The 72,089-nt window shown below is 38.9% G+C and overlaps 1 protein-coding gene across 1 annotated transcript; it reads right to left on the reverse strand.

Moving 5' to 3' along the window:
* Positions 1 to 4,330: 4,330 nt before the first annotated feature.
* LOC105444068 (gamma-aminobutyric acid type B receptor subunit 2-like) lies at positions 4,331 to 33,769 on the reverse strand. The gene is made up of 14 exons (XM_030980910.1): positions 33,672 to 33,769; positions 32,473 to 32,643; positions 26,851 to 27,021; positions 20,807 to 20,998; positions 19,884 to 20,162; positions 19,242 to 19,302; positions 19,035 to 19,124; positions 13,013 to 13,163; positions 11,964 to 12,096; positions 10,951 to 11,067; positions 9,393 to 9,515; positions 8,612 to 8,950; positions 6,066 to 6,233; positions 4,331 to 5,576 (listed from the first exon to the last, which is right to left on the reverse strand). The coding sequence occupies exons 1-14, from the start codon at positions 33,750 to 33,752 to the stop codon at positions 4,764 to 4,766; spliced, it is 2,889 nt and encodes a 962-aa protein (XP_030836770.1). The 5' UTR covers positions 33,753 to 33,769; the 3' UTR covers positions 4,331 to 4,763.
* Between the last annotated feature and the right edge of the window lie 38,320 nt (positions 33,770 to 72,089).

A 72,089-nucleotide genomic window follows, 5' to 3' on the forward strand; every position in this document is an offset into this window, starting at 1 on the left:
CTGCTAAACCAACAATCTTTGAAATGATGTAATAAAATGAAATACGATATGCTTGAAAAGTCATATTAAGGCATGTATAATGTGTGGTCATTAATAGTGTTGGTTGTAATCTCTCTCTGTGTTGATATACTATGCGTCCAGAAAAAAACGAAACCGAGAATTATTGATGTTTTATCATAACTTAATCACTATTATAACTAATAATAAATGACACATATTTGTGTAGCTTAGATCCTCCTCTTTCATTTTTCTGGGACGCACTGTATATATAGGCAAACAAACAAACACAATATGAAAGCAAAAACCAAAACATAATATATCTTTAGTGGAAGTATTTTATTATTGCAGTTCTCTGAAAAGGAGGAAAATACAAGGATGGATATCAAATACTGACATGAATCAGGTGCTGACAAATTACGTATTCATCAAACTTGTTTAGTAGTCATTTTCTGTCTAAAATAGTTTATAGGCGTTGGAGACACGTCACTCGATTTAACTCAGAAATATGCGAAATTATTCATTTCTAAAAGCAGTATGCGTCTTACAAAATACATGTGTATTCTTCTTTCATAACGTTTGACATCTACCTAAAAATTATGAATTTCATATAAACTTTAAAAGTCTGTTAAAGATATTAGTGAGCCTAATAAAGCAGTGAGTCGCAATGAATGATTTTTGTTTGAATATGGCAATACAGTCCTTATTGTAAACGACTGCAAGAACTGTTTTCTTTTCTAAGATAGGGAAAATAAATGAAAGAAAACTATCTATAAAACCTGATCATGTTATACAGTTTAAATGAGCTAGCTTTGGTTTTCATTTAATAACAATACAGAATGCAAGCTCCCGTTCTAAACTTACGAAACAGATTGCAAGAAGATGGCTTCTTTAAAGCCGCATATTCGATGCGTATCAGGAAGATGAAAAAGATCACACTTTTTCTTCCTCTTTTTTATGACACTTGTCATTGATGTTTACGCTAGTTGGCATTATAATTCCCGTATGAATATGCGGGACACACATCGTAACAAACATCTTGGACATTCGACGTAATGACGACTATTCAATGCATGAATGTCCCTCTAAAAATCGTACGTTCTTACCATCCCTAAATTAATAATAATTATGAAGGGCCATCGGTTTTCGTCATGAATTCACTATGATTAACATTTGTCAAGCCTATACAAATTTAGGTTATGTGAAAGGTTTGGTGTAACAGTCATTCTTGCGTCAAGTACATCTTCCTGTTTGCCATTTTGTCTGTTCATTAATTCGATTTACCAGTTAATGGGTTGGTTCGATTTGTAGGTAGATGGTTGGTAATCTTGTTGGATGCCAAATTGATTGGTTGTAGGGTCGGTTGTCTGGTTGTCAGGATGGTCAGTTGGCCAGGGCCTCTTTGGTCGTTCTGTCGGTTGGTCAAATATTGGTGGGCTGGGTTGTCTACCTGTTCGTTGTTTATTCGTTGGTTGGGTGATAAGTTGACTTGGTTTGTTAGTTGGTTGAACGGTCAGTCGGGTGGTTGGTACGTCGGCAGGTCGGCTGATTGGTCGGTCGGACAGACGGATAGTCGGTTGGTTGGTCTAATGTTGATAGGTTGGTCGGTCGTTGGGTAGCCAATCGGGTTGGTCGTTGCGCGTTCAATCGGTCTCGAGTTCGGTTGGTCAGTCGGTCGATCGGGTCGTTGGTTGCGTGGTCGGTTGGGCGTTCAGTCGGCCGGTAGAATGGTTGGTAGGTCGGTTCGTCAATCAGCTGGTTGGTCATTTGGCCGATCTGTTCCGTAGTTGGTTTGTCGACTAGTCGGTCGGTCAGTTAGGCTGGTTGGTCGACAGCTGTCGGTTGGTTGGTTGACTGGTTGGTTCATTGGTCAATTCGGTCGCCAGGCAGGTTTTTCGCATCTCCATACATATCAGTCTGTATGTTTTGTCAGTCATGACTTAAAATATACTGCATAATGTGTCCTAGCTTGTGCATGTTCATGTCGGTCATCTACGTCGCAATTAACTTTTATCAGCTCGTTGTCAAATTTCAACTCATTATAGCGTCTTCCACTAGTTACTTTCCGTCTCTCAATGTCACGTTCGTGAATACTGTGCGTAAGGTGTATTAAAGTGTCGTGAATGCACATTTCGGAAGCGCGTTTACTTTCCTTTCTACTCGGATCCTGAACTTCCTGTCAATTTATGTGTCCGTTAATCTCTCCATGTCTTCAAGGCCATTTTACTGTCAGTCCCGCCGGCGATTTCCCTGTGCATATTTACAAATATCTCCCAAAACATGTCACAATGAATATTGCATTAGAATGTGCATAAGAGTCGTCAGAAGTCCTATACAACCGTACGTTTAATCGTCAGCTTCCTAAGATCAAAACACATTCTCACAAACCAGAAGATAGTGTCACGTGCATACCATCAAGATGAGTCTCCAAAAATGTACGAAATGGTCGCGGCGAGTTATCAAAGCACAGTGCCATTTATTTTGTCTGGGTTTTTGGGGGTCAGGTGGTGTCCAGGAATGATTGTCTCATCATGTCAGTAAAGCATTATGTGTCCCCTTGGTTACCCGTCAATCGCAAGTTCAACCAGTAAGCAGTCATTGATATTCAAAATTAGGCAATCATGATCAACGTCACAGGTTCAACATAGGTTAATTCTGGCTATGAACAAACATGAATGATTAGAACTTCCCATTTTTCAGAGGGTCGCTCATGAAACATGCAGTCAGTACTGTCAACCAGTTATTCGTAGTGATGTCGAATTTTCGAAAAAGTTTCAAACTTGTACCAACGTGTCATTTAGCTCTTGTCAAACACAAGTCACTACACAAGTCATCCTGGATCCTACATTGAATTGAACACCCACAAAGTCACTGTCATGAAGCTGAATTGGTGAGTTCGTCTGGTGTAGGTCAAGTCGTGTCGTCATCTTCAAGTCGTATTGAAGTCTTACTTACCTGACTAATACATATCGACTGACGAAAAGGCCTGCCGATGGAACATTTCATCAGAAATACAACCGTAGACTCGGATTATGTGACGGGGGTTTCTAAATAGTCAATCATTTGATTCCTTCGTCCAGTACGTGTGTCATTCACCCACTATCAAGGCTGGGGTATATATTCAAGGAGGTTTCGCTAGTCATGTCATCTGAGGTGGGTTGGCTCAGTCAGTAAAGCTTCTGCTTGTCGAATAAAAGATTGTGGGTTCGAATCTAACCCAGGCGGATGAATAAATGCTTCATTGTATGTTGACGTGTCCCTCCAATGTTTCATAGATGCTCGCTATGTTAAGGGGAAAACACCCTGTCCCTCGGATAGGAGAAAACCCTGGTGTATAGTGGTCCACCAGCACACAACAATTAGTTATACCGGGAGGAGAGACCCGAGAGTTACAGTGATTCAGTTCGCTTTTCGCCTTCCAGGCACAGGTGACGCCAAATACTTAATAATTATAATGACAGTAATGAGAAACAAACAGTATCGTTCGAAGAGATGTCGGTGCAAACATTTTGTCAGAAATATGAGCAAATGGTTTTGGAGTCCGTGGTCTTGGTTCTAAAATGCTCATCCGTGTACACATTCATTTGTATAAAAATCAGGTTTTCTAGCCATCTAATTGTCACAGTGGTCCGGTAAGTTTTTCTTTCGTGGGTGACACAAGATTGATTTTATGGCGTTTTGTCGGAACAGTCATAGCAGTGTTCTATTATCTTGTCATACATGATGAGTTTGAAGGCTTATAGACAATCATGATAGACTGTGGTCGTTTGTGAGTCAAAGTCCCACTATTTTCAGTCGTAGGATAAGAAGTCATGATGGTTGTCCAGTTTAGTGAAAAAGTGTAGAGATGAGATTCCTCACCACCTGTCATTCGTTTCATTAAGGCATCATCCCACACTATCACAAGGTCTAGATTGTCCATAACACGCATAAGATCAACAATACCGGTCTAGTGGGCCTTCTGACAACTTATTTGAGGGTACACGAGACTGGAGACCCGCGAGAACGACAAGTCCGCCTCGTGAATTTTTTTTTTTAAACAACTTCTCGTGGGCTTTTGGTTCGATGGGCCATTGGTCGATCGGAATAGCTCCCTTAAAAAGTTAAACCGCTAGCGTTAGGGAAAGTACAGTAATGGTTATGTCGGGTCCGGTTCGGGTCATGTTAGGTTCATGTTAGGTTCAAATCGTCGTTAATTTGCTTGTGTCCTAAACTTCCGAGGCATTGCAAAGACAGTTCATATCCTACTATGCAACAAACAGGTTAGTTCAGGATTTTAAAAAATGATCAAGAAATGAATATTTAAGAATGTAGAATATCCCCTCGTTGTAAATTACTCTGTCATTAATTTTATCAATTTGAAACTCAAAAGAAGGTTATATTCCGTCATTATTAGAGAGAGAGCTTGACCTACGCAATGCAATTTCAAGAAACAAAGTCTGTCAATAAAACAAAGAACACTGGGTATTAGTACTTCAATACAATATAAAATAATGTAAACATGTCGGTTATAGATCACAGTATAAAAAGATATCCTCCTCGATTTCAGATTAAAGATGGCATCAAATACCATCTCATAATGATATGAAACATTTTGTTTCTATAAAAAGATTCTATATATTATATGACAAGTATTATACTTTTTTTTGCAAAAAATTTATGTCAATATATTGAAACACCACAGTACAAAAAACGAAGAGATATAATCATCAGTCACCAAGAGGCGAAGTACTTTGAAGAAAGTCATTGCTTAGAATCGCGTTATATTATACGTAGTAGATCATATTGGCTTTGCCATTTAATTGCAATAGCCGAAGCTGAAGGTCTTGCATTTCTGTTATAAGTGTCCTTTCATCAGGGTCTTCCTTGTCAGCTGTTTCTGAAGTACCGGGGATATCCTTGTTGCTACCGCGGTTAGCCGCGCTGCTGCTTCGGCGGTACGCGAGAACCGACGTCTCGTCGGCGTCCTCCTGGTCGTTATTCTCGATCTCCGTCTCGTCTTCCTCGTCCACGTCGTTTGTCCTCTTTCCTTTATTATCCCCAATCATCCCAACACCGCCGTCACTAATCGCCCTGAGTTTCGAAGACAAACTTTCACTGCTTCCCGCGCTGCTTGTCCCGCGCAACGTTCCATACGACCGCTCCACAACCGTGCTCCTCTCCGTATCCAAATCCGGACAGATATCCGAATTGGTCTCGTCGGTATCCGTACTAAACCTCGCCATGAGCGGCGTATGCGTGAAACTGTTCTCCTTCCCCAGTCCTCTGAAAGGCAACACTGATGTCCGTCGCCGGGTTTCGGTTTTACCCGGTCGTTCCTCGGTCCGTCCACCACCACCACCACCACTAACCGAATTCAGGTTTTGAGTCACTATCCGCTTGTATTCCTGTTCGAATCGATTAACCGCACACGATTCTTGATTGTCTATGGGAGTTTCTGGTAAGTGTAGCAGCATTTGTAATTCATGTTCTTTCCCTGATGTGTCCAGGTCAAATTCACTTAGATGACCTAGTCGATATTGCTCCTCTCGTTCGAGCATGCGTAGTACGCCTTCCAGCTCGGCTATTTTGGAATCAAGCTGCAAAAATAAGAGAGATAACCCCGATGATACAGTTTTAATTGCCGGAAAGAAATATAGTTTATGTTATGTGTATAGTATAAGATTGGTTGACATCTTAGATTAAGCAAATATGAGGTCTACACCTGTCTGGGACTTTGGGAGGGGGCGGGGTTGAAACCCATATATGAACAGTTTCTATGGGCAATTTATTTTACAACCTATGTCGAATTTGCAAAAGTATTTGAAGACTTTTGGAAGTTGAAAGTTTTTAAAACTCTTGCAAACAACTTTAAAAAGAAAAAAAAAACTACATCCCGAAGTGGCATTTGTGTGAACTGTGTTTTATACAGATGTGCATCCGTCAAGAACATCACCTTCGGACACAACTCAGGTTCGAACCTGTGTCTGTTTTTTGCAAGGCCAGAGGACTTACCACTATACCAACCCACTTTTAAAGGAATGCTTCTAAGAAATAAGTTACCATAATATTATCTCGTCACCACCTACTTTTCTATTTTCTCTTCTGAATGCTCGTATATGAATTTCAGCTCTATAGATGCTCTCCTTCAGCTCCGTCGATTCGTCCATCACGAAGCGACGGGTTCGACCCTTGACCTCTAACCCTACCGACCTGGTGACCGGGTCATTGCTCACACTTATTCTTATTGCATGGAGCTGCAAAGAAAAGGATCATGAACATACACAAATAATAAATACAAGTATCAACTAGAAATGCAATCGTGTCACAACGATGTGCGTGCAATGACGCCATGTTTCTACGTGTCAAACGAAGGAGCTACTCTCGGACTATCCAGAGCAATATGTTAGAAGTCTGTAGCTTCTGTGATAGTGGAGATAGTTAGGGCGAAAGAAAGGTCACCAAAACGGCCCGAAACGGAAAAAATAGTGCCTGGACGGTCACGCATGAGGGTTTCCGGAGAACGAAGAATTTAGTGACCTTTAAGGAATGCGCCTACGAATTTTGAAGGGAATTGGAGTAGAGGAAGGGATCTAGAAAGGGCTCGCAAGCACTGCGTGCAAAACCAATAGGACTTGGTGCATGATGAACATGTTGCGACGCGTGCTTTGGCACGAACGGCCGCCCATACTAACACAACCGAATAACAGTCTTCGGAAACTCGTCGGAATTCGTCTAGTGACCCTTGTTCAAATGCGATTTACTCACAATTTTCTGCGTGAACATATACCATACTTGGTATCATTCGAAAGGGCACTTCAGTGCGGTCAGTTTGAAACCATTGTCATCTGCGCAAAACGTACTGCACGCATCAAACGCGCTATTACGTAAAGCATAGTAAATTCATCATTTTTGGCGATAACTTGGCGAAGAGAGTATTACAATTTACTAAACTTAGCAGACAGTTGTCACGTATATGGATACATGTGTTTGGCAAGTTTCATTGATGTAGGTATAAAGATCGCCGGTTTAGAGCAAGTTGAAGTTATTTTGGAATTTTCTTGAAAATGGCGAATTTGGAGGGCAATTTTCTCAAATTTGGTCAGTGATAGGGTATATAATTTTGTATATGGCTGGAAAGGGCATATCCTCAAGTATCTAAATCCAAAAAAAAGGGTACGGGTTTGCCAAGCCATTATGGAGATACGGCCACAGAGAGAAAGCCAATTCCCAGAACTTTAGAGGGCGCTATTTATGTTGTGCAAAGCCATTGGAGCGTGAAATTTGGCATGGCTATGTGCAATTATGGGATAAAGATACTGTGAGATTTAAATACAAAACGGAATTTATTTGAGAAAGTTTAGATTATTTATGGGTCAATTTTTCAAGAATTTGAGAGATTTTTTTTTTGAGAGACGGAGTCGGTTTTAGATTTGAATTTTGAGTATAAAGATGGCATTTTGAAGGGCAGGTTATACGTCGCAGATTAAAGAACATCTCTTAGACTATCTAAAGGAATTTGTTAGAAATTTGTAGGATCTAGGATAGTGGAGATAGGAAGGAAGATAGAAAGGCCTTAAAATGGACAAGAAACGGACAAAATGGCGCCTGGACGTTTACGCATGAGTGATTTCAGAAAACGAAAAAGTAGGTGACCTAGATTGGATATCAGAGATTACGCCTACGAAGCTTGAAAGGAATCGAGCAAGAGAAAAGGACCTGGATAGGAATAACAAGCACTACGTGCAAAGCGAATGGGATTCCGGACGACAAGAAGAAGAAGAAGAACCAAGAATATTAATAAGAAGAATGTGAACGAAAACAAGGCAATGACGAAGGTCGTCATTGCAACTAGCAAGGTAAACTGAAACTGCGGCGTGTGACGCAAAACGCCTATTCATTACGACTTCTTCTTCTACTTCATCAACCGATGGTGTATTATCGTACTGCTACTTGAGTGCTTTGCAAGTGCTGAAGTAGCAACAGTGGGGCTCCCTTATATTTTGATATTCTATGATAGGACAGTCTCATCTGCTGGTTCAAAGCTCACAGTTTAATCATTCCCATATAATATTCATAGATTTGGAATCAAATCAAGCAGTAAATGTCCACTCTTTCTTTGACGGCATTACTTTACTAAGGGCATAATAGGCTGAGAGTTATTTCTGACCATACGATGTAGAGTATCTCAGCCAGAGACATGGTGGATGATCTAGATGGTCTAGACTTTAGAAGGTCTTGTTGACCAAGAAGAAGAAAAAACGATTAACAAAATGTGACCAAGAACTTTGCTTTATGATGGAATGGATTACTGTCTTACAGTAGTCACCCGAAGAATCAAAAGTGTTTTGAATTGATGCAAAATTCATATCATTGCGAATGGGAAGCCTTACTGATAAAATATAACAGCTTCCCTCTTCAAAATATGTTTGGGGCCCGCAGAAATCATCTTTACGCCTTTCCATGACATCTATATGACGGATTTTCCAGCAAGTTATTCGTGTTTTTCAAGAGAAAATCTTTCCATCTATATACAATTTGTCCACAATTGTCAGTTGTCGTGAATTTTCTTTGGGTGAATACTTTAAAGATAAATCAACGTTCTATATTCAAGACCGAAACATGACATTTTTACCTTTGGCACAAAAAGTAGACACAGCGTGGCAGTGGTAGTTATACAGATACAGAGAGAAACGAGCATGAAGGACATCGTCCGGTGGTTCCCCTGGATGACCCAGTTGTTGACCACGACGGCGAGCACGCTCATGATGACCACGTTGTACACGCAGACGGCGATGTAGTGGGAGTCGTTGAGGGCGGGGATCTTGACGTTGCGCGTCTCCCAGGCGAGGAAGACTCCGAAGAGAAGTAGAAGGCCCTTGTAGGAGTAGAGCGCGACCAGCCATTTGCTCTGATGCGATGACGTGCATTCTTCGATGACGGGCACGTACGCGCGCGTGCCGTCGTCTGAAATCTTGAATAGAAGAAGACAGGAGTAATTTTTCTATTTTGTTCTGCAAGTTATCCAACTACATGTATACTCTTAAAAAGTTACATCAGAATTTATGTCAGATCCGAGAGTTTTCCTTGTCAGATCTTTTCGTATTGTTTTTTGTTTCCTCATAGTAATTATCAGTTAAATTTTTCTTCTTCACCTCTGTAACCCTTTGCAAACTAACCTTGATCAAACCATTTGCTAGGGTGATGTAAATCGTTATTCAATACAAATGAAGAAAAAAAGAAACAAGAATATACGCAGATCCAAACTGGTATTGAGTCAGAAAAATTGACGGTACCCTTTGTGTAGGTGATTAATAAAGGGAAGTATAAAGAATGCTACTTTTTTGGTATTATTTACGATGCAAATCGACAATAATACAACTATGTAGCCATGCCCCACGTAAGTATGAACTAACCTCGACATTCAGGCGTTTTTCTTGTCGATACATGGGGTCCAGTATTACCCACAATGCAATAAGAATGACGTCCAGTAATAGTAAAACTCCGATCATGAGGAATAACGTTGATTCGTGCAGCATCTAAAAAAGGACAATAATAAAAATAATATATTACATTTATATAGCGCTTAATACAAAGTTTCTAAGCGCTTATCATCAATCATATATAAAACAGAGTTAACTTTGTTTTTCAAGATTAGCACAACTAGTTTTGGATGTGTGATCACTTAAAAGATGTAAATGCTTGGGGTATTGAACAATGAATGTAATGTACTCAGAAAGAGCAGTATGCGGCTATTGCATCTGGTAAATAAGACTAAAATAATAGTAACCATTTTTTTAGGGGCTCTGTTATGCAGTGAACTAGTTTAGTGTCCAAATTTGAACATTCATTTCCGAATTCGCAGTTACGGAAAATAGACGATATTGTAAATCAGAATTTTTGACTTTTATTCTTAACACATCTACGACGATGCTGCTTGCAATAGAGTGTTGTTTTGAATTTTACATGTTAACAAATCTCTAGACTCGATCATTCCATTTAGCTTATAATTGACTCTGTCCCATTTCCTATCTAGGTAGGTCATCATACAAAGCAAATCAAAGCTGATATATTGGAATTACCGCTCAGACAAACACAAATCTAGGACATTATTAATCTGTCTGAATATGAATGTGGGGATGTCGTTTAGGGGCGGATTCGGGGTTCTTTAATAAGAGGGGTGGGGGATGGGGTGTGCAATTCCGAAAATATGGGTTTAAGTTTGTGAAGGAGAGTATACTAAGGCAGTAAGGAGGAACATACATGTAGTGTTATTAATGTGTGACACATTTGCTTTGAAAGAGATGCGGGGGGGGGGTGACTAGTCAAGCTGCCACCCTTACTCTCCCTTGGATGTTATCATAGTTTTTGTCTGTGTTAATATTGTTTGCAAGTATTCCCCAAGGAGTAGGATAAATTCAATAATATGGTTTTAAAATCGAGCAAGCTTCTTAAATATTACTTTATATTTTGTCAAAATCTCATTTTCTATCTGGTTTAAGTGATTGAGCAATTGCAGTATAATCTTCCTCCCATGTGCTCAGATTAGGCACTAATACAAAGCGATCTACGTCAGAGCTTTAGTCAACGATCATTTTTGGCAATCACAATCTTTGATCAGCTAAGCTGAAACAATGAATCGCATCAAGGCATATAGAATGTGAAGAGATAATGTATAGAAGTTACGTTTTCTAGTGGATAAGTCACTGGACTGTCAATCACACGGTTCACGATTCGAGTCCCTCTGCGGCACTCATGTCCTTTGGCAAGATAGGGCACGAGCTCCGGCAACACTCGCTCCGTGGTAAATATCCTACACTAGCCGAATTCTTAACTTCAACCCGGACCAAACACTAGACCTAACCCTAAGCCTATCCCTAAACCGAACCTGAAACCCAATAATAACCATAACCTTATCATCTTTCATTAAATGAAGACAGTTATGACAGTGAAATAATAAATTCAGTCACTTACTTTTCTTTTGATGACTCTGCTCATAGCATGTGTAATGATATGATATACCCGATAGGTCTTGACAAACATAGATCCGAAAGCCATGGAGAATCCGACCGCTAGGAACGATGTGCGGATCTGAAAGAAAAAGCAAGACAAGTATATCGTTAACAAGTACATCAACAATAACATTTGCCATAGCATCATGTGATGTTGAAAGTTATTGGTAATTGTGTTAGATTGGAAAATTTAGTCATCATTATCTTTAAATTTGGTCCAACACCAGTACTCAGCTGGAAGAAGAAGAAGAAAAATTAAGTTACAACATAATTTTGAATATCAAATTACTATTTCTTCATAAATTTCTCAGGAATTTTCTTCTTATCCTACACCATAGATCAACCAATGTAACCACAATTTAATATGAGGGACCATGGTGTAATGGGTCATAGAATTTGATTTTAAATCAAGGTTTGCAGATTTTGCCAGCATGCCTATGTCCCTATCTTAGAAAAGGTATTTCATCTCCAGTTGCCTCTCTCGTCACAGGTGTAGAACATGGGTAAATGACAGTAAAGAGTTCCTTGAGTGCGGGAGAGCAGTCGCACAGTCATGCAATTATAAACAGTTGACCATCTTGGCAAAGGCAAGTTTGCAGCACTGAAGCGTCTGAAACAGACAGATCGACACTGCATGCGTGGCGCCAAGATCCTACGACTTCAGTATCATAATTGTTCTGATCAGGCATGGGCTTTGGTAGAAGCACATTTTTCTTTTCAATGTTGTAATGATTTTGACTACTGTCGGAAAATTTGAAATTATAAAAACAAAATAGATGGGAGATTTTCGTCATCATTGTCTGTAAAATTTATTTGGTCCAACATCGTCTATTCGAAACATGCTTTAGTCCGTTGCCTACGGGAACCGAGTGGTCTCGGTATTAAGGCTATGCGACTTTGGCAATCAGAAGTCAACAGGTTAAATAGTGTAGGGACACACACACCTGAGATATGGTACACATGATATATACATACCGTGCAGAGAGGAGCGAAAACAACATCCGAGACTTTATCCCCGTCGAGGCCCATCATGAGAATGGCTGAGTAGACCGCGATACAACCTACCACCAGAATGTTGTTTAGGTTGGGGCTCGATAGTTTGATGTACCTGAAGTGGAGTCAACAAAACAGAATAAAATTGTTTGAAAATGGAAAAACTTGAAAAAGAGGATGATCTGATTATGGGGATGGCTACAGACATTATTCTTGCACATATTTTGCATGCATGAAAACTGATAAGTGTATCCCTATACTCTCCTCTGTTTTTTTGATGAAAAAATAATGACAGCGTCATCGACATGATGGCTGACGCAAGTTATTTATAGATTATTTGAATATTTTGTTCCCCATTCATTGAAAAAGGTAAAAAGTAGTATGAAATATTATTAAAGCAAATAAATAAAAGGTACAGAAAACTATTTACAGACATGACAAGATGAACATGTTTCGTGAAATTGTCTAAAACTACATCAATGCAACCACCCTAAATGCTTTATCTTTTTTGGTTCAAAAAGATTGTCAGCAGCTCTGCAAAGAGGTCACAAGACCTAAGTATTGTCAAGAGTAGTTAGTGGCCTTCTTGTGCACATCACACGGGATGCAATTTATGGGGAGTGTTTCACAAAGACTAAGATCAACTTTAAGTTGGATTTAACTATGACAGGTCATTCATGTCACTGTTTGCTCTCATCGTTTACTGGCATTGGTCTCTCAATGGACGTACAAATCATGGTCACAAATCTATATAGTTTACATTTTTAAAATAATAAATTCATTATTGATGGAAAAAATATTATCTGAAGATCATAATGGTGAGAGCAAATAGTGGCGTGAACGGCCTGTCATAGTTAAGTCCAACTTAAAGTCGATCTTAGTCTTTGTGAAACACTCCACAGGATATCTAATCGTGTACATTGATCATCACTTGGGATCATGTGCATATCATAAATGCGGTCACCACTGTCTCAAGACGTGTTTTTGTGTTATCTGTCTGAGTCTGACGATGAATGCGATAAGGAACCTACTTTGTTTTCCTGTACTTGATGTTGAATGCTAGGAAGAGGAAAGCGAGGAGGATCCCGAAGACGGTCAGGACGGAGATCGACAGGAAAGCAGCTGAGTTGATCCGAATAGGCTTGTCGAGAACGATCAGGTGGTCGACTGGTATAAAACCACCTATTAAAGACAACAAGAGTAAGAAAGATGGTAGTCAATTGCATAGGTACAATGATCATGATGCTCATTGTAAGTTAAGCAGTGTGTATAACTCTTTAGAAATTACCCATGACAACTTAATCGCAAATATTATTCAGTGAACATTAAAATGAGATAATCTGAACATGATTTATAAAGGCAATACACATGACTTATGCAATTTTCCTACAGTTGATGCGAACGTGTTTGCATGAGATTTAGCTTTATGATACGGAGAATCATTGTGATCACCTCTCCATTAGAAACATGTTTATGTACCCCGATTAGCACTGATGAACTCTAAGAAAAAGAAAGACATAACGAAAGAAAGATAGAAAGAAAGGAGGAATAAAGTACAGAAAATAAAAGAAACACGTTATCTGCCCCTGCTTAAATAAAACAATAGTTCTGGATTTATCTTATACTATCTTCATAAGATGTGAAATTACCCCCAACCCCTTATATCAATTGACCTTACCCTCGCAATATGCAACCATCCTACACCTATCACTACTTGATAATTATTATCGAACACTTATCTCCGTATCTCAAACTGACCCACGTCCTAAAAATGCATTCAATAAAGAACGATGCACCTTTTCTATTTCTATCACAATAGAATTTTGTCCTGAAACACTATTCAACAAAGCCAATACCTGTACAACAATCCAACTGCTTTGACAATTGACCTCTTGCTCTCTGTATCAAAATACATTCAATCAAATCTATATATTAACTAGCTCCAATTCATTTCTGGTCTCCTATATGTAACCCGAAACACACTTCATCAGAGCCTATCCAATAATCCCACTTCTATCGACATTGACCTCTTGACTCTCAAATAGATTTGATCAAGAAATATGCAGTCAACAATAAATTGAGCCATTCCGAAATAGACTTCTCTAGGAGCTGTACAATCGCGGACCCAGGATTTTTACGGGGGAGGGGGGGGGGGGGGGCTGGAGGGAGTGGGAGGGCAAAACTGTTCCGACATTGCTCAGCGATATTTCCTTCTAAATATAGGGTTAGAGATTGGAATGTAAATTGGTTTGAGTTTATGAATCGGTTTCAGGTTTTACACTTACAGTCAGGAGTAGTGCTGGGTTAGGGGGTTGAAATAATTAATTCTTTTAGTGAGAGCTTGGCCGCGGAGGAACTGTCACTTGCGTATGTATTGAACAATTGCAATGTGATTTACTCATTGACAAAGGAGGGGGTACGCGCCCCTTACACCCCTCCACCACTTCTACACAATCAACCCACTTTAACCTCATAAAAAGAAATGTTTCATCCGTTCCTGAGACATGATGGATGCATATTTTTGCTTCCTCTTCGGTCTCTAATCAATTTCCGAAATCGCCGTGGTACCTAGCGCGGCGTCGTCAGATGTACGCCGGGGTGACTTCGGCCTGGATTTGGGCGCTATTTGATACACCCCGCTTCATGAATGAGCACAAATTGCTCGATTCTTCACCCGGTTTTGTCACACAGATAAAACGGTTTCTCGGTGATTTGAGCAAGGACGTGTAAGCACTGGGGTATCCCCTTACGTTTTGTGATCGGGTTGGATTCTCGTCACCCACGGATACATCCATGCTCTATTTCTCTCTATTTCATGATCTATAAAGTAACATTTTCGCAGACAGTTATAGGGGGACAGGGCAAAGTGCCCCTTCAAGGATATTTTTAGCTTGAAAATAGGGCTTGTAAGATTCAAGTTTCAATTATCATGGTTATTTGACCTAATAACCATCAGAAGACTCGATCGATACGCAACTTGACACTTTTCCTCTTAAGTCTTATTGAACCCGTTGAATTTGAAATAACATCGAAAGCGAAAATGACACGGACAACTCGATACTAACAAAAGACAAAAATAAATTGTAAGGACTTGATATAAGAGAGCAAAATTAGAAAACTAAGGATAAGTAAAATGACATATAAAATCAACGTGACAGAAAGAAAACGAAAGGTAGTTGAGATAAAAGAAAAACATGTGACGATTATAATAATTCAGGTTTAAAATTCTTGGAACGTTTGTTGGATGTTTATTCTTCATCGATCTCTGAAGCAATGCTATTTTCTAACTCCTAAATTGCACTCGGATATAACGAATATAAAGCTCAAATTTGTTTTGCAACCCGAACGTAAATTGAACATAATATGTAACTCGATGAAGATTAATGGTGTATCGGTTTGCCTTTGGTTGAGAAAAATGGGACACTATTACAGTAATATATATTGGAAACCCGGAGAGTTCGCTTTTTCTTACAAATAATTTCAGCCGCCGCAGGGGAAGACGGATGTGTCTCTTCAATCGTTTATGATTCTATATATTTGGGGAAATATTGAGTGACGATTTTTGATGTGATTTGTAACAACGGTTATCGACATACAGTGTTTATTGTTTCTAATACAACATCATATTCTCGGTTCCGTACCGTACGCAGCGAGCGTTTGTGAATAGCATCACATTTTTTCACTATTAAACAAATTAAGTTTATTTTGGGTCAAGACACAAATCAAAATTAGGGCAATTTAAGTAAAAATCTAAATAGCTCTGTAATCGAATTTCTTTAATTGATTTCAGCTGACACTGATTAAATTTGATCAATACTAAATTACAGCAAAGTCTTTTTCTTCGATATATCGTGTGGACACATTCTACCTGATACTAAAATTAAAAACTTGCCTTGTCTTATTCTCGGCAATGCAATTATGACCTCAAACTTAATCATGTTCAGTGTTCTTCTAAGAATTACTTAAATATAAAAAGGATCACACTATTTATCAATCTCTTTTTGATGTATTTTTAATGTAGGCCTAAACCACGGAATGTAAATTCGTGTAGGCCTATTTAGAGGCGGAGCTTGGGTGGGGCACTGGAATTACATTTTTTACAAGGGCGACAGAACAGAGGAAAGATTCGGGGCGGTGTAGCTCCTATCAGACCCCCAAATCGGAACGGAAAATTAATGTCTCCTCTTTTCTCTCTCTCTCTCGCTCTCCTTCTCACCTCATGTATGTCTGTCTTTCTCGACCTCCCCCTGCATGTCTGCCTATCTGCATGTTTCTTTCTCTCACTCTACTCTCTCCAACAATTTGTCCTAATCACTAAGCCTCCGAAATTAATACAATAAGTTCCTGACAATTTCCCATTTGCGACATCACACTGAAGTAATAACGTAATGAAGCGATTTAGGACCTGATTGCCCACTTTAAGACCCCCTTCCTGTCTCCCTCTCCCTAAATGCCTTCACTACGATTTGGCTACGCCTTGATCAAAAGTGCAAGTCATCCCCTGGAGAATCCACGTTCAGAAAGGACAAAGAAAAGTGGAAGTAAAATCATACTCAAACATATTCTCTCGCGGCGTGTTTCATTACGGTAATAGAATGCCACGTGTACTTTTATTCTCATCCGGCATACGAGCTGAAAATACGCCACTGCAAGTGGATACGATCAGGAAAGAAATAAGAGCGATTGGAATTACGTCCATCAGCAAAATGTCAGACGACGGTAAGACAGGCGATCTAATGAGCCACATTACATGGTATTGTTTCCGAGAAATGATACTTGTTCATAATATGAGACCGGTAGGCCATCTCCAGGCTTGTTCGCGTGGGTCGCAATCATATCCTGGATACGTTAGCAATTACGAGCTGTCCGAAAGCTTAGTCATATCCATTGGTTAGAGTAATGAGAAAAGGGCTGTGTATACTTTACTTGAAAATGGTATGTTAAACGTGTGGCTGTGAGAATGATGCCTTTGAAAAGCGACCCTCGTTTTTATAACAACTATAATTACGAGCAACGTTCGCTTCGTGTAATAAGTACCCTGCGTATCATTTGTTCTACCATAATCGATGTTGCCATTCCATTATCAAGCTATAGACTCTCCAATTTGTCTCTATTTTCAAAATGTCTTCTTTGATTTGTTTCGAGAAGGCAATTTCTATTTGAAATAATACGAGGTAATCCAAACACTGCCAATCCTGGTTGATCAAAGTATTATGCATCTAATGACTGTATCAAGCAGATCGATTATAATCATATGGAGTGATATTACAATGCCTCTATTAGGGTTATTGTCTCAGTCTACCTATCTGTATTACAACGGACGTATAAGGCTTGGGTTTAATAACGCAAGAGATATACTGTTTGCATGTAATTACATCTCTGTAATACTCCGTTTTCGTTTCGTTAGTTCTCCTGTGGGTATTTAGTGACTTTATTTTCAATCCGGAAATGGTTGGTTGGTTGGTTAACGGTATGACATTGAGCTAGTTAAGGAAGATGAATGGCGATCTTGTGTATATGACTGACAGTTTCTAGTAGAGCAGATATAGAGAGAGATGGAGAGGGACAATGCCGAAAATCGAGAGAGGGAGGGGTGAGCGAGAGACAGAGAAACAGAAAGAGTGAGCGGAGGGACATCGAGCGAGCAACAGAGAGAGAGAGAGAGAGAGAGAGAGAGAGAGGGATGGGGGAGGAGGGAAAGAGTTCATAGAAAGTGGGAAATTGCTCAGAAAGAGAATGAAAGAAAGAGATAGATAGAAAGAGAGAGAGAGAAAGAGAGATAGAGAGTTGGGGAGTAAAAGAGTAAAAGGGAGAAAAAAGAGAGAAAGTGAGAAAAAGTAGAAAAGAGTCTGAATGAGAAAGAAAAAGAAAGAAAACGAGGGGAGTGTAATTTTGATTTGCGAAAATGAAATAACCGCCAACTGAGGAGAGAATCAATATTTAATGTAAACATGGTTACCATTTTACATTGAGATCATTTTTTTCTTCACGAAGGAAATACACGAATGCAATTTGTTTTTATTGCACTCAGACAACATTTTATATCACTGTATATATGTTTTCTATTTGTAGTAAACGTTCTTCTATTGGAAATGCTCGAAACAATACAATCAAACTGGTCTGGATGGCTATGGTAATAATGAAACGACACTGGCACGAAGGAGACATTTTATTAGAGTGCGTGGGGTGAACGACTTTCTCTCTCTTGCTTAAAAAGAACATCTATTTCAACATGTTTGGAGTTGCATCGCAGTATGCTTTACTCCACAAGAAAAATGGGGCCACCTGTCGGAGCCTCTTTCAATAAAATGAACATGATGAAGATGAAAGACTCATGTTGGGAGAAAGAATAAACAAGCTTACATTTGAGATATTAGGTGTTACTACCGCACTGGAATTTTCCTTTTCATCGCTCTATTTGTATTCAGGCCGTTGACCATCTACAGTTTCTATGGTTTCAGAGTTCGACGTGATAAACATAACTTAATTTTTTTCATGCAGAACTATTTTTGGCACTGATGCGAAGCTTGCTCTTTTTCTGTCGGTATATGTATAATCAAATATTGTGCATTTCTGTGAATGAAATGTCATATTTCCTTAAATGCTGCTTTGCGCATGGCTGATTTACAAGTTAATCCACCTGATATGATTTTATCGTATTTATCACATTTCTATATAATCAAACTACCTGATCATCTTCTTTATCTACTTTATATAATTTCCATGATTAACATAAGTGGATGACAGAATAATGGAAAATGGTATGATATTGCTTAAACATGATGTTATGAATATGCAAATTATTGGATTTGAATACGTTAATTTTAAGACATGGCGTGGTGTTAGATAACTAAACTAATAAACCACGAATCAAAGGGAACGAATCGTCCGATTTCGTCTTGATTTTTGAATTTAATTTTATTCTAAGCTGTTGTAGGGGAGTATGTAATCTAATTGCCCCCAATCCAACAATGGCCCCCACACCTTTGTAGCTATCCCACTTTTCGTGACTTTTCTTTTTGCTTAACATGATTCTAGAATGGTTTAACTTACCGGCCCAGTTGATTGGCACAGTCCCCTCCGTCTCAAAGTCTAGCAGCTCACTCTCTGGGAAATACAAAGCGACCCGTTTTAATTCTCCACCTGAATAAGAGCAAGATAAACGCTTTATAGTCGATGATAATAAAACAACACTGTGGAACGCACAATGTATGTATAATTATGTGGAAAATCACAAGTGTTTGTAAAAAAAGTAATTACCTTGATTTTGCCGGAATGTGGTAATACCAAATCGATCTGGACCAGCGAACGAAACAGGACCCTGTAAGGAGGTGAACAAAAATAAGTAAGAACCTCTATCATTAAGGTTATATTTGGTACTTATCTATTTCATGAAACATTATCGTGTTTAATTGAAAATAATTAACAATTGCCAGTGGTCCTAATAACAATTTGTAGCATACAACTTCTGACTATTACATGGATTTGCCCTTTGACCCAGTGATCTCTAGATTTAAGAGAAATTGCCCTCAACCTGGATCACTGTTGCATCCCGCATGTTGATAAGGACAAAAAAGAAGAAGTTTAATGATAATTGCTTTTATTCAAAACGATTTATAAAGCAAAGTGAGTTTGACTCACATGTCTTAATACTGTATACTGGATGAATACACTTTATAGCAAAACATCCTACCGGGCATGTGCACCATGGGGGCACGGGGGAGGGAGTGGGGGGGGGGGGGGGGTAGGGGCATCTAATCTCTCCTGTACGATCCTATGCCAAGGATAGTTGCATCCTCACATTTTTCTTGACTTCATCTTGCCCTACCCAAACAAAATTTGGTTAAAAAGCAAGGAGCCAGCAAGTAAAATCAGGTTGTACTACAGCCATTTGACACTCACCGAAACACCGGTGAATTTTACTTCGGACATGATGTCGATCAGCGCATCCTTCATGCCTTCATCCGTGTACGAGAACTCCGCGGCCCCGACGTCGCTCATCACCGTCGTCGTGGTCGTCGTCAGGATCGATGCGTTGCTCGGCGTCGGTTCCGTGACTATCTGCATGGCCTCCTTGAGGGCGAGTGTGATGGTCCAGACGGCATCGTAGGTCTGAGCGGCGTGGGTGGAGAGGTGCTCGATTCCACGCTGCTTCATCTCCTCTCGGAACTCCGATGAGGTCTAGAGTGCACAGAAGTATGAAGTATTAAAAATCAGACCAGGGGGCTGTTTCACAAAGATCCTAAGTTGAACTTAACTCTAAGTTGGACTTAAAATTTATGGAGTCATTTGTAGTCTTAAAATAATAAATATTCTCAAAAGCAAAAATTCATGTTCTTTTCATAAATTCCACAAATATAAAATCTCCTTGATAAAAGAAAATATGAATGATTAGAATCAACATTTCTTCCCTTTTGAAATAACTTTTACAAAATATTTTCAAAGATGCTAACGGCTTTCAATAATGTTTAAGTCCTACTTAAAGATAGGTCCAACTTAAGATCTTTGTGAAACACATGAGCCCGACACCAGACCGATCACACAATCATATTACATCCTATGGCCAATAATTGGTTGGTCTGACGTAAAAGTCTGAATCGAAAATTTCTTTTGAAAAAAAATCGAGGTTTCCACTAAAAAAAGAAATTTAATCTCTCATGATAATCTTGTATTCTGAAAGCCTAATTGCTAAGTGATATTCTAAAACTAAAAAATCCTCTTTTTATTGAGACGAATGGACAGACAATTCCAATCCAACGACACAAACACTAAGAATAGGCAAGATGGAGGGGGAGAAACATTAAAAAAAAGTCGCGACAACTCACCAGGCCCGAGACCGACATCCGGTCATCGACGTTGGTATCCATGCTGTCGACAGCGAAGTAGCCTTCGACGGCCTCGGTGAGCTCCTCGGGTGTGCAGTCGATGCGATCGTCCTCGACCAGCCACCAGTCTCGCATGTACCAACCTACGAGAAGCCATACGTACTTTGCCCCATACAGGCCCCGCTTGTAGGCCTAAAGTGAAGAAATCAAAACAATGTCAGAGAGAAAGATTAGAAAGATGGAAGGAAAATCTATTCAGTGGTGTCGTGGTCTAGTGGTTACGTCACCGGACTGTGGATCACATGGTTTGCGGTTCGAGTCCCGCCGCGGCTCTAATGTCCATTTGTCTACATTTTGTCACCCTTCACCCACGCGAAGTAAATGGGTAGCAGCCGCCCAATATAAATGGACCTATTATTATATATTCCAAGCATGAATCTATACAATCCTTTCACCAAAGAATACGTCTCTTATTTCTCTACCATTATCTATACATTTACTTAGTAGTCGTCCATAGGACGCAACCGAAAGAACTCTCTCTCTCTCACTTTCTTTCTACAGGCTCTTAATCATACAGAACGGGATTTGGTGTTTCTACATTTTTGTTACGGGAGGCACCGATAATCCCCGTATTACGAGGAAGAAACATTCTAATGCCATGTTCTTGACTCGAGCACAGTGCACTGTTCGAGGGCAGTGTAACCTTACACAGCCACGCAATCACACAGATTGACCACAAATGAATCTACTTCGTCGTGGACTAGTTTGTTGATTCGGCCGTAATATGAACACATTAATCAGGCCTGTTTTCATCAGCTCGAGATTGCCAAATATCCCGCTATTTTAACTATCCCGATCGCAAATTATCCAGTTAATCTGCGTCTTCATCAGGCCGAAGTTGCAATTAGCGGGATATTTGGTCGAGATAATCATCCCAAGATATCTTGGGCTAGTTTGCAAAATATCCCGCTATTTGTCCGGTGCGTCTTCACCAGCCCGAAGTCTCGCACTATGCGCGAACGCTGAGCAAAATATCTTGAGCTAATTTCTCTAGCTCGAGTTTCAAGTTTCGAGGTCAAGTCCCGAGGTGATAAAGACGCGATTTGTTTAATTTCGGGATTATTTCCCAAATCAGAAATAACGGGCTATTTGGCAATCTCGAGCTCATGAAGACAGGCCTGAGCTCAGAAGAAGAGTGCAAAGTGAAAGGGTGCCCCAAAGAGCAACTGACAGCTTATACCACCCAAACTGGCTCAGGGTATTTTCTTTCAAATTCGAAATGACAGTCCCCAGGGTAAAGCCGTTGCCCTCACAGACATTTGGAACGTAAACCGTAGCAGGTTGCAGATTTCGAGACATGCATCATTTTATTCTAGCGAACCTTGTTAAGACACTTAACACCGATAAGGGCGCTTGCACTGCTACTACTTCAAGATATAAAATACTGATAAATAATTATAAAGATATAGATATGATAATACTAATAATATTCTGGATTTATATAGTGCTATACTGAATACCGTCTCTAAGCGCTTTTCAGATAGTCATCGGATTCATTCACGCACAATGTGCACCATCTCCACTCTCGGAGGAGTATTCCTATTATATGGGCATAGGCAATTACTAACACATAGTAATGCTTCCGTCATCCTACCAGGTCCCCGTTTCTCTCTTGAGTATTGAGTGGCAAATGTAGATTAATGCCTTGTCAAATGAAATTAGTGCCGTGTCGGGGATCGAATTACCACAACCTTTGAATTTCAAGTGCTTAAACCACTCGACTATACGACACTTCAATCTAGACACTACAATATAGATCTAGAAAGGACGTGGGAGAGATGTAGAGGTGGGGGGGGGGGCGCAGTTTCAGAACAAAGATGAGATTGAACGAAGAAAAGACATTGGTAGAAGCGAAAACAACGTGAAAATGGATGAACCAAGTCAAAAAATGGGTAAACAGATTTCGAGAGAGGCAGACAGAAATAGCGAAAATATGACTGTGTCTCTTCTGCACAATTAAGTAATGAGAAGAAGCTTTCTCAAAATACCTGTATTCGACTTTTTCCTTGAAACCGATGTTTCCACGAGATTTTTGATTTTAACGCCGCGTGTATTTGGTCTTGTATGGCAACAGGTCCTTTTTTCTCTCGAAAAGAAGTAGATGCACTCGTGTCCCACACTCCCTTGGTATTAAAGACATTCATCGATCATGAATTACCCTATATCACATTTAGACAATTTGTCGGTTGTTAGTTGCTTATCTACAAACGCACGGGTCCACTTCCTTTTTAAATTGTCGAGTAAACTAATCATACACGTGATAGCATACGCTGTGCGAACGCACTCCGTGGCGCCACAAGTATACAAGTCACGTGATGAAACATACCCAGGTAAAAGGCGCCACGCGCTCCCGTTCCCTACGTGTACACAACGTATACCATTCACAGCACGTGCACGCTACGTACGGTTTGCTCGCGTCTAAAGTGTCCGGATGGTGATCACAGTGTCATACTACCCGGGTTACTTTAATGAAAACTATGAGGCGTATTGGGACGGGATGAGAGGATTTTCACAGTAAACGGGAGAGTCGCGTTACTCATCCTGACCAGATTGTGGTAATGAGGTGATTCTTCGGCGGATATAAGAACGATAGATTTCCAAACCTGAGACAGTTTTGTCTGTAAGCTGCCATCTTAAAGAGGTGTAGGCGGTTATAACTTGTCTACGACAGTAATTAAAGTGATATAGCGGTTTGAGCAAGATGGTATCACATTATGAGAAAGATAATTGGTGATCTTAAAATAGGAATGTCTGATGACCTCTCTTTTCTTTGACCTCGTTAAATCAACATCCTCGTTTTCACCTACTCCTACAGCACTTACAATAACTACTGCTACTACCACTACTATACTATCATTACTACTACTACTAATACTACTGCTACTACTAATAATACCAGGCGCGGATCCAGGATTTCTTGGGGGAGGGGGCCCAACTTTTGAAAATTTGAAAAATCGCGCCGGCCGAAAAGTCGCTCAGTGATGGGGGGGGGGGGGGGCAACTCCTAAAAAAGGTACAAATCACGTGTTTTTACATGATATTTTTCTCAAGGCCGGCCCCCCTGGATCCGTCACTGACTAGTACTACTACTGCTACTACTACTACTACTACTACTACTACTACTACTACTACTACTACTACTTTTGTTATACTACTACTACTATCTAATCGACTCGTATAAACTTTACTTCTGGTACTTGCACTATTAAAACTTCCGCTTTGGACCAGTCTGCTATTTTCAAAGCTTAGCATTTCAATTAAATCAATATGCTCTTAATGTAAACCAAGGTACGAATTAACGAAGATTGCACTTAAATATATATCAAAATGAATGCTCAAAGTCATTTTAAGCGCTAATGAAAGGAACAAAATTAATGAAAATCCTTCTAAAATATAGCTCTAGGTCATTCGAGTTCATTCTGAGCCATTACGCACTTATATTTATCCTTAAAAAATCAATCTGTATTCGATCCAATGACAAATAAAATGAATGAAAAACGAGGCAACTGATACGTGGATATCCTATCCTTGAGGAAAAACGCAAGCGCCAAATAATCATGACAATACCGTGGTATGATTTCTCTTCGATATGATAGTTTTGAAACGTCCTTGATCTTCCAATTACTTCACTAATGAGATTCTTCCGTACCCAGTCATTCAGAAAACACAGATTCAATCACGTATAGCGTAATCCAAATCATCACTTCCACCGATCTATATCTATTCTAGCCTTTTTCCGACACAGGACGTGATCATTCCGTGCTTTCTTTCAGCCTATCAATCAATTCCAAGTTACCATTGTACAATAATCATTGTTGGTTCGCAAATTCGTTCCCTATGTCCTCGCCGAGGTCATGCTTGTTGTTTTGCCGCACTCTGTCATTATTTTGCTGTGGTCGTCGTCCGTATGAACTCCGCCATGAAGAATTAATGATAATCCGTTCAGCCATGTACATGATGACTACGCAAGCACAAAATCCCAGGAGTTTTCTATTTGTTTGTTTGGTGTGTCTGGAATAGATCCTCTAAAGTTGAGATGACCTTTTGTAGACCCTGGTTCATCGTCATTTATCGTTATAAACTCACATTAATCCGGTGATGTTTATTTAGGTTTTCTTGAACGGTTCACATGATTATCATCTTTGTGATCCCTATTGTGTGCATTTAATGTTTTCATCAAGTTTGTTGTCATGTCTTTTTCTGTCTTTCCTATTCTGGGCTTAGATGTTCATATGCTTTATCTAGAATCTAGTTTAACAAACATGATGGTTAAGGTATTAAAGTGTCTGCTCATAGAAAATGTAATGTATTCTTTTTTATTAAATCGGTTCCATGTACATTATGATGATAATGACTTAGGAAGAAACAGAGTCATAATGTTCACTTGTTTACTAATCCCATTTAAAGACATTACAAAAGAGTCCGTTAAAACGATTGAAAAACTTCATCAAACCGCTTTAGTCGGGCCTTTGAAACCAAGTATATTATATTCGGAATTACCCTAAACCCCTGCTGTGCGACTTTGCCTGATTGGCGTAATACAAGACGATTGTCTCGTGAAGAAATCAAAGCTATTGCACAAGCATCATTACCAGCAAAATAACAAACAGGAACAAATAAATAAAAAACAAATAGTTTGTCAATTTATTCCCGCAAGCCTTCCCTAAAAAGGTTAATAAGGACACTAAATTGATCGTAAAACAATGACCTGAAAAGCAAGGGGAAGGACGCCGCTCTCTGGCATACAGAAAAAGCGGCGCGCATCAATCCTTGGAAGTGACAACTCCTATCCAAAGAAGCCGAAAAGCCATTTGCGCCAGGTAATTGAGGATAAATGAATTCTCCAGCCGGCAGTGTGTCTTCACGCATCCTTTGGGGGCATCATCTCTTGATTGTAGAGCGAGAATTAGAGCTAATTTGTGTGACGCATCTAGGGAATTATCTCCCAATGCTTTGATTATTAAGAGGGGTTTCTGATTGTTTGTTTATTCCATGATACCACCTGACGGACCATCTTTGGAGGTCGTCGCGGACGCATTTTGTCAACATTTTCAAGGTAATGACCTCGAATCGATGTGATAGCTAATCATAGCTTATTGCTTCCGTTATGTTTATGAAATATGACACACCGAAGTCTTTAAACAATCGATATCATATCCGCCAGGTGAATTGAGCGAAGATGTAACCTTCAGATAAAACCAAGGGCTTTTTGGTACTTTATGAACGGGTCAAACTTTTTTCGCAGAATGATGTGTTCTTTTTATTTTGTACTACAATGGCCAACATCAATCAGAAGGGCTTCTTTCCACAATTTAAAACGGCTTACTTCAATTTTTCGGGTCATTGCGTCGGGTCGGGTGTTCGCGTTACCAGACCTTTTTTGAAAACATGCTCCTTTATTTACTAAAAAATTAATGTCGGGGGTAATGTTTGTGAAATAAACCCATCTCATCTACAAATAGTTTGGTCCAATTTACCCGACACTTTGTGAAACCCTATGGCCCGAATTTACAAATCGAGGTTCTGATTTTAACCCATGGTTTAACGCATTTGTGTGTATATTTTTCTTTTTCTTCAGTCATATGGCAAATGGTTGACTGAAGAAAAAAAAATCACACAAGCTTTTAGTATGTAATTTGAGGACTTTTAAAGGGATCACGCGCTTCTTTGTGTAGATTATTTTTACGGAAGTTTGAAAAAAATTGTCCCACTGAAAATGAAAATGACCCAAGGATAATGCTTAAAATCTCAAGTCACAAATCGGATCGTATTCTATACTAACAATTTGAAACAAACTTTGACGATAGTCAATATATACAATCAGATGCCCAAATATGCCACATCTAAACAAGGGAGCATAATTTCTCGTGTGCATGGACTTCGCTAACGACTATTTGTTTCTTGTTGTTTTATCCTTTGTTTGGCTTATAATCCAGGCGGTTATATTTGGGGTTTTGGGGACGTCACTTGGGTAGCCTACTCACCTCACAGAAGACAGCCCTGGCAGCGTCCTCTTGAAAACTTCCGATAATGATACGGGCATCTTTCTCTTCTAATTGCTGTATCTGCGGCCCGGGGTCATCCACGAAACTTAATACAGCCGAGAAAGTGATGTTCGTATCGCTCTCAAAGTACTTGCTCATCTTGGTCTGGGCCTAAAGGAAAAGAGGAAGTGAAGACAGAAGGGGAAGAAATAAATACTTCATGATATATATGAATGTGATTTGAGGATGGGTGTCCGACGCACGATTGCACTTTTGTCAACAAAACACGATACGATTTGATTGCGACTCTTTCCTTTTATTTTTGTTGGGGGGGGGGGGTGTAAACATGGAGGTAACCATCTGGTCACAGTTTGCCGAAAACTCGAACAAGAATTTTGTTATCCCCAAACAATTCTTTACATCTCCTCCCAAAAGAGGTATTTTTTCTTTCACTTTTAAAAAACACGAGCAAAATCCCTTTTTACGACACGGTGAGTATATGGTTGATATATAATGTATGAAAGACAACGAAATATGGAAATGAAAGTGACTAACCAAGAGAAGAGTTTAACTTGAGAAGACAGTGAGAAGAGAATGAGCATGATTTTAGAGGTAGAGATAGATAGACGAGAGAGAGAGAGAGAGAGAGAGAGAGCGAAAGAAAGATAGAGAGAAAGAAAGAAAGACAGCGAGAGATAATAACATTATATTGGAGAACGAAAGTGACAGAATGGGATAGAAAGAAAATTAACATAAATAGAAAGTGGGAAAGGGTTGGTAGAGGATGTTGGGGACGGAATGAAAAAGAATAGTGTAGGGGGCGAATTTGTGGTTAGATTAAAGGAGAAAATCCGACAGGTGACAGATAGAAATCGATTTTACTCGCCACTGTGTTTGTTGATCACATTATATCACGTGATCAAATGTGACGTACCGGTCTGTAAGACAAATTAGATCCTCTACAACATGGACACTAGCACGCAATTATTATTATTTGGAGAGAGGCATTCAGATAACATAATGTACCTCTGGAAAATGTTAGGTTTTTATCTAGATCTGCATGCCATCAACAATCCTAATGTGCTATGAGGGTGTCACGTCTACAGTATTACAAAAACAAAAACATTTTCCTTTTCCTTTGGTATGTTCGTTTGTTGCAGAAGTTTTATTTCTATTATCATGATTATATTATGAATTTCACTTCGTAGTGTGCTGTTTTTCCTGCTTTAAAAGTGTGATTATAAATGGAAATGTATGATGATGAATTAATAAAATAAATTCAGGCTCTCAACATGATGGTGACGATGATTTCTTTTTCTGATTAAAAAGAAACAAATCATTGTGGATCTTTATGATGGCATTGAATACACAATGTCCATTAGTGTTTCATTAGTGTTTAGTAGGAATGGAATATGTGTACGATAAGGTACCAAAATACATTAAACGACAAATCCCATTAATGAAAAAAGAATGACCATTACGAAGCAATTTAGATAAGGACGTCGAATCAAATACCGGTACACATAATTGTTCGTGACGTAAGCTCACATATCCTTAATAACGCAATCGTATAAATATCCCATTGATTTTCATTCTTTGTGTCCTTGCAAGATAATATCGCAGCAAAATTGTCTCGCTTATATATCCGTATCACGAGGACAATTTTTTCTTTCATTTGCTCGATAATAAAGGCGATAATGTTTAAAGTTAAACAGGATTGGATAGGAAGTGACAGGTGCAATGTATCTTTCATTACAAGCCCGTCGTTTTTGCTTTAAAGAATCTGTCGAAATTAAACAATGACATAGATTAATTATATATCAACGGATAATTTATGACCCATATTACAATAATATGTTTTTTAAATGTCAGTCAGAGGAGTGATACATTGTAGCTCTCTGAAAACTTTAAATCTAAAGCTAAAGATTTTGGACCTAAAATCTAGCTTTCGACTTGATGACATTATCTTATGAGTACACACATTCATTATGACTGTCCATTAATTAAGCGAGGCTCATCACCTCAGCTATACAGCTATCAGGTCTACATGTTATGTCGTGACCGTAACTGCGGCATATTTGACCCCTGTTGACCCGTGATTTGGAGGGGGGGGGGGGGTGTGGAAAATTAGGTTTTAATTTACTTTTGTGTAATAATGAAAGGGAATTTTGCTCTATAGTTGTATTCTGCATTCAGTCAGCTTTCCATCGATGTAAAGTTGTATTTTCATTGGATAGGGTCTTAAATAAGGCATTGTAGCGTTTATTCTCATTATATTATATCCAGAATATTCCTGCATGCGCTACATTACTTTGTAGCTTTCACACATTCATGTTCCGATATCGAAACTGAATGCTTGGGAAATAATGATTTGAGATACACAAGACCACATTTGGTAAAGCATGGATAAGGTAAAAGAAATCGTTGATAATAACGTTTTAATCATCATATAGAAAAAAATAGTTCACCTAAAATCATTAAGAATTATTTGCACCTATAATACACGTATTACATAACAGAAGTAAAAGCCTATCTCAAGTAGATGGGAAATCATACATTAAGTAAATTTGAAAGCGTACTTTAAGTTGATGTGAAAGCATATCTTCACTAAACTTGAACTATTACGCTTTGAGATAAAGACAAGATTTTTCCCTAACAGCTACATGTATCAATGACAGTTGTTTCGGAGCTATATTTTTGGGGTATTTAGTGATAAATTGATATTTAGAAGTGATTTTAATTGGAAGGCCATTTTCACCCGATTGTTTCCCCCTATTCCTATACAAAGTGAAAGTGACGATGATGTTTGTATTTTAGTATGACTAAGGGTGTGTTTAAGCTCAATTTTGAAGGCAGAATTAGCGATTTTAAACGCTCATCGTAAATAGTCATCGTAATCGCAGTTTCACGGTGTGCTGTTTATGCTCACTTCTCTGGCTTCTCCGGACATGATTCTGGCTCAGAGCCAGAATCATGCTTAGAGGAGCCAGAGCAGTGCAATGCAGAGTCTGCAGTAGCCGTCAGTGCGTTAACCCCATTTACAAATGATTGTGCGTTTATGCTTCCCCAAAATCGCCGATTTTGCAGAACCGCCGATCGTAAGCGCACCTTTTTGTGAGTTTACGATCGGCGATTACGATCGCCGTTTTTCGGTGATTCTACAAAAATGAGAAAGGACGCAACCGTGTTTTGAACTAAACGCGTAACAGATGCCTCATCCTAAAATGAATAGAACGAAGTGATAGTTTAAGTGATGATGCAAGATCCTGTTTTATGATAGTGAAGAGTGCAGGCAGTGAAGAAGGGATCACACAATTTACGACATTTACCTTGTTCCGTTTCTCACATTAAGGTCTTTAAACTTTCAAATTGCTCTTGTATAGCATTTAACAATAGTAATACATGGTTTAACCAAAGGGAAATACATTTTCATTGTTCTAGTGATGACATTACCGGGTGCCTTTAAGCTTGGGGTAGTACAGATACACTTTAAAAGGGAATTTCAAGTACCGTCTCAATCCTTCGGCATTTAATTCTTCAGCTGTCACTCTCACTTGGCGTACCATTACAAAATTCTCATTCATGTAGTCTCCCGAAATAACTCACTAATAGCCCTGTATCTTGATTAGTATTCTAGTATCCTCCTTTTATACCCATCTCCTCCTTGCACGCAATGTGTCAAAAAACTAGTTCTCGTCAGCAAATGTGCTCTACTTTGTTGGATTTGCATAACAGGGCTCCCACACCCCACCCTCATTTCTAATTCTCTACTCGTTGAGGTACATACTGTGGGAAGAGGATGAGGAATGCCGATGGTGGAACATGGAAAATGAGTCTTAAATCTTCAATTTAAGGAAGGCATTATCGCCATGTTTACCAAAAGGCTTTTAGGAAAATGAACTCGCTGATTAGTGCTTGTCAGTTCCACTTTCCCTGGGAGAGAGAGATGAACGGGGGACGGGTCACTGAACTAATGCAGGAGACCAACGTATCCATGACACGAAGGCGTACATACCATGCATAACAATCCATACAAAATGTAAGACTATATCGGGTGTGTCCATACACGGGTTCTTTTCTGACTGACTCATTGAAATAGATTATAAGGACAGCAAAATCTCCAATGTTCATTAGAATGATTAGTAAGGAAGAAATATGGGCCGCGTGTGATCATCTTTCCTCTTTCTAATCAAGATTCGATATTTTCAGCCAACACACGCTTGCGAAAACAAAGTTAAAAAACTAGGTTGTATCACCAGGCACATTTACACATAACCAAACCATTTTGAAAAATCGTCGATTTTTTTGCACTACAATTTACACCACTGGAAAAATCCATTAAAAAAAAACGTCAAAGTTTGCTCTACTCATTTTTGATGAGTAGTGCTCTGAATGGGACAGCATGGAAGCCATATTGTTCCGGTTGTCTCATTTTCGCCAGCACAAACGTAGCTTGTTCGCGTATAAAGCAGACGGCAATCGGCGGATCAGACGACACTTGATAGTGATTTTGTATGTGAGATTGCTTTTGCTAAATATAAAATACAAGAAACTTTTCCATATCTTTTAACTATCATTGATATCTGATAATTAAACAGTTAGTAAAATAAACCTGCCAAACTACATAATACAATGAAATACTTGACTGAAAATAGGGGAGTTTGATGTGGTGCACAATTGCACCCCTCTGTTAATAATCGAATAGTCCATGGTGTTCATGAATATTCATGTTTTTGCTTACCTCGGAAAAATGCTTGCCTATACTAAATGGAAAAAATTACGGTGGGGGGGGGGGGTGGATGAAATGGACATAATGAACAAATCAGAACTGATCTATGATAATTCATGCTTCTTATCCTTCATGTGCTTGACTTATAACCTTACAATCGCGTGGTAAATTGAGTCCAAAGTTCGACTTGTTGTACATGTGTTATATAGGCAATGTCGAGCCTGCGACCTATTTTGATCAAATTTCGGCGGGTGAACTTTCAAAAATCAACGGGACATGAGGGTTCCAATGGAAGAGCTAGTGATAACGTACGTCGGGGTGGATGTGCTTTTCGTTTAAACAAAAAGAATTTTTTAACGATTTGGGGGGTTAAAGTCCATAGGCTAACGTACATGTTAGGCTGCTGGACTCTGCCGATAGGGGGCGTTGTCAAATGAGACTAAACGGAGATATATGGAAGTAAAAATCAGTATCTTATCAAAGATTGCATTTACACACACATACAAATTATTGAAACTTCTGTATGCGTTTAAAAAGACCACACTCCAGAGGTTGTTTTTTCTGATTTTGATTTCTCGTCGTGTTTGTCGGTAAATGCTATGCTTGAGGTTGCTATGCAGCTACCGGCAAAAAACCTTAATGCAGCTTCCGTGTAAAATTCAGTTGTCTGAAGCACACACACTTCTGGTGGGACAGAAATGTCGTTTTGCCCGTAACCTTGAAAACTTATAACTTCCCTCTATACAAAATAAAGATATATTGTTTTGATAGACAGGTACTCGTATCATCTGAAAATGATAAACACCTGCTAAATAACAAAATATTGATGAATATATATTTGTATGCAATGACGTTCACGGAACAACTAAACAATTTATTCGTAGTCAACTCACCAGCGAGAACAGTTCTTCTTCCTGACTGAGACTGGCAACCATGTTCCATTTAAAGTACTCAATAAAGGAAGCTCGTGCTGCATTGTGGGAGGAATCGGGGGTCACTGTCCGGAAGAAGGTCGGATAATACTCCTGATCGGTGAGGGCCACTGATGTAGACCCGTACGAGACCTGATAACATAGAAGATATATTAACATATACTTAGTAATAATAATAATATTCCGCTTTTAAATAGCGCTTAATACATCTACGATGTCTCTAAGCGCTTAACATATATACTATTACCCCGGCCATTGGATTCAATACTTGCCCGCGCATACTGTGTGCACAATCTCCACTCCCTGGGGAGCATTCTAGCCAGGCGTTACTTGGCGCTTAAAAACTGTTTGACCAACAATGACGGTCGCATCCCACCGGGTACCCATTTATCACGTGGGTGGAGAATAACAAGTACAGGTTGATATCTTGCCAAATGATATATTAGTGTCATGTCGGGATTCGTACCCTCGACCTTCGCATGAGTCGTGCCAAGCGCCTTAAAGGTAAAGACCCGTATTAGAAACGCCCCAAATTCAAAAAATGAAATGGAAGCTCTCATTACCAATCATGTGAAAGAATATGTTTTGACTAATACATGATGATAACAAATTCGCCGGGAAACCGCCTACTAATTCATATATTTGGTAAATTTGTTTCTCTCATGGTCTGTGAGAGATTTAGGGTAGTCCCATATACATCTTTCTGTGTATAGTGCTTGTAACTTTACGAAGAATGGGCCAAATTTCTTATCATTTTGATGATTCCAGAACCTTGCAGATGCTAGATGATTAACCTTTTCTGATCGATTCCACAACGTTTCTTTCACAATGCAATCGCATGACCATAACTGGTCTTTACCTTTAAACCACTCGGCCACGACACTCCTTTATAAATTAGGTGTAGGAAATGACTAAGGTTGACTGAGCACTGTCTTCTTTTGTTAAGCATGCTAACATCGCCACTGTCCAACTTTGTGTCTAACCGTATCACCCATATAACAAGTTGGCATAACTTTTTTTCAAAAATGCACTGAAATAGATCCACCTTTTGCCCAAGACCCTATTAATAAATTAATTCATAAGCACAATTATTCCAGTTCTCCCCCACTGCTCAGAGTCAGAGGCATAATCTAGAAAGGTTTGGACGAGCCCTTACCTACCATGACCACGTTCCAATAGGGCAGGATCTGGCCCACTCTCTTCGACACGTCCGAACAGGAGCATCCCAGCAGCATTGACATGGTGGGCTTACGGTAGAGCTGATCGTAGAGGGCGTCTACTCCGACTCCAGTATCGCACTGCAAGTAAAAATGGTTTAAAGAAAAGTGAATTAATGTCATAAAACATGAAATCGACTTCAGCTAACAATAATGCTTTGTATTTTCAACTGGTTATTGCATTCGATGGGGCAAATGGAACAAAGTTTCCCGTACAGTCAAATGTGCTTTTTTTAAAAGTTGATTTATATAGATTGAATGTATAGGAAATTTTGTTGGTCAAAATTTGAGGGCTGAACCATTAATCGGAAATACCGGTGTCGTTTAAAAATAATTTCCATTCCAGGCCAACGTTTGAAGATGTAGTGTTAGGTTTTGTTTTATGTTTGCAGATTCGAGAACCCAGAATTGAAATGAAACGTTATAAGAAATCTGACGATTAAAAACTGCTAGAATGTATAATGAGACGTGAGGGTGAGTGACTTGAAGAGGTAGATCATGTTAAATTGGAAAATGGATTTCCTGAATTCACAAAGAGGTAATACGTGTCCATGCAAAATGTCTCTCGATATACACGTACATGTCATGACATATATCTTGCTGGGTTCACTCTTTGTGGCAAACATATCTTTAAATCCAACCCAGCATGTAATGGAATTCATTTCTTTTGCACACTCACTCAACCCACAACAAATTCTCACACTCTTTTCCTTCATACACATTTTCACACAAGCAGACACAATCCGCCACTTTGCATTACTACCCTTCTAGTGCCGAGTGGTGCACAACCACTTTGCACCAGCACAAGATTTGCAGAATACACGGGTTTTCCTAAAACAGTATGTGAAGAAGGGTTCGGACACCATTCAGCTCCAATAACGTCACTGTGTGAACGCCCTTCCTCTCTTTTCTTTTCCGTTGGTGAATTTTGTGCGAAGGCCATCCCGCGAGGCTTTGCCAGCTGCCGTAAATTTGTCGGTAAATTCCCGCCGGGCAGAAGTTTTTACATGGCCAGAAATTTTAGTCTGCCGCTGCAGACTGTTCAACAGAGATTATAAGGCCTTTGGAAACTACAAGCTGGTGTAATGACTATCTACTCCTACCATGCCTAACGTTAAACATCCAAAAAAGAAATCAGCGCGTTATAGAACGATGTGCTTCGAAAACTTTTCTCGTTCTATTATCGTCTTGATCATGCTCATTCACAAGTTTAATCCGTGTACCAGAGAACTCAATGGTCTTAAGTTGTGGACATATTAAATACCGGTATTTAATACTTCGCTATCACATAACATATTTCATTTTTTGTTCGCAATTAAGCCTTGTGTAATTTGTTTCAAGACTAAAGAAATTTGAAGTACATTATAAATAGTACGCAATGATTATTGATCCGTTGAAATAAATGTTCAAAGGTGTCTTCATGTCGTCTGAACATTTTATACTTGGGTTGCGATCAGAAGGTCGTGGGTTCGAGCCGTTCCACCATTGCTGTACGAGACTTTAACTGCATTTGCCACTCTGTACATAGGGTAGAAAATTATAATTCGAATTGAACTTTACCTGTTAAATATGGCACCATAAAGCATGTTCATAGACATAATTATTCAAGTCGCTACTGCCTGCATACACAACACAGTACAAGGCAGAATATAATACAAATAATTGTCCGTTTTAATACAAAAGACAGGGTGAAAATACGATAGAGAAATACAACAAACGTGTCATTTGGAGTTGCTAGGTATTTAAAGTTTGGGCACTTGGTACATTGGTTCGAAACTTCGAATATGTTGCATTTTGATTAAATTTAAGTTAAGTAGTATATACAAAAATATTATTGTTCGAGTTCGATCAATAAACATACATAAATGAGGACTTCCGTCAGTGACAAAACAAGTAAAGAAAAGAAATCTGACATTGGAATAATCAGTGCTACCTTATCGAAATTCAAGAAATATTGTATAAATTATATATTTTTTTCGTAGCTACAGAACAAATAAGGAGGAAAACAACATCAATGATATACCTCCGTTTTCATTGACGTGTCTGAAATCACTACTACGTACCGAACAATATCATAATTGTGAACAAAAATGAATTTGAAAAAACCCTCTAAATCCTTTTTCATGATCCGATGGGTTACACACGATTACTTGTAAATTTAGGTCCTTACATATTCTCTTGGGAACCTTAGTAGCTCCTTAATTTCACGCATTCCTTTTACTTGCAGCCGTTAAAGCAGAGCACTGCGTGTGCCGATTTGTATTGGGCTCGCGGGCAACAGGGCGGCGTTGACAATTTAATTGACCTCAATTTCATTCTTTCTGATCGTAACATGGGATTTCTTGATTAGGAGCTAGGATCAGTGGCGCAACATGGGAATACGATGAACGTAATTCTTAGAAATATTGTATAAATTATATATTTTTTCGTAGCTACAGAACAAATAAGGAGGAAAACAACATCAATGATATACGCCCGTTTTCATTGACGTGTCTGAAATCACTACTACGTACCGAACAATATCATAATTGTGAACAAAAATGAATTTGAAAAAACCCTCTAAATCCTTTTTCATGATCCGATGGGTTACACACGATTACTTGTAAATTTAGGTCCTTACATATTCTCTTGGGAACCTTAGTAGCTCCTTAATTTCACGCATTCCTTTTACTTGCAGCCGTTAAAGCAGAGCACTGCGTGTGCCGATTTGTATTGGGCTCGCGGGCAACAGGGCGGCGTTGACAATTTAATTGACCTCAATTTCATTCTTTCTGATCGTAACATGGGATTTCTTGATTAGGAGCTAGGATCAGTGGCGCAACATGGGAATACGATGAACGTAATTCTTAAAGGATAGGGAAGAAAGGCAGTGGTCGATATATGTCAGTGAATTCGACCTACATACAGTTACAGTGCCATTGTCAATGTTCAACAATTGTATCAAGGTGTGATATACGCATTTCACTCACGTCTTACCACATGAAGATAAACTTTACAGGAAATAAGCTTGTCAGATATCTACTTTGAAATTCTCCACTCTTCGACCGAAGATAGGCAACATTAAAGTTCATACTATCAACTCGTCATGTCAAACATCTCATTGACACATGATGCATATGATGCCCGTGGATAGATTACATGCTGACAAAAGTTCTCTCTGGAAATAAAATCTCCATTACATTACGCGTGTTTAAAGGTGAGACATCCATTGATTGCACGATATTAATGTGAGAGGAAGAACCTGTTGATCAATGGTCATTCCTACCAGGGAGAGTGTATCCCTGTTCCTACCATTTCTCAGAATAGCTTACGTCTAGATCCGTGACCCCGGATTTTTCGCCCTCATTTCCATGCCCCCTGATCCTCGAAGGTTCCAAGTCGTGCCTTTTATCTCCGTTGGGAGCAGCGAAATCAAGTCCCCCATTTATGGATCGCGACGCCATTTTGCTCTCCTTTTCTCTCGAGTTACAACTTTAAAAGCCACGTTTCCACTATAACTACAGAACTGTTATCGGTGTTTAGTGATACTTGCTCTCTTCCTAATACGATATAAAGCACATACTCTAAAAGCTATAGCCTGTCTCCCGTGCAGATGTTTCTGAGACAATAAATGAAAGAAATTAAGTTCTCCTGAGCCTACTAACAGTATACTGCGTCCAGGAAAAAAATTATGTTTAGCATATAAGAGAAATGCATTTGGAATATAACGCGTTTCCATTTTAGAGAACGGAAAACCCGCCATATAACTGAAAACAGGTTAGTGTTAATAAAGTGGTAACATCGTTTTTCAATCGTGTTAAAATCGGGGAATGTTGATGAGTTGCATTTTCCAAAATTGATCCACACGTTTTCCAGACGGGATCGATGTAAACAAAATGACGTGGGTATGTGAACGACGACGAGACGAGGTTGCAATAACTGAGCAGTGGGAACGGGATGGTCTAATGGATTAGATCACTTAGTTGTCAATAAGGACGTGGATATGCGCCATCATCCCTCCCCTATACTCATAGCTGTCAATATCCCTGAATGGAGACCACCACTCCTGACAGGATTTACTCCCATCACATTACTGGCATATTTGCTAATTTTCGGAGGCGGCGTGGAGGAAGGAGATGATGGATGAAAAGACCGCTTAAAACTCGATTTGTGCGAGTCATTTGGCAATTTGGTCAACCATTAATGGATGCATGTTGTCATGATGTATTGTAGTGTCTTACCAAATGCCACTTAATTAACGCTGATGCCAAATAGCTACGACGCTTTGACAAGCTAGTTTAACTAATATATATATTGGTATACGTGATGTGATGGAACCTGAGACGCCAACTTAATTGCAAAAGGTTGTGATTGATCAATGAAGGCTATGAAACAAATCCACAGTCCTTTTGGTGCCACACGGTTATGGACACTGCACGTAGAATTAATCGACGACCAGCCTTTCTATATACCTGTCAGGTACACTACTTCAAACTCTCCAACTTGTAATTACTCTGAGGGTCTATTTGATCATGGAAGTTTATTTTATGGCTCAATTTTAATTATGGAATTTTTCTCAAGGCACATTTTAGTGATAGATTTATGGCAGGAACTTAGCTATTCGTAGACAGGAAAACAGAAGAATTTGGTTTGCTCTACTAGAGCAAGATGTCAAAGGTAAATTTATGTGAGTTGAAATACGATTTTCAAAAGTCTACATACCCATTCCCTAAATATTACTTTCCATAAAGAGCGACAACACAGAGACAAATGCCTTGGTGCTTTTTATGGAAACGACTATTACTGGGGCAGTTGTACGTGTTCGTGGTGTCTAGAGCTGTCTTAAGTATGTACAAACGCACGTTTATAGCCACAATAACCTTTCCATGGACGACCACTAAAGAGTGAGCCGGCTATTACGCGTCGTCGTTTACGACCCCATTACACCTCTCATCTGTCACAACATCCCATCATAACCCCTAGACAGATCTGGGGGGTGTTTCACAAAGATCCTAAGTTGAACTTATCTCTATTAAAGTTGGACTTCACAATTATGGAAAGCCATTATCATCCTTGAACAAATATTTTGTAAAAGTTATTTTAAAAGGCATGAAATGCTAATTCAAATCATTCATATTTTCTACTATCATGTGAGATTTCATGTTCTTGATGTGGAATTTATGAAAAGTCTGAAATACTTTTTGCTTTTGAATATATTTCATTAAACGGCTACAAATGGTTCTCCATAATATTTAAGTCTAACTTAGAGTAAGGTTCGACTTGGAATCTTTGTGAAACACCCCCCCCCCTCCCTGGAACTAGCAAAGGGCCCTTGGAGAACCTCTTAAACTGTCTGAGAAACGTCGTAAAACGGTTGTGAATGGTGCTATAAAAGATTTGATCGGTGCGTGCGAATGGGTAGCGCGTATACAGACTCGGCCCATATCTGATCTTGGGTAGATGTAGAAGTGTTACTCAGAGTATTTAACGACGTACATGTACGTGACACTCAAAATAGACATGTTCTTTCGGTTTACGGTCGCATTAAACCTTCCTGGTTTATGGGATGTCTCGATAATTGGGAACCCATGTCAAGTTACCATGATTATGCAAGTAGTCTATGTGCTCGCAATGTTAGGAGGATCACGTAATGCTTTCTTACACTTCTGTAACATGTGATTGTTGAAGAAATTTGGTTTAAACTGAAGATCAAATAAAAAAATGCGATTAAACCTATACGTTTCTATCCTTCAAGACAAACAGACAGTAATGCAGGAATCACCAACTTTAGATCACTCGTCTTTATTATTTTCTTTGTAATGCTTATTTAGCTTTTCTTTGAAACACAGTGCACGGTGAACTATCATGAATTCAATTCTCATCTTGTGGGATACTGTCATACGATTTTCCCTAAACAAGCTTGAAGTAAACAATTCGATTGCGATTATCTTGTAATGGAAAGCTGTCAAATGTTATATTCGGATGGTAAATGATTCGTCTATACTGTTGCCTACTCGAGTCATATCATATGTCTGGGAGTCGCTGTGAAATACACCCTTTGTTATCTTGTGATGTAACAGATGAAGAAGGGGGGGGGGGTATGCAACTGAACCTAAAATTCATTTGGCTGTCACACTGACAGGAAATGCAAATTGGGGTCGTGGAGCCAGAAAAAAGGTCTAAAAAACACTAAATAATAACAACATCCATCATTCGGAATTTCGCGTATACTCCCTCAAATCTTCATCGACATTGATTTTCATAGTATTCTCAGCATCCGTAGAAATGCCATAAGAGATGGGAATGTACTTTCGATTTGATACCAAATATTGCTCAGCCCCACTTCGTAATCACTCCCAAGGAGGTCAATGATAAAGAGCAAGTGTCATATGACCTTGATAAAGTGACTGATCAATTCATACAGATATCTGTCAGGCTCAATGCGTTCTAACCGATTTGAAACGTCCCCCTGCATGCATGATGAATACACGCCATTAGGGGCATTCACACCTGCAGAAAAAAAAGTGAGATTATTTTTTGTTTTCGTGTTTGGACAGAATAATTTCACTTATCTTCGCGATTCGCATCTTGCGATTTTTCAGAATAATCGCGTTAGTTTGCCGGGCGCTGTGTGTGTGTGTGAACGGTATTGAGAATCACAAATCGATTTATTTGATCCCAGGATTTTAAGCGCGCATACATCGTCGAGTTTCACATCGCACTATGTTATGTGTGAACGGGCCTAGTATGTTGGGGTGGGGGTTTCATTTGGTTGAGCACCCCCGTTGAATGAAGTTGATGGGGCTGTATGGTTGGACGATGGAACGTTCGGTAATGACTGGCCCTGATTCGATTGGAAGTTCTGAATGGTTGGAATGAAAACTGAATGAAGCATGCAGGATGTGCTATGAAATGATGCACACGTTCACGGCTGGACTGACACAAAAAATGTACAGCACCCGACGCGTCTATCAAATTTGGCACTCTGTATTACTTGAATATGACAGCCAACCATTTCTCAAATACATCCCGTCTAATCTTGCGTTCATATCATGTACATGAAAGAGGCAAGACTACAAATATAAGATACGATTAAAATGTAAAAACATGACAATGTCGGATAAAGATACCTCATCATTTAACTGCTTATAAATGCACACATTACTGCTTTATCTCAAGCAAATAGCCCTTGATATATTATTATTGGAATGAACAAGCTTTACTATTATATGAAATTCTGATTTTCAAGTAAGACCCATTTTTAAAACTAAAGCAAAATCATGAAGCTCTCGACCATCTGTCCATCTTATTGCCAGTCAGCTCATACTACTTAATATTACCTACACGAATTACTAATGACAATCCTTCCTTTTCACTACTACAGAAAAACATCTCTAATATGAACGGATGTGGAGGATGAATGAATCAATTTGTGTAATACACTCCCACGTGACCTCCCACGTGACCTCCCACGTGTTTCCTATATTTTTGTTACACCTCAAATGTGCCCTATGCATCACACTGTCGTAGAATAATCTTAAAGAGATCCGGTAACTTTGTCTCAAAATCCTGGATTTAGCTCATGCACTTCATGCTGCAATGATAAGTATAAACCTTTAGGTCAGTTTAGAACTCCATGACTTTTAAAAGCCGATCGCCTGTCTGATTATCGAGAGATTTATGATAGGAAATCGGAACCAAATTTTGCGTTTGCCAAACGGTTTTCATAACACTACAGTTTATTGGGGAAAACGAGTATGGTAAAGCCGGTCACTCAAAATGTTTTACTTTTTTGTGGCACTTCTCGATCATTTTGAAGCGAGATTTGTTGTAGGGTTTCAATATTACACCACATCACAAACACTGATAACACGTAGGGCCGTGCATCTCAGATTTAACATTGTCAAACGATGCCTTTAATCGTGGCGTCACTTTTGTTTTGATCAATGAATCACGGAAGGGTTTAAGACTCGTTTCCTTTTTAGACATGTGGTCTTATTTCGTATGACTGATGAGCTTTTATCAACTAATAATCTTTTTAGTCGGCTGTTCTTGATTACTCTTCCGTTCCGAATAAACTCTCTCTATATATATATAGAATATAGAATATATGTTAGGCACCCTCAATGCCTACGGGGTTCTGTTTTTTTCTAATAAAAAAAAAAGGTTATTATAAAACAAATGCTTTTTTTGCCTCAATGTGGGACAAAAATATATTATGACCTTTAAAAACTAAATCTGAGTTGACAAAATACTTCCGGCTTTGACAAACACAATTGGCCGTATCATAATGAGTATGATCAATTGCTACTGTCTTCCGATGTGCCTTCAATTGACATAGATCTGCTATGCCCATTAAAATGCTAGGCGACAGACAGCAAGAAGTAGGCGGTGGCAAACAACTTGAGATACGTTAACGAGAGGGTATTGAAGAGAGATGAAAGTGGGTTATGTGGGTTTGAGGAGAGAGTGAGAGGGGGAGGGCAAGACCAAGAGATGTAGTTTTAGGGGCAGAATGATAGGGCAGAGGCTGAGAGAGAGAGAGAGAGAGAGAGAATTGGAGGGGGTGGGGGTAATGTGTAATTTATGAACCCATGTAATTTCTTTGTTCAGTTATACAACATTCAACATTCAATGATGATGATAACATTACGAATGCTTACTGTGATTTACATAGGGGTCGAAAAATGCACAGTTTTGAAAGCTCCTTACTTTTCGCCCCATCGTCTCCCTACCCACCCCCTCCCCACCGTCTCCCCTTCCTCATCCGAAACTCGACAACACCACCACCGTCCATCCCGGAGGCGCCATATGCCTCTTAATTGGCCAGATCAAAGTCCGAAGAAGTGTGCGCATCTTTTAATTAGGGGCAGCGCTCCCATTTTTGTTTGGTATACGGGCCAATTAAACAAAACAGTGGGTGGTAGGAGGCACTTGTCCCATCGTCTGTGTCTCTCTACAGCTTCATAGTGATGTTAGGAAAGGTGGATGATTGAGGGGGTTGGTTCAATGGCTAGGTCGGCTCTTGAACCTCGTTGACCTTTAATCACCCTAGATACCCGACACTCCTGTAACCTTCTGCCATCTGCCCATGCATATTTTGGAAGGAAGTGTGATCTTCTTTTGTAAGCATGGTTGGTTTTGTAGGCCTTGCCTTTTGTAATTGTTTCTCATACCGACAGAAACACCTTAATCTGACCTCTGTTATTATCCATGACATAATTCCGGTGGTATCCATGTTTTATTCTTTTATATGTTTCATGTATCCATCATCACCATGGTTACTGAAAGAGCTTACAGGAATCATCTTCGTCCTAATTAAGACTCGTATTTCAGAAGTGCGGGTTATTGTTGCTATGTGCATGTCCTAGGCGCTTTGTGTATAAAGGCAAATCATTCGTTCAGCTTCCATGGTTTCATAAAAGGTCCGTATTTGCTATCTACCCCCTCTCGGCTGCTGGGTAACTATGTTCGTATAAAAACAGCTGTAAATGAGGCGTCAACTCTATCGCGACAATTAAGGAGCGCATGCATATATGTATACGTTAAATATCTAAAACTTCGTTGTGTCTCACTCCGAATAGAGAGAGAGAGAGAGAGAGAGAGAGAGAGAGAGAGAGAGAGCAGTACTTTATATAAAGTATTACCGAATCAGGGAATATAGTTCCCCAGACTGGGAGCATTACTTCACTCGGTTTTTCTAAGAAACACGGTAAAAAAAAGGTAATCACCCTGCTTTATCTTGTACCACCTCACGACAGCACACGACAAAGCTTTACCACCGGGAAAACGATAAAACAAAATCGATGGAAGAAGCTCTCTACCACTTCACTCATGGGAGGGAATGCTAACCAAATACCAATCAGCGACAAATTTGATTTTCATTCCCTCTCAATCGTACTTTAATACTTGTAGAGCTGCCATCTTTAACTCAAGTTCCACAGGACGGAGGAGTAACCACATGATCTAAAGTAGGTAAGCATACGCGTAGGTGCTCCCCTTCCCACAATTGGGGGTGCCTTTTTAGATTACCAATTTTCGAGCACCTGTCATGTCACATTAATGAATATGCATGACCATGAACTACTATGTAGGGCGAGCTATACAGTGTGTGTATGTTCACTCCAATTCTCTCTTTCTCTCTATCTATCTCTTCCCTCTTTCTCTTCTCTCTTCTCTTATATATCCCTTAATCTAACAATTTTGTTGGTGCCTTTTTTTTTTTTTTTATTATAATAAAAGTCCACTCCAAATTTTATTAAACCGAAACGGAAATTCTTTTTGCCCAATTGATCGTGAGCCCGGCAGCCACTGAGCAGCGCCAGATCGACGTTGCTCTATCCCTTATTGTTGAACGCCAAACAAGGTAGCAACAACTCCCATCTTTTAACGTCTTTTGGTATGACGCGGCCGGGGTTCGAACCCACGACCTCCCGGTTGTGAGGCGGACGCTCTACTGACTGAGCCATTCCATGTTCATTTTTCTGTTTCTCTAACCAGTTATTCAATTTTTCATTTTCTTTGGTCTTGCTAGTTTTCAGTACAGTAACCATTTTAGGGGTCAAAGAACAGTTTTTTCTAATTACCGGGTATCCACTGCTTTACATTATAAATTCTCTGATTTTAAAAGAGATTGGGTAACTTTGTCTCAGATTCTGAATCAAAATCCTGGATTTAGCTCATGCTGCATTGATATTTATAAACCTTTAGGTCAGTCAGAAACCCCATGACTTTTACAAGCCGATGGCCTATTTGATTATCAAGATCTTTATGATTGGAAATCAAAATCAAATTTTGAGTTTTCCTAACGGAATACCACCTCCCCGACGAATTAAAAAATGCTTTTAAAACATATTTTTGTAATGGAATAATTGATATTTTCACTCATTAGTCAAATACATTTTCCTGCAGCTTTTCTATTTGTCTAACTTCTTCTTACTATTTCTTCAGCGCTTTAAGACCTTTAACAAAAGGTATTATGCGCAATAATTCCACAGAAACTGTTCTATTATCATCATCATTATTATCAATACAATAAGAACCTGTAATATTGCCTTATGCCTGACATTAATTTCTTTACTTCCTTTTGAATCAAAGGAAGGGTATTTCCAACATGTTCAGGTCGATTTTAGAAAGCTGTGAATTCGTAGGGAACGATGGCAACTCTTTGCCTAGTGCATGGTAATCATTTATTTTTCAATCGGTTGTAGAAAAGACTCCGAAACGGGGTGCTTAGTTCGGGACACCTACATGTATTATGTGCGTGACGTAAAATCTAGTGATACTGTTTACTGAATGAAACCGAACGTGCCTCATGAAATCTTTTCAAAGGGCACATTATATTTAGAAGTGACCGATCAACATTGTAATGGAAAAACCAATCATGAACATCTATTTGTATTCATAGATATATGATCAAAATATTTTTGCAGTGGAGCCTATCACGTATAGGCAGCTATTGAAATACAAAAGACTCTTTGGTTAAAGGACACTTTGTATGAGGAACGACGTCACTTTGAAATGAAATTCAGGCCATTATCTGATTGTCATCGAAAGAATAATGTCCTTATTATGATTAAACTGTAGGGTGATATCTTTTCAAGTGTTGAATATTTGTGATTTAATCACGGTTTAAAAATAATGACCCTGCTTTGAGTGTACTTCATGCTCCTTTGAACATTCCTGACACGATATATATTTTTCGATAGAGAAATCGAGCAGATCGCAAGCAAAGGATCCCCTAATTCCCATCCGAATAATGACGCATCTACATGATGACATGAAGAGCAGCTTCAAGTTCCAGTCACTGTATGCGCTATTAGCCAAAGACAGAACGTCACCGTGTTCACAAAGGAAGGGTGTAGGAGAGACATTGCCATGACTGCTAGATGATTATGGCAAAGGATGTGCTTAACATGAACGAAGGACTTGGAATGAGGGAGTCTGTACATAGACACGAACTGGTGATTATTAAAAACAAAATAGGAATGCTCGAGTCCCCTTTTGAGGCTCCCGAAACTCATTCCTCCGTGATCCCCTGTAACAGAGTGACAACGCGTCAGTCAATGCCTCGACATCATCTGACCACGACAAGAAGTGCACCTCTTGTCTGCGATACCGTAAATATTTTGTTTCACCGACGACCACTCAGAGCCTGATACGGTGACTTGCGACGAAGGGCAATCGGGTAATGGGTATTTGAGTAATGACCACTTGAACGAATGGAAGTTGGATCAAGCGCGATGGACCCCGACGGCCCTTCTACCCGACACTTGATATCGATGGCCGTGTCTCGACAATCAGCTGGTCACTGACGGAATGCGCACCGAATGATTTTCGCCGTTTCTACGGAAAGTCCTTGATAGATATTCTGTTTCATGTATTCTTCTCACTTTCAGTAATCATTAATACAAAAATGAAGATTCGTTCTTCATTCTGAAGTGCCTGACATCTACATTATTTGTCTATTGATTGGTTTCTAAAGAAAACGATTAAATTTCCTCTAAAAAGGCTACCCCTCTCTCTCTCTCTCTTTCTCTCTCTCTCTCTCTTTCCCCTCTCTCTGTCTCCTGAGTAGCGTTTATAGCCAAACCCCTTTTTATGGGGGGGGGGGGGAGGAGGTACAAGCGATTATGCTGACAAATAATCAGGAACAATAGGTTCACATCGTCAAGTACTTGAATGTAGGTAGCCGGGACGAGCTCAGTACATCAGCAATCGAACAAACAGAAAGTATCAAAAATGAAGGCATGGTAATTTACGTGACTGTGGTTTTGTCACAAAAAATGTATACATAATAATGAGAGGGTGCAGTTTCACCTCATGTGTTGATTCAGAAAATGCATTTTGGGATGTTAAAATAGAAACATGCTCAACTGACATGTCTGAAACGTGAAACTCATATCAGATGATTGATTGCGATTTCTATACCCAATAATAAGTTAACTTAATTAATTTATCAACTAGTTGACTGTTTTCAAAACTCAGCATCTTTCAATGATAATATAGCTCTTGAGTTTGAAGATAAAACATCCATGAATTCATTAAACGCCTTTCTAGGAGAAACGTTTCCTTTGGTGAAATAAGAGCAAGGAGATATACAACGGAAATGAATACCTTCAAGCAAAGGTCCTAAAAAAAGGCCTCAAGGACTTAAAACATACTGCATGGAGGGGTGAATGTACGCTCGGTATGAGTAATACTCTTTAATTACTGCGTTTTAAATAATACGCAACAAAGACAGTTTCATAATCTCCAATTACATCCACGGGAGAGAGATAGCTTGAGTTGCAAAACCTGAGGGATAGCAATATTGACTCGAACCCGAGAAACACCCCCTCCAAACCAATCGCGAGCTCATGGAGGATACTAAGCCGTGGTAGGATTGCTTTTGAAACTTGATTTCCCGTCGTGTGTATATGTGGATATCCGGTGTCGGTATGAGTCCTAGTCTATCCCGAGGATTTTGTTTCTGTAAATGATACACGGCAAGTAATTCTAGGCTTATTACGCCAATACGTTAACTAGTCTAGGGCACGGAGTCTTCGCGGTTGCGGATGAAGAAGGATAGCGGCACCGCGGCGTTGCATACGTTGATGAAGATAGTTATTAGTTATAAAAACCATGATAACAGACTGAATATCTCATTTGATATCGAAATGAAGTCGCACTCGAGCCTACAATGGGATCAGGGCCCATTGCACAAAACTTACCATTGTTTGTAACTTTGCCATCAATGATAACGACAATGGAAACCTTGATTTTGATAGGCTTTTCAGCCCTGTTACCATTAAGGTTTCCCAGGTGTGTATTCATAATACAAATTAGTGTGCACATAATTATTATGCGAACCGTGCATTAAGCTTAGAACCGACAGAGTTGGGCGAAAAACTTAAATTTTAGCCATTAAATCTCATTGTCATCGAAGATTTCAAACAGAATGTCAACATAATAGCACAAAGATATTTTGGTACATATGGAATAGTAGTCCATCAACAAGTTTCATCTCAGTTTATTTGTATTTTCATGTGTTTATCGTTATAAGAAATTAAAAAAAAAAACGAACAAGGATGGACTCAAAAGTCTTGATTTTTGTTGTTGCTGTTGCTTTTTGTTTGTAACCACTTTCATTACAAACATCCTGTATTTAGCGACTATGGTGCCGGTGGAGCTGATGTAACGCAAAGCACGGGAAACGCCTGTGGCAGAGTCTAGGAAGACACCGGATAAGGTCAGATTAACGATACGTGTCATCCCTTTCCTTAACTAATAATTAATCATGAGACATTAATACCGCGTCTTGTTTTCCCAAACTCTCCAAAAAGGGAGCAAACGCGTTGAAATCGTATATGTTGACCTTGAAAGCTATGACATCGTCCTTGCCAGCTAGGAGATGGCAAAGTAAATGATTAATCACAATCAGTTTATGGCTATTTTCATTTCCTGTTCATCACTCCGTTTAAATTTGAACTCGTCGAAACTCTTGCATAGTCATATCACACCAAGCCTACGTACTTCATTAGATACAGAAATAGTAGCAGCGACAGCCCCCCCCCCCCCCCCCCCCCCAAAAAAAAAAAAAAAAAAAAAAAAAAAAAAAAACAAGACAAAAACATAAAAAACAACAACATAGCAAACACAAAATGTTTTGGAGGCGCCAAACTCCATCATCAACAAATGTGATTCAATAAAGTTTGTCTTAATAAGATAAATTGTAGCCATTATCCTGATTATCCTTTCAAAAAAAATTCATTGCTCTTATCAACACATCAACATAATATACATGTATATACTGCTTTGCCGATGAAATATTGAGATATCTATTAAGCATAAGTTTGGATAATAACACATTGCAACCGAACTATAATGCTTGGTAGGTACAGTACGTATCAAAAGAGTAGACCCAACTTTAGTAATTTATTATTAGGAATTCATGATTAATGTGACCTTGAAATCTATTTCATGGTAAAGAGTAACTTCTTGTCCATCTAATGATACCATATTCATATTTTACTGTAACGGATGACCGAGCACCAGGTTTTTTTTTTAAAGTGCCGTCAACATCTGTTTGAACCAAGCATGGGCTCATGCACTGAATGTGAGTCGGGTAATATGCATTTGTTACTTAGGTCTAAAATCATTAAACTAGCTATAATCTGCTTCATGCGACAGTCCTTCATTGTTTAAAGTGATCCAATGTTTCATAGATTTCACATGAACCTGTTTTAATCCACAGGATAACATTACAATATCTCAAACAGCCTACTAACATCTTGTCTCATGATATCGAAGATCTATCTTCTCACTTGTCCATTGCACTATTTCACATGCATAAGCTGCATAAGATGCATTAGGTATTTTCTAGAGCAGCACATGAAAATTCAGAGGTTTACTAACCTCAGAAATGTATTGAATACAAGAAAGAATACATGTCGATAAATAGATAGTGACAGTGGACTTTCATGAAAACTAGATACCATCCCAAGTTAAATTTGTCAATTTTGAATGACTCAATGCCAAGGATTACCTTTAACGAGGGATGCTAGAGAAGCAAAGATTGTGTCATCACAAAAAAGGCAATATGAAAGATATTGCTTTTAAATGAGACATTTCCTGAGTTTGAGTTGACATTGTCACCTTTTCTTTCCAAGTGCCGAAAATCAATGCAAACAAGTAAGCAGTTGTTCTCGGACTGGAATAACAATGCCAAAGGGCTTTTGACCTAAATTAAATTGCTTCAGCCAAACTTGGTACACTAGGATTTTGACAACTCTCCTTTTAAAAGGCTGCTGCTCAGACATTCATGTCAGCAGAGGTATGAATGAGGTATCATTAGACAGAGCATTAGTTACTCTTTAAGATGAAATGTATTTAAAGGTCAAACAGGTTATAACGTTTAATTGGGAATCTACCAAGGTTGGGTTATCTCTTTCTGGTACGCACTGTAGAGCCAAACAACTCCGAAATACGTCCTTTTTGTGACATGATTTATTGTATTTGCTTTTTTTTTTCAATGTCAAAACCAGATCGCTTTATTCCGAAAGGGATTGCCTGTCTTTGGCATTGTACAATCTGTGAGATGCTCTAGGCCCTCATTTTAAGGTCACTCTAAAACTTAAGAGCCTCGCATTTCCCGGAGCCGATGGGCATGACCGGTGTTCCCCTTTAAAAGTAACACAGCCGTCATCAAATGTTATTGTCCATATTAAAGAAACCAGCACAATCTGATACTCTGTCCGGGGCATCTACTTAAGATAACACGAGTGCTTTGCTAAGACCCCGCACACGTAAGGATATGGTTTCACCTGCAGCTACATAGCAGGCTAACCGTTCCCCTGGCTCGAAACCCAAGATGGATTCCGAAACCCCCAACTTGTTACATGTTCAATAAAGTCGTAACTCGAGGCGAGATTTCCTCTTAATAAGGCTCCTGCTTGGGACTCTAGCAAAGGTGAAATTGAGTTTGTAGCAACGCTCAAAATACACGGGGGCGGTGGGCGATTCGCCCCCGTGAGCTCCACAATCGCCCCCGTCAGATGGTTCACGGGGGCGATTGCAAAATTAAAAATCGCCCCCGTGGAATTATAAAATAAAGATTATCTTTTCTGATATAACTTTAACACAATATTGAGTATCAATTTTCAAACCTTAAACCAATAAAATGGAACTAATTAGATGGCGCTTTCTCTCCCATCTCTATGAGTATTACCGATACAAACAACAGAGCTCGCAGTGCAGCTGTAGTGCGGCCGTCAGCAGTGGCTATACTGCGCCGGTAGTACCGGTGTGCACGCTGCTGACGCCCAATATCTGCTGGAGCTGGAGACGATCGCGCAAGGACTGAAACATGGAGAAGTTTTTCGTTGTGAAAAGTGTGAATCCTCTGAAATCTGGTTATTCTAAAAGATTAGCAAATAATGTAACTCGACCAGTAAATCAATATTGAGAAGAAGATCACCAAAGATGTTGCAGGGGCGGATCTAGGCGGTTTAGGGGGTTTATATAACCACCCCCCCCTCCCCCGTGGGCTGCCAAGTGAAAATGTGATGTGCATAGAAAAATGCTATCATGTGTCATTGTGTCCAGACCTACACAGTATTAGTAGATGTCAGTAGATGCCAGGAAAATATCACTAATTAACGGGGGTTCAAAATAGCGCCAAAAAATCACCTCGCCGCTTCGCGGCTCCTCGACGATGCTCCGCATGTTTGTAGATGCCAGGAAAACGGGGGTTCAAAATAGCAACAACAAAAATCGCCTCGCCGCTACGCGGCTCGTGGACGATGCTCCACATCGTATTTGGGTTACCCCCCCCCACCCTTAGCAAAAAGCTAGATCCGCCGCTGTGTTTTGGAAGGATATGGTAAAAACTAAAAGTAAAGAAAGAATGTAAATAAGGTTGCTCCGAATAATGAGGAGGACATTGTGTGCAGAGCGGGAAGAAATGGAGAGAATGTCATCACGGAGATAAAAGTCAATAACACGTATGTAACAAGTAAATTTCTAAGAGGGAAAATGCCGACTTAAATAAATGATAATGATAAAATACCAAGGAATTTAGGAGTTTCATGGGTACCAATTCAATGAAAATTTGTATTAAAAAAGAGCCCCCGTCGGTACTAAAAGAGCCCCCGTGAGAGGGCTCACGGGGGCTCTTTTTTTTTTGGAAGAGCCCCCGTGGACAAAAAATTAATTTGAGCCTTGGTTTGTAGCATCGTGATGAGGACGAAGGGAAGGGTGACGGTGTGGACGAGAGGAAGGGTGTATGTAGATTAACCAGTATGTGTACGTGTGTGTGTGTGTGTGTGTGTGTGTCAGGGGGGGGGGGGGCTGGTAGTGAGGCACTTACAAATGTAGCAGATTAGTATACATGTACATAGGCCTACCATGCCCCAAATTAGGCTTTCCGGGGGAATAAAGAATTGATTAAACATTCAAAACGCATCATTACACAATCCATGCAATTCAATTCACGTAGGGTAACACAATTTACTCTCCTGGTCTCGTCGTAATTACACCCCAACACATACACTCGCACACCTGCCCGGACATACATTGTAAGTATACGAGTAAATGTATAACAAACAATCAACACGATAGCAACTGCTTTAATATAAATCACCCTAAGGCGATTTCAACTATCTTATGTGCCTCCTTTTTAGATGTGCGAACATGATATTGACGTGTTACGTAATCTGAACATGATATTTATGGGATCTACGATAGGGTATTGAAATAGCCCTTGAGTTGATTTTCCAAAAATTGTTGAGAGATCGTGTTTATTAATGATTGATAATGACAATTCTGGAAGTTGGAGTAAGTGAAATAGTGATTATCAATTTCGAAGCATCAGCTCAGATATCATACCATTCATTTGAACGGCGAATGGTCAATGGTATCCAACCTGAGTTATGATCATTACACACCAATACAGGTCCCTTTAATCCCTTAGTCCAAAGTATCAATGCACACCATTCTGATTCCGCCTCTTTTGCTCTTTTCTTTTTGAGACTCGCTGTAATCATTGATACCGTCACACGTACTTTACCCTATAGAGAACCTGAGCGGGTCTTCATCGAAAGCCCTACTGGTCGAGTGCCGTATTCGAATGTCTTATGGATTAATTTTGAAGGGTCTGTTTATGCATTCTACAGATTGGGATTTGATAAGATATGGTGTACCTTCAGGCAAATACCGTTCAGGAGTGCACATGCGCAGATGATTAGAAAATAGGCGGGGAAGGGGGCGTGTGAGGGAAAATGCGAATTTGTATGATAAATAGGTTGAAATAAGAAAGATTAGGACTGTGAGAGGAAAATATATGACTAATCATAAATCATAAAGTATAAATAGTTTGTAGGAAACTGGGTTGTTGAAAACTAAGGCGAATCGCTGGCGAGGGTGTTAGTGAAGAGAGAGAGAGAGAGAGAGAGAGAAGTATTATTAGAAAGCCTTGCAGAAAAAAAAGAAGCATAACACTGGATGTGAAGTGTCAATCAAATACAACCTTGGGGTCATTTTCAGACACATGTAAGATGACCGTCAGAGAATGACCAAAGAAGCAAAGAAATATATCTATGTCATATAATCTGAGGTAGATGTGAACATAACGATCAAACTAAATTCATAATCTATATCAAAGGTACGTGAGGAAGAGAAAGTGAGAGAGAGAAAGAGAGAACGAGAGAGAAAGAGTGAGAGAGAGAGAGAGAATGAGAGAGAATAAGAAAGCCTTGTACGAACAATAAGGTTGTATAACACTGGATGTGAAGTGTCAATCCCACACAACCTTGTGGTCATTTTCAGACACATGTAAGGTACCGGTCAGAGATTGGACGAAGAGATATATTCATGTCATATAATCTAAGGTAGATGTGAAAAATAAAGATCAAACTAAATTCAGGGAAGATGGACAACTCTTTCATCAGTATAAGCGATAAAAAGTTCATCAGCGAATAAAATATTAAAAAAGTAAGTGTGGAAGCGAGAGAGAGAGAGAGAGAGGGGGGGGGGGGGAGGATTAGAAAGCTTGCATGAACAATCTAGTTGCCTAACAGTAGATCTGAAGTGCCGATCAAATACAACATTGTGATTATTTTTTAAACAAATGTGACGTACCAATCAAAGGATGACCAGTGAAATAAAAAAAAAAGAGCAACCAATGTCCTATAATCTAAGGTAGATGACGATATTGAAATCAAACTTAATTCAGTGTAGATGGACAAATCTTCCAACAGTACAATATAATAATAAAGGAACTCGCGGAGAGGGATAGAGAGAGAGTGAGAGAGAGAGAAAAAAAAAGCGAAGGCTGCGAGGGAGAGAGGAGGAGGGAGGGAGGGAGGGAGAGAGAGGGAGGGAGGGAGAGAGAGAGAGGGAGAGGGAGAAAGAGATCTTAGAGGAATTAGGTTGTCAATGACATAGATCTGAGGTAGATGTGGACACATCGTGCGAGCTGGCCAATTTAGAAATAAGACAAGTCCTCCAAGCGACGTAAGATGAAGATAGAAAGAGGATAGAGCGAAATGACAAAGATCGGAAAGAGAGATAGATAAATAGTAAGACAGAAAATAGATGGATATATAGATAGAGAAAAAAAAGGGGGGGGGGTAATGTGGAGAGAAGGCTTGGACCTAAGTCAGGTGGCTCGTTAATTGAGTGTTGCGTGTCAATCCGAACCATCATGTGGTCAATAGAGAGTTATACCAAAGAACTCATCCAAGAGTGACCACATGATTAAAATTCGACCACTGTCCTTTGAAAAGGTCTGCTGTTAGATGATTGAGATCTTAGTTAGATGTGGACATACTTGACAAGAATAGGACACAGGTCCCCCAAGTGTTGTTTGCTAGAGAGAAAGAGAGATGCAGATAAGATGCAGGGAAGAAAAGAGAGAGAGGGGAAAGAGAGAGAGAGAGAGGGGGAGAGAGAGAGGGGGAGAGAGAGGGGGAGAGAGGGAGTGAGAGAGAGAGAGAGAGGGTGAGAGGGGATAGAGAGGGGGAGGGAGGGAGTGAGAGAGAGAGAGAGCGAGAGAGATTGATGGGGGTTGTGGCAGGGGCAGAGAAAGACTGAAAGAGAGATATTAAGAGAGAAAACGAAAGAGAGAGAGTGAGAATTATATATATATATATATATAGAGAGAGAGAGAGAGAGAGAGGGGGGGAGGGGTGGCAAGGGAGTGAAAGAGAGAGAGAGAGAGATGGAGGAGGGGCAGAGAAAGACTTAAAGAGAGATTTTAAGAGAGATAAAACGTGTCGAGAAGGCCTGCACAAATTCAGGTGGCATATCAGTTGTGTGTTGAGTGTCATCTGAACAAACCTTGACGACTGTGGTCAGTTGGAACACATGTCAAGTACTCTTCCAAACTCGACCACAAAAAATAAAGAGCGCTAAGTGAGCCGTCCTGTTAAAAAAAGTGTTAAGCTATTATGCGGGCACCTGGCAGAGGTGCCTGAATACAAATCTCATTTATTATGACGGTCTCTTAGTGACTGCTGAACATACAAACTTTATCGTGGTATGCAGGGGCGTCACTTGGACAGTTCAAATAAAGTGAGTGGGGGTGGGGGGGGGGGGGTGTACAGACAAAAATAGGCAGGTATGCAACGAACGAATCATTCCTTGAAATATCACACTTGAAAGTGAATCCATCATTATTAGAGGGGTAGAACAAATGCACTACCACAAGACGACAAATTATCATAAAACCACGGATAGACGGAAAATATTGAACAATTTTAGTTAGATTCATGCCGGCTAGAGAAAATTTGCTGACAGTGTTTTCGAATGGAGAGTTGGTCTCCACACCACCTTTCTAGCGGTCGATGCTTCTGGCGATACGAAGACCGTCTTATAAAGAGATGATATATTAATTTCAACTTATTTGCGATTGGTATCGATCGCATCTATGTTCATAAGAGATAAGAGACTGCAAACTTACGATTGATTGGAGGACTTGTGATTAACTCTTTATAAGACGGGGACCTAATGAATTAGACAAAAACATGGGGTTTTACCAGAACATTTTAGTCGAAGATCTACCGGAAGAGGGACAACATTTTGTTTTCGCTTCCAACTTAGAAAAGGCCTAATTAGTTTATCTGATTAGAAGGGGGAAAAATATTTTGTTGTTGTTGTGGACAAGACAGATTAGATTATGTCCCGCGAGTGAAAATTTATTGTAGACGTATAAGTCAACAAATATAAGATGGACCTACAGTTTCTAAAAGTGTTATTGAAAATAAGAACGCAACTATAAAACTCGAGAGAATCAGATAACTTAATTGTGGTCCCAGCCGAAATTTGAAGAAAAAAAATCAATGAATGTAATATAATATAATCGGTAGTTCAGAATTATCAGAGGGTCTCCGAGAACTGATTAAAAAACGTTTCTATCTTTATCTGTAATGTGTTAACATAACAAAATAAGCTGATCAAACTGAAACTTGAAATACTCTAGGGATATTTTCTTATTTCCATGCAGGTGAAAATAAAAGTGTTACGTATCATATTTCTATTCTTTGTTAAACTCCATTTATGTTTATGTAATTTGTAATCAAATATGGTATGATGTTGAGTCAAAAACCTTTTTTACGTAATTGGATTTTTTTTTTTTTTTTAACTCTCCTTCCTTTTCTCCCTTTGTGCTTTCTCGCTTTCTCTATCTCAAACACACATTAGCGAACACATATTTAAAATGCGAATCCTCTTTTTATGTCACCTCTTTCACAGTGTTGAAACGTGCTTTCAATGCTATATTCCCTTCTTTCTTTTTTTTTTGGGGGGGGGGGGGGCTGAATTTTTTTTCTCTAAATGACGTCTTTTGCCGTTGCCATGGTAACGAATTTCTGTAAATTCTTTAAAATGAAATCTCATCTAACAAACATAAAATATAATGCAGGTGGCTAAATAAAACTATTTCCAGCTATCCATTTGAAATTTCATAAAAATCTGTTTTCCCGGGTCATAATTTTCCGAAATCTATTGCATGGCCTTCTTTAATTCTTCTTCGACTTCCTCTCTGTAATCTCTCCCTCCTTTTTACAAGCATTTCTGTCTTCACGCTTGCCTTCCATTTATTGGACTCATCCTCATTGTACTCAGACCATACAGTAATTCTTAACCATTTGGTGTCACGCCTATATCGGATTCTTATGGTCAGTACGGTGACCCCAAAAGAAAAAATATAGTGTTAAAAAAAGAAAGTTTTTAAGTAATTGAATAAAAAAGAAGGTAAAGAAGAAGAGGAAAAAGAAGAAGGAGGAAAAGAAGAACAAGAAGAACACGATGATGATAAAGAAGTAGAAGAAGAAGAAGAAGTAGAAGGAGGAGATGGAGATGATGATGAATAAGAAGAAGAAGAAGAAGAAGATGAAGAAGAAGAAGAAGGAGGAGAAAAGTTACAGATTTCAATTGCAGTCATCAATTATCCCAAGTTAAGAACCACTGGATTTATTTCATCACACAAACACACAAAGGCACAGGTGGTGATTGCCGAGAAAGGTATACGACTAAGAAATTATTTAGGTCTAATCATAACAAAACGACGACATTTTTGTCATCATACCCTAACGTATATCTGTCCTTTATCAGAACACGAGTGTGTTTTTCTCTCTTTTGTTTGTTTGGTTATCATCATCATCAAATTATTCATTTTCGTGGTCTATAATGAAGTTTCCATGTTGAAGAATGATATTCAAGGTAACTGACCGAGATCTCGCAGAAGATAAGCCAGGAACGTGCTCAAAACCGTGTACAATGCACTGTGTGTGTGTCAAAAGTCTAATTAATGGTGTGAGATCGGTGAGTAAGATTGTTGAAATAATATTCTCATTTTGTTGATATTCTTTAAATAAATATAAGCTGATAAATAATTCAAACAAGTCCATGATCTACTTAGGATTTTGACAAAGTTGGCAACCTAAATGTGATTACCAACGAATGATGTATGATAAACAAATTAATAAATTGAATTGAAGATGATATTAAATTTAAAAAACAAACCAACATGACACTGAAGACGAAACTGAATATAGGATCAAATTGAAATGGGCGATAAAACTGAAATGAATTGCAAAAATCAAACGACGAAAATCCAACCTATACTATGGTATTAAAACACCAAGGTAAAAACATGTTTTTCAACCCCCCCCCCCCACCAAAAAAACAAAAAAACACAAACATATATATATATATATATATATATATATATAAATAAATAAATAGGTAAAGAAAATGAAAAATAATGTTTCTCAGTGCGTTGGTAAAACAAAATTTAAAACACTATAATGTAAACAAAAATACATGTGTTGTATTGCATATAGCAGGGATTACACACGAATAAACACTTTCTCCAAATCTCCAAAGGAATTCGCTGAACTGAACGATCATCTCTTGATTGTATAGTCTATACCATCATTGCACTGTACTGTAATAACATTTTTTCTATCGGTGTTCGAATCGGTTCTATTATTAGTTACCCGTTCCTCCCGCGGGGGTGCGCGAATCGGAAGCAGGCAGCGTGGCGAGGCGTCCGTAGTAACACCTCGCGCGTTTGATCTCTGATGCACCTTTTTCTTCGGTTTCCCGCCGATCTAGCGGCATCCCTAAGATAAGTATCGCTCTATCGCGCCTCATCAGATGGTTACGGTTAAAGGGAAGCATATCACTTTTAGAATAAACTCCTAATGAAATAATTGTTGTGCTCCGTAGTAACACCTCGCGCGTTTGATCTCTGATGCACCTTTTTCTTTCAGTTTCCCGCCGATCTAGCGCATCCCTACGATAAGTATCGCTCTACCGCGCCTGCCTTATCAGATGGTTACGATTAAAGGGAATCATACCACTTTAGAATAAACTCCTAATGAAATAATTGTTGTGCTCCGTAGTAACACCTCGTGCGTTTGATCGCTGATGCATCTTTTTCTTTCGGTTTCCCGCCGATCTAGCGGCATCCCTACCGCGCCTGCCTTATCAGATGGTTACGTTTAAAGGGAATCATATCACTTTTAGAATAAACTCTCAATGAAATCATTGTTGTGGTGCTGTTTTTAATTTTTCTCAATATTTTGAACACATCCCCCCTTTTCTACGTACTGAGCATGTTACCTTGTGTTTTATTTTGTGATTAACACCACAGCATTTTATTTCAAAACTTCCCATTTCTTAGTGTTGAGTCTGTTGACCCCCTCACCACACCGAGTTCTATCTTTACCCCACCCCCTCTCTCCCCCACTCTATTCTAGTTGTAGGTGAGCAGGTGAGCCCCCCCCCAACATGCACATTAACACTTTCTTCTTGGCTAGGACTTAGGATGTTCAGATAGATGTACAACAAACAAAAAACGATGGACGAGATAAATGCATTGTTGAACGAATGAACATTATGTTTTCAATCCAATTTGTTGATCGTGTATGAACGCAGCTTAACTTTGCTGATCATCCTCATCTTGTAGATATCGGCCGGTACATTACATCTCTATAGAAACGGTTACCATAGCAACGCCATAGATGTAAAATATAATGATTTGTGATACAGGGAAACAAGGACAGATACGTACTTTGGAAAATACATATCAGAGCAACAAGGCTATGCATGTATATTTGCCTCATTTTTGCAAAATATAGCAACGCAGGTGAAAAATATCGTGCATAACGAAGTGAGGTCGTGAGGAAGGACATATTTTTGACGACGGACGCGAAAAAAAACACGTTCTTTTATGCCGCGTAATAGCCTCAACTCGAAAGCATGCATCAAGGACAATTTGGAAATGAAAATGGACTATAGAGAAATGTCTTTTTAAGAGATGATCTTGGAAAAGAATACACATGAAAAGGGTAGAGGTTACGCGCGTCACAACTAGATCTGTTTACACCCATTATGAAACATATTGGAAAGCGGCACCCTTTCAACACAAAGCATGTTTTCTTCTCCTCTTTATTCGTAGATCCACAATATATCAAGGGCAAATACATGCGCTGTGATTTTGAGTGGAGAGTTGATGGATGTCATGATGCGTGCTCTAGCTACTTTGAAACATGTTTGCTATTGCATTCCTTGCTTCACGAGGAAGTTGATGCATCATATTTTTTTATTATGTTACTATCGTTATTACTATTATTATTATTATTTTTGTTATTATTATTATTTCTCGTGTTTCAGAGTGTCTCTTTGTCTGTCCGTCTGTCTGTCTCTGTTTACCCAAACCCCTCTTTGTTTCCCCATTTCCCTTTCTGCCTCTACAGCTTTCTCTATTTTAAACCATGCCATGCACATCAATTTCACGCCCATCTCTCTCTCTCCATCTGTTTTCTATGTATCACACATTTGATACTTTCTCTGTTCTCCCCTCTCGAGCCTTGCTAGATACTATATATATCGAAACCAATGTCATGCATGTCAAACTTCTCTCTCTCTCTCTCTCCATTTATCTTTTCTGTATCACATCTCAAGGATTTCACTGTTTTCCTCTCTCATGCCTTGCTTTACTTTATCACCCCCCCATCATCTTCCTCTCCAACCCTCGCTCTTTATCTCTCTCTCCCTCTTTCTCTATGTCTCTATCTCAGTCACAGACGCACGTTTTCCTGGCATGGCGAGTAAATCAGATGGTTTGATGACAGTGCAAAGGCTTTTTCTCAAGCCACAACGACAAGACATGACTTACTCAATAATAACAACGATGCTTCATCAGTTTTTCTCTCTCATATTTAATCACAGCTTCATATAGTACTCATGCTTGGCATTTTGATATTTGCAACCCTCGTCTTTCCTTGCCGTGACATCACATGCAATGTCATAAAATAGCTTGTAGTTAATGGATGGTAGCTCCAGAAAAAAAGTAAACGATCAGTCAGAGATTATTCTGCCAATGTCCCTTTTCGATCAAAGATTAGACTGACGTGTTCTCGGAGTAGTCATGATAGGTCTATGCTTAGTTATACCTCGTCTTCACAGGGAGGCTGGGTACATACAGGGTAAAGAGAGAAAGAGAGAGAGGGGGATGAGATTCGGAAAAGGTGACAGGAATGGGATGAGAAAGAGAAAGAGAGCGAGAGAGATAAAGAGAGAGAGAGAGATAAAGAGAGATAGAGAGAGAGATATAGAGAGACAGAGAGAGTGTGTGACAGACAGAGAGATAAAGAGAGACATACAGAGATAGAGAGGGAGAGAAAGCAAGAGAGAACGAGAGAGGGATATCTTAGGTAGATGTGGATACACCGTGTGAGAAGAACGATGAAGATAAGGAGTTATTAAGACAGTAAGAAATACTAATGAAAAATTGAGAGTATTGAATGAGATACCCAAAGAGTAAAAAAAAAAGGGCCTGATGGGGGTGGTTAACACGGAGAGGAGAGAGGAAGAGAGAGCAGAGAGATCAAGATCTATTTAAACAGATAGAGAGAAAGCTTGCATCCATTCCGTTTTCTGTTGTATTTTGCTTTGATGGGGGAGGGGGGGGGGGGCAACGAACATTTTGAGAAAAACAAGATACTGATCAATCAAAATATATCTCTAGCGATTTCTCGCAAACACAAATTGAAGTCATGTACTTTTTCTGAGTCAAGGTCTTCACAATGTCTGATAACGCTTAAAACTCAACTCTCGCCTCAAAGACACTATATCACGAATGTTATCAATAAACCAATTAAACATAAAGTATACAATTATTTAGTATGCAAATATTCATCCGTTAAAAGGGCCTGAAGGGGTTGCGATTGATGACAATCTATAATTATGTTATCAAAGTTATCCGCTCATTTGTGGGTTTTTTTATTCTTGAGTGATGGAACTGATGCTAAACTTAACAATTTGTCTTATTACTTTATTTGTTAACGATCAGTATTAAAATCCTGACATGTGAAAATGTAATTGGAGTTACATATTGGTATATTGTTGATACTATCTCTCATCTTTAATCCGCTGCATACTAGAACCGAGTGTTCCCTGTTTTAAGCCTATAAGAATAGGAGAATCCAGAAGTCAACGGGTTAAAGGCCATTGTAATTGATATTTGCAGACATGTCTTGTGATCACACTATCAATGACAGTCATAATCACCTATTATCAAATTTTGATTCTTTTACTGACCTTTCTTTTATGTGGATGGTCAAGGCCTAGCAAACTATTAATATGTCATAATTAGTCGGGATAATGAAAAGATAATTGGTCATCATAACTCGTTGAAGATGTGAGGGGCCGACATGACCTCGATAACGGCTTGTTACAATAATGGACGTTGAATATATTAATTGCCCGTGGTCTAGTTTCTATTGTGGCTTTAACTATAATTGGGTGATCATTTAATACACGTAAATGGTTGCTGTCTGTCAGTTACTTCAAAGATAGAAGTGGTGTATCACGACCTTTTCATATTGACTATTGTCGTCATTTAAAGCTATTCTAAAATATGTATAATTTCCTTTGTTTTCCCGTGGTCTTTTCTCATTTCATCTTCTCCTCGCCCCCGTCTATTTTATTTCTTCTCTTTTTCTTTCTTTCTATCTTTTCTATTGTTTACATTGTTTGTCTATCCACGTCATGTACGTTTCTTTTTAGACGTATTTCTTTTTGAGAAATATTTTCGGTTATCAGTTAAGTTCTCAATAACAACGCCCTTTTAAAAGGGGAATGCTACACCTTTGCAATATCATTATTCAATCTTGAAAAAAGGATAATTTTAAAAGGGTTCAAACTTGAACCACAATTTAAAATACGAGGGTTTCACAAGTATTTTGCTGTCACCATTTTATTTTAATCAATCCATTTATTATTCTTAAGGCCTATCTGCACTAGTTTTGCCAGGAGGGATTAGAACTCTCTGCGTGGTCACTGGCAGGTAGTTATCTCTTCAAATCAGCTCTCAATTAACATAAGAAAAAGGGGGACCATGGGGACCAAAGGTCACCGATTAGGCATTGTTTGCTATATAGAGGGCGCAAGTAGCTATAAGTAGTGCAGTGGGGCTTTAAACACAATCCGTTCGTATGCGCCCATGTATGTACTGATATGACGTTCTTAATGATTACATTAATCTGGGACCTGCGGTGACCTTTTATTGCGAGACGATCATTACACGGCTTGCGAAAATCATGTACCATGTATGTAACCATATTTATTAAATGCAGACAAAGATGGTATAGAGGATAGGATAATCATGCAATCATATTGCCTCGTTATGACAGAATTAGTCATCGTTCATGACCTTGAGTCATGTGACTCCGATTGAAAATGAGTTATGAAATGTAGAGAGGATAGGATAGTGATAGAGAGGGGGTAGGATAGGGATAGAGAGGGAGCAGGGGTGGAGGGAGGGAGAGAGGGGAGAGAGGGGGAGAGGGAGGGGGTGGGACAGTATAATTAACAGAAGAAGTAGAACATAATGAATGAAAACATCCTATTTAAAGTTTAGCCAATGCAATCGTACATGTACCAAAACAAATTATTTGCCTTAGGCATTTTATTCAGCGGAATTTTGATAACTGTGACGAGATATTAGAACTTAATGAATGAATACATCCTATTTAAAGTTTAGCCAATGCAATCGTACATGTACCAAAACAAGTTATTTGCTTTAGGCATTTTATTCAGCGGAATTTTGATAACTGTGACGAGATATTAATCTATATTCGCCATTCTCAACCCAATTGAAGACAAGTCTTCGAATGCTTGAGCGTCCTATCATGGTAGCTTGGTTAACACCACTATAATGATACTATTCAATGCATTGCATCCCTCCAAGATTGCGGAAGAAGCGCTTTGCAAATCAAAGTATCATCAGTATTATTATCAAGTTCGAAAGTGAACAGAATACAGGCATGACAGATAGAAAAATAACGAAACGTCATTAATAATTGTATAATTTCTTCCAGACGAGGTTCCTTCCCTTTAAGGTTAGGAAACAATGTCATCCTATCACGGCTGCCTCCTCATGCTTGCTTGAGCACTCATTCTCATCCTCTCTCTCTCTCTCTCTCTCTCTCTCCTGTCCCCGACAGGCGCAATGATTGCGACTGCTGAAATGAAAAGTATTCCACCGACCGAAATTGAAATACAGTTGCCAATTCTCAGTATGTGCTCCTAATTCGCACAATTCTCCCACTGGGTCCTCGTTTGTTTGGTCATACCGGCGTGGCGAATCTCCATAGAACCTTGTTTCTATTTTTACTTCACTAGATTTAAAGGAAGAGTTGAAGAAACTACTAATTTAATACTCCAACACTTTTTTTTTTAACCTTATCTTTTCACTTCCGTCGAAATATTTATGCTGTTATTTGCTAATTGTTTAGACCATCAAACTGTCGATCCCCAATAATAATAATATTACATTTTTATATAGCTCTTATATGTCTCTCAGCGCTTTAAAGATATACTATTAGCCCGGTCATTGGATTCAATACTTGCCCGCACACAGTGTGTGCACAATCTCCACTCCCTCGGGAGCATTCCAGCCAGGTGTTACTCGACGCTCAAAAATTTGTTTGACCAGCAATGACGGTTGCATCCTACCGGGTACCGATTTAACACCATTTAATGATTGACCTTTGTATGTTTCTTTTTAGTATGTATTCATTTAATGTACATTGTATTGAAACCATGGAATGCTTCGTATATATTTGAATGTTTGCAATGTTCTTGAAATGAAGAATAAATAAAGACTGAATAAAAAAACAAATATCTATAACATTAAACAAATACGTCGAATTTCAAATGTATTGATAAGAATCTGGTCGAATTTTAATGCCCCTTGCTGGTAATTAGCAAAAATGTTACAATCGTAACAGATGGAGCTCATTCTCCTGTGTTTAAAGTGGATTAATATGCACAAGGAGAAATACAATTATATTAGGATAAACAAATATAGGCTATGTCTTTCTTATGTGTTTCTTTCTGAAATAAGGAAATGATCGAACAGATTTCAAAGTTATCGAGACAAGTTTGCACAGGATGATGACGTTAACATTTAAACATTAATGGCAGATAGGACTACATGTATTTTTAATTTGTTGTTACAGTTGTAAGAGTCGTGATATCCTTAAAAAATACATAATGTATCTCATGAATAGGACTCCGCCATTCGATGCATAAATGCAATTAAATATCAGAGCTTTGCTTTTCAAAGGGTATCGTGACAAACTCTTAATCGAACCAGATTTTGTTGTCAGGGTTCGATTTTAATAACGTTTCCTTTCAACTATCTTATTACCTTATTAAATTCTTTCATGCATAAAATTATAGTTATATTCAAAATCTGACTCCATGTTTGTGATTTGCATCGTAACCATCTTAGAGCGTTTAGATACCATGAAACTTTAAAGAGAAAGAGAGAGAGAGAGAGAGAGACGGAAGTGTCTATTAAACAGGCCTGCTACTTTTTTGTTTTCTCTGAACTGTAGTTGAATACACCTGTGCCTATAATTGCAAAATTTACTAACAATTTCCCATCTGTACAACAGACAACTAAAGCATAGAATGGGGAGTGGATACAACAAAAAAACAGGCTAATTTTCTACATCTTCTCCAAACTGTTCATTGAGCGACCTCGAGGCGACCTTGTCATCGCATTCTCACAGCTCCACCATCGGTTTACACTGTGTACCTGGTTTTGCTCCTGCAACAACATTCTGCAAACATTACAGAGGGATACAGGGTCGAGGAAAGAATGAAGACCCAACGTGTAGGGATGTTTGGGTTTTGCAGGGACATCGCTATCTGTGCTATGTCAATAGACCCGATCTTGTAATGCCCAGAAATCACATTAATGCATGCTCGGGGAAAAATACTGGGAGGATGGAGAAAAAAAGCGAGGTAGTGTATACAGTGAGTGAGAAAGAAAGAGATATAAAGATTGAGAAATGAAGATAACTAGATAGAGATGTAAAGGGGGCCGTAAAGCGAGAGGCGAAGTGAAGTGAGATGAATAGAGAGAGAGAGAAAGAGAGAGAGAGAGAGCGCGCGCTCGTTCTAAATATACAGAGATGAACAACTATGAGAGAGAAAGAGATAAAGAGATAATGAAAGAGAGAGGGAGGAAGATAAAGAAACAGAGACGGAGAGAAAGAGAGAGAGAGAGAGAGAGAAAGAGAGAGAGAGAGAGAGACAGAGAGAGAGACAGAGACAGAGACCAGGGCAAAATTGAATACCTCAAAGAAAACAGCCAGCATGTCGATGAGATTATGCGGTGCATGTGACATTATTGTTTTACACATTTTTGCCATTCAATGTATATCGAGTACGCTTAATACATTTTTGTCATTAGTATTGAGATAAAATATAGGATTTGTAGCGCTAATTCCACTTGAAATTAAATATTTAAGGCGCGCAAGTGCATATGATGAAATCACATACAAAATCACTTACGCAAAATTACATTCAATTACATACATACATACATATTGGTATTTATTGAGCGCCTTTACATGAACATGCTCAAGGCGCTTTACATTTTAAATTACGATGGATGTTGCGCAAACAATCATTCATTACCATCCTATAAAACAACAGCAACAGCAACAATACAAAACATATAAAAGTGAATAAAACAAAACACCTGCAAACTGATGAAATTCTGAAAAGAGACATAAATATTAAAATCATTTACACTAAGTTACACTAAATTATAATTGATGTTGCGCAAACAATCTTTCATCACCATCCTATAAAAACAACAACAGAAACAATAAAATACATATAAAAGTGAATAAAACAAAACAGCTGCAAACTGGTGAAATTCTAAAAAGAGACGTGATAAGATTAAAATGACTTATACTAAATCATAATCAATTACATTGGATGTTGCGTTAACAGAAATCGTTAATTACCATCCTGTAAAAACAGCAACAGAAACAATACAATAGATATAAAAGTGAATAAATCAAAAACACCTGCAAACTGATTAATTTCTAAAAAGAGACGTGATAAGATTAAAATGACTTACACTAACTTACACTCAATTACATTGGATGTTGCGTTAACAGAAATCGTTAATTACCATCCTGTAAAAACAGCAACAGAAACAATACAATAGATATAAAAGTGAATAAAACAAAACACCTCCAAACTGATTAAATTCTAAAAAAAGACGTGATATGATTAAAATGACTTACACTCAATAACACTCAATTACATTGGATGTTGCGCAAACAATCTTTGATACCAACAACAGCAGCAATTCAATACATATAAAAGTGAATAAAGCAAAAAACACCTGCAAACTGATGAGATTCTAAGAAGAGACGTGATAAGGTTAAAGAAGCAGGTCATAGATATCTTGCTTCTCCCACTGTTCTTGAAACCTCATCCCATTGAGCCGAAGTGTTTTCCTAGAGACACCCTCTAGTGTCTAGGAATAATACACCATGTATGTCATGACCCATTTTCGTGGACTATATATATGATTAGCTTGGAGCTAGCTTAACAAGAATACTGTTGCGAGGACATCGACTCGGTTTTGTTTGTTATTGTTAGGATAGGATGTGTATGATCGAGTTAAAGAGGTTTGAATGTGTCTTCAAATACATGAACTGCATTACATCTATATCACGAACATTTTCATAATCAGTATTTGAACCTTTTCATAAAGAATATACTGTACGAACATCTTTATGAACTATAAAATAAATATTCTATAATACTGTTTCAATGAACTATGTTTGAATATTTTCATGAACTATATATGACAACTTATTAAATGTATAAAGGAATATTCTAATGAGTTATACAAAACATTCTCATGAGCTATGTAAGATTATTTTCAAGAACTTATAATGATTAGCTTGACTAGGTTTGATGTATTCATTTCAGAAAATTCATTTTCTTGAACTGTATAATGAAGATTTTCATGAAACATACAAACATTTTCTGTGAATATAGACGAGCATTCTCATTAACGATATTCAACAATTGTATGATCTTTATAATAATAATTCAAGAACTAATTATGATAAGCTTGCATCAAGGAGAATGTAAACACGGAAGCGAGGACGTTGATCCATTCCTTAGTATATACAGTGCGTCCCAGAAAAAACGAAACCGAGAAGTATCGATGTTCTATCATAACTTAATCACAACTATAATTAATAAATCATACATATTTGGAAAGCTAAGAGTCCCCTCTTTCATGTGATGCTACTCATATAATGCATATTTCACGCATGAGTGATTAAAATCAATTTGAAGGAAGGAAACCAAAAAGATATTTGGCGGACCATATCTGAATTTCGAAGGAAAATTCACATTTCTAGAAAGTTGAGTTTCTGCCCTTTCATATGACACCTCAATCAGGAAAAATGAGCGAGGAATGACAAAGTTTTGTTTGTTTAAAGTAGTGCTTGCATTTCCATAATTTTATTAAACGAATTCGTTTTCATTGGCTGCCTGCCGTATCAATAAACGAAATTAACAAAAGACTTAACTCCGTTTCGTTGACAATCAGCCGTAGACGAGAGTTTTCATGCATGGATGATTGTCAACGAAATCTGCTTTTTGTTGGCAGGCACCCAGTGAAAACGAAGTCGTTTGTTAAAATTATGAAAATGTAAGGGCTACTTTAAACAAACAGAACTTTGTTATTCCTGGCTCATTTTTCATGCATCACATGAGGAGCATCAACTGAAAGAGGAGACTCTAAGCTTTCCAAATATGTATCATTCATTAATTATGGTTGTGATAAAGTTATGATAGAACATCGATACTTCTCGGTTTCGTTTTTTCTGGGACGCACTGTATATGAGTCGGTAGGACAAACATGATTAGGTTCGAAGTATTCATTTCAGAAAATTCATTTTCATGAACTATATTTTAACAGTTTTCAGGAAACATAAAAGAAGTCCTTTTGAATATAGACGCACATTCTTATCCACTGTTTGCACACATGTTATGAGCTGTGGAATAACATTTCATTATGATTATCTTGCAGCAAGGTGAAGCGAGGACGTCAAACCTTAACAAATATAGGATAGGCCATGTAGACGTGAGATATAACATAATATGGTTCGAATTTAGAGAATATTTGTATGAACTATACATGTACGAACATATTTATTGACTATGTACTGAATGGATCCCATCAGGCAGAACGGGTACATTGAGTATGGTCGTCAACCAACATTTTGTGACAGGATAGAATAGCATCTGATTGTAGAAGTGAGGATACACACAGTGACCAGTATACACTCTAGACATTAACTAGATTTTCATGAACCTCTAGACAATTTGTCTAGTAGACACACATATCTATCTAATTCTAAATAGGCTCATACATAATAAATCAAACGTCAACTTTATATTGACCTGACCTGCGTCCATTTTATGTATAGTGGCCTGTTATTACGTGTTAAAAGAAAATCTGTACAAGATGACGGGACACACTGTTCGCCACCTTCAACGCACCGTGACACCTCAGCAACGAGTAAGACAAAGATGGGATTCGAATGCGAGTGACACAGCACGTGATCGACCATGGACGCGTATTTGTTGTGTCAGCCGGTGCTATAGGAAGGACTGCTGTATCACAAAATAACACGCGTCAATTTAGAATTCGAACCGGCATGACCACTCAGTTTATTGTTAATCTATTTGCGTTGGCTGTATGCAGTGGTACAACTTTTGTGATAGTGTGGTCGTTATAATATTGGCATGCGTTGATTGAACATCGGACATTATTTTCGAAGGAGCGGGAGGGGTGGGTAATGTCGTGATGGCTTGGAAGAGAGTAACAGTCGTTTTTGTGTAGTTTATCACCAGTTAATGGGCTGTACGGACAAACTGAATTTGAACTGCCTTTTACTCTTGTATCCTCTGAAAACCGAAAGCAGATACCACCACGTGTTTTATTGTTCAGAAATCTATACTTTAGCTTGGTTCTTTTCTCTGCCTATTCATCAGCATTTTTTTTCCATAAAATACTTTGAGTAGATCTATTTGCAGTGTTCATATTCCTTGTAGGGTTCATTGACTTTTGTATGACTCCCCAACTTTTTGGCAGATACCAGAACCCAACCGCTACTTTCTAAACCTCTGAACGCAGCCAATGGCCCAAAGTAACGTGACATGCATGAAACATTTTTCCATCTCATATCTCATTCTCTTTTATACCATCCTTCTTATCCTTTCGAGTGGAATAACCGATTACCATCCTGGAAGAAAACCTTCCTGATTTATCATCTCCCACACCGTTGTTGCTCCTGCTGTCGATAAAATGTTCTTATTGGATTATGGTTGGAATCACACGCTGTTCATATAACATTTTTGGTGTAAACAGACAGCGGATGCCAGGTCCCTTCTGCCACGCTGTTCGCCCTCCGGGTCGACGAACAAAAAACGTAAAGAAAAAAACGAGGTACACCCTGTAGATGTATGTTTTGAGAAGATGGTGTGTTAACCGGTGATGACCCGATTTCTTCGCTTTGGATGCCCTCGTCTCGTTTTATCTGTTTGTGGCGCCGCGGTCTGAATGATCCGAGAGAGATATGAGGTTGTACGATGTTAAAGTCTAACCATGCGAATGTTTCGTGTATCAAAACAGTGGTGCGAACTGTCGTTGGTATTCTTTGATAGACGTCTAGGTTGTGAAGAAATGTCCATAATGTCGTGGTTCACATAGACTAAGGCATAATTATGAACTCTGTTTCTCTGTATATGTTCAATTCGTTCCAATTCAATTCATTTTATTAAACCATTTAAATTTTTTTTTAAAAAGTATACAAATCATGCGTGTATGAACATTATTGATACAGTATAAATCATCATGGTGCCACTAAAAGCCAAGGCTTGATTGATGGGACCCCCTATACATAAAGAAATATACATATAATAAATATGAGATACAAATAAACTTATTTATAAAAAAAAAACATTAAAACATTAAGCACGAAACATACAGATAAAGGGAAATGGGAAAAGGCGAAATAAGAAAACGTAGGGAGGAGAGATGAAATTACATGTTTATTTGACATAGGTACATGTATTTATTATTGAACGTTTGAAATGAAGTTACATTAGTGCCGGAGATTACATCAGAAGGGAGGAAATTCCTTATTCGAGGACCAACAGATTTAAATGCACTATGAGTTGACTGATTGAGTGCTAATGGAAAATGGAATTTAGAGTGGGAACGGATATTATATTGATGGTAGTCTTTAATATACTGAAATAGATTTGTTATATTAGGAGGTGCTACATTATGTTTCACGTATCGCAATTTGGATTTCATGAATATCAAAATTTGTCAATATGTAACGTCTATTCCCATATGACTAACATACCCAGACACCTTGCAGTTCATGTTATATACCCATTCCACTTCTCTCTCTCTCTCTCTTTCCCCACACACACACACACGTGCGCGCGCGTACTTTCCCTCTCCCTCTCTTCCTTTCTTTCTCTCTCCCTACCTTTACCTTTCTTCTTGTCACTGTCTATCTTTAATCTTTAAACGTATCCCTGTGCTCTGCCAGTCTGTCTACGTCTCACTATTTCTGTACCTCAACCCCCTCCCTCTACCTCTCTCTCCTTTCCTTACTGACTGTTGGAAAGCCCTCGTCTTTTCTTTCTCTCCCTCATCTAAGAGTGCCCGGGAATGTTCGAATATAGTTATCGTAATGTGGATGCTATTTGACAAGTCAGCTGAAGTGGACATCTTGATGGCATTTCATACTTCAGATGAACGGCCTTCTTGTCATCGGCCACTGCCCACCAATCCCAAATTGTAAAAAAGGTAATGAAAGAAGACCAAATGTCAATGAGAAGTGGGCACTCACCCACAATACTTATAGTAGCTAGATACACGTATCTAGGATGGATGCTTCAACAGAAACCAACAAAATGGGGGGGGGGGCGGGTTTTCCCTCGTCATTTTTCTCAATAGCCAAGTAGTCTCCCTGCTCTCTGAGGCGTACACAAACAATGCCCTTTATATTGCACATCAAACATGTATTCCTAAAAAGGTTCCATTTATCTAATTTGTATTTTTTTTTTTTGGGGGGGGGGGGATGTTGCAAATGGAAGTGACATGTGTTGGCTGGATACGCCCCTGGGTCCATATTAATATCTAAATTTGTCGAGTAAGATGACACCCACATGGCCATGGCCGAAGTGATGATAACTTGATGCGTGACAGAAATGTGTTCTCTGTAGCCACAGCAGCATGAGATAGAATCACTTTGTAATGGATTGGAATTAGCCTGCATTCTAATACGTCTGGTCTGCAGAGAGACTGAAGGAAGTCCGAACGGATGGAATGTATCTCACAATCACCCTTGGCATTTACTTGTATAGGTGTCGTAGTCGAGTGGTATAAGCATTTCACTTTGAACGCAAAGGTCGTGGGTTCGATCCCCGACACGGCTCTAATGTCCTTTGGTAATCCATTAATCTACAGGTGAGTAGTGTTGGTGTTACACCACTCTCGCATCGTTATTTCGAAGCTATATCTACCGCGAGAAAAGTCACGTTTCCGTTTAAAAAAAACCCTCAGTTATATTCAGATTTATCTGCTATTTAATATCAACTGAATTGACATCAAATTTAGATATTTCCATTTGTCTAATAATATGTAAGTTTACTGACATAATATTATGGGCAACACAATTCAATTCCACACTACAACCCCTTACCCTTGAAAGCCTGCAACTTTATTGAGGGAGAGAGAGAGAGAGAAGAAGAGAGAGAGAGAGAGAGATGGGGGAGGTTTAGAGGGGAAAACATGTACCAACAAAACTGTAAATCTGTCATCATGATCTCCTCTCGATTTCCCGAGAGAGCACTTATTTTTAACCATCGTAAGGAGAAAAAACGCGAAAGCGCGTGCCTCGTTGAATAGGCGATAATTTGGTGACAAATAGGTACACGGATGTGACATGACACGAATGGAAAGAGGGATGAAAA

This window comes from Strongylocentrotus purpuratus, unplaced genomic scaffold (assembly GCF_000002235.5).
Source record: "Strongylocentrotus purpuratus isolate Spur 01 unplaced genomic scaffold, Spur_5.0 spur5_scaffold_11, whole genome shotgun sequence".
Classification (NCBI taxonomy): Eukaryota; Metazoa; Echinodermata; class Echinoidea; order Camarodonta; family Strongylocentrotidae; genus Strongylocentrotus; species Strongylocentrotus purpuratus.

Coding starts and splice junctions, on each gene's coding strand:
- LOC105444068 (XM_030980910.1), bottom strand. CDS start 33,752: ATGTCAATGCTGCTGGGATGCTCCTGTTCGGACGTGTCGAAGAGAGTG. Junction 12,097..13,012: donor ATCAAGTACAGGAAAACAAA/GTAGGTTCCTTA, acceptor ACTCCACTTCAG/GTACATCAAACTATCGAGCC. Junction 8,951..9,392: donor AAAAACGCCTGAATGTCGAG/GTTAGTTCATAC, acceptor CTTCTATTCAAG/ATTTCAGACGACGGCACGCG.